This window comes from Hemitrygon akajei, chromosome 2 (assembly GCF_048418815.1).
Source record: "Hemitrygon akajei chromosome 2, sHemAka1.3, whole genome shotgun sequence".
In the NCBI taxonomy this organism is placed as follows: domain Eukaryota; kingdom Metazoa; phylum Chordata; class Chondrichthyes; order Myliobatiformes; family Dasyatidae; genus Hemitrygon; species Hemitrygon akajei.
The window spans coordinates 22,449,213-22,510,160 of NC_133125.1; the positions used below are offsets into that span (position 1 = coordinate 22,449,213).

Below are 60,948 nucleotides of genomic sequence, written 5' to 3' on the forward strand. Positions count from 1 at the left end.
TGAAAAAAAAAATCTAGTTGCCCTTCTGGATCTTTTGCTAATAACATTAAATATGTGTCCTACATTAATTGCAACCTTTTTTGCATTAGAAACAATTTCTTCCTTGACATTAAAGATTATAAACTCCAGTCGCTTTTGCATTCCAATAACCCTTCAGATCCTTCACCCTCTTCACTTTCCCCAGACAACATCTTTCCCCACACCCCCTGTCTCACTCCTGGGCAGGTTTCACCATCCCTCTCCCTGATCCTAATCAATATGTTCTAAACAGATGCCTCAGCTTTATCTCCATACCACCCCACTTTAATGAATTCTGAGCTCAATGTGGCATTGAACCCTGCTTCCACTGGGATTGATGAGTCAACAATTTCAATCCATATCCGTTGTCCAGTAGCACGTATATCCAAATGATGAAGTGTTTTGAAAGTTTGGTGATGAAACATATCAACTTCAGCCTGAGAAACGACTTGGATCTGCTCAATTTGCCTACAGAGCAACAGGTCCATAGCAGATGCCATCTCATTGGCTCTTCACTCAACCCTGGAACTTCTGGACAGCAGAAATGCATAAAACAGGATGTTCTTTATCAACTATAACTCAGCATTCAATACCATCATCCCCTCTAAACTAATCAATAAGCTTCAAGCCCTTAGCATCAATACCTCCTTGTGCAATTGGATCTGTGATTTCTTCACTTGCAGACCCCAGCCGGTTTGGATTGGCAACGACATCTCCTCCACAATCTCCATCAGCATAGATGCACCACAAGGCTGTGTGCTTAGCCCCCTGATCTACTCATTTTAAACTTATGACCACGTGGCTAAGTACAGCTCCAGTGCCATATTCAAGTTTGCTGATGACACCACTGTTGTTATCTAAATCAAAGGTGGTGATGTATCAGCATATAGAAGGAAGATTGAAAATCTGGCTGAGTGATGCCATTACTGCAACCTCTTACTCAATGTCAGCAAGACCAAGGAGCCAATTATTGAGTTCAGGAGAAGGAATCCAGGGGTTTTCTGGCTGCATCATACTCATTTCTTGCCTTTTACACTCATTTCCTTTGCTCTAACCTACTCCCTTTTAAGCATGCAGCACTCTGTTTATAAGAACATCATTGGAGCAGGAGCAGGCCATCCGGCTTCTCTGAACCTGCTTTGCTGTTCAATAGACACATGGTTGATCATTTATTAAGAACCATTCCCAATAACGTCATCAGACCTGCTGATAAGGGTCGTACTGTTGTGGTCTGGTGAACTGTCTTCTATTCTTGTGTAGCTCTCCATTTCTCCCTTTGAGTCATAACCCCACATCAGGTAATGTTTGCCCAGACTATCATGGACTTCATTTCTACAGGAGATCTTCCTTCCACAACTTCCAGTCTTCTAGAGTCCTGCTTTTATCTTCTTCATAAACACCACAAACTGAACTGCCCCAGCAGACACATTATTTCAGCTTATTCTTGCCCCATCAAACTTTTTCTTCCACCTGAATTCCACCTATTCTCCTCTCCCTTGACCTTTATGCCGATTACTACTTCTTGCACTCATGCTGAACTCAATCTTTGCTGCTAATTTCCACCTATCCTGACTTGCACACAATAAATCTCTGATTCTTTTCTTCCTTTTATGGATCTTTTTGTCCCCATTTCAGAAGACAGGCTAGCTACTAACATCCACTACAAGCCTATCTCAACCACTCTCTGTCTCTGCCTTCTGTAAATTGCAAACTTCCTCCTTCTCAGTCATACATTCTCAGGTGCTTCTGAAACGTCTTCTTTCTTTCTAATCATTGCTTTTTCTCCACCATTGTTAACAAAGCACTTGAATGCATGTCATCCTATTCCTGCACCTCTACTGTAAACACTCTCTTCTCAGAATCAGAATGAGATTTATTATCACTGACGTCTGTTATGAGATTTGATGTTTTGTGACAACAGTACAGTGCGAAACATAAAAATTACTCTTGCGTTACAAAATAAATGAATGGTGCAAAAGGGGGATAATGAAATAGTGTTTATGGGATGTTCAGAAACCTAACGGTGGAAGGGAAGAAGCTGCTTGTAAAAGCTGAGTGTGGATTGTCAGGCTTTTGTACGGTAGTAACGAAAAGAGGGCAGTTCCCAGTCAGTGAGGGTCCTTCATGATGGATTTTGCCATCTTCAATCACCGCCTCTTGAAGATGTCCTCAATACTGGGGAGGGGAGTGCCCATGATAGAACCTCCAGAATAAAACTAAAGCAGAGTCCCCCTGATCACCATGGTTGTATAGCGGTTAGCATTACACTTTACAGCATCAGTGATCAGGGTTCACTTCGCACTACTATCTGTGAGGAGTTTATACGTCCTCCCTGTGACCATGTGGGTTTCCTCCAGGTGCTCTGCTTTCCTCCTACGTTACAAAAATGTATGGATTAGATAGATAGATAGATACTTTATTCATCCCCATGGGGAAATTCAACTTTTTTCCAATGTCCCATACACTTGTTGTAGCAAAACTAATTACATACAATACTTAACTCAGTAAAAAATATGATATGCATCTAAATCACCATCTCAAAAAGCATTAATAATAGCTTTTAAAAAGTTCTTAAGTCCTGGCGGTAGAATTGTAAAGCCTAATGGCATTGGGGAGTATTGACCTCTTCATCCTGTCTGAGGAGCATTGCATCGATAGTAACCTGTCGCTGAAACTGCTTCTCTGTCTCTGGATGGTGCTATGTAGAGGATGTTCAGAGTTATCCATAATTGACCGTAGCCTACTCAGCGCCCTTCGCTCAGCTACCGATGTTAAACTCTCCAGTACTTTGCCCACGACAGAGCCCGCCTTCCTTACCAGCTTATTAAGACGTGAGGCGTCCCTCTTCTTAATGCTTCCTCCCCAACACGCCACCACAAAGAAGAGGGCGCTCTCCACAACTGACCTATTAGTAAGGGTTATCAGATTATGGGCATGCTACTTTGGCGCCAGAAACATGGTGACACTTGTAGGCTACCCCAGTGCATATTCGGTCTATGTAGGTTGTTGACGCAAACAATGTATTTCACTGAAGGTTTCGATATATATGTGACAAATAGAGCTGATCTTTATCCTCCACTAGCCTCTGCACTCAACAATTCTCCACAACTTTCACCACCCTCAAGGAGATTCCATCTTCCCCTCTCATTCCCTTTATTTTGCAATGAATAGTCCCTTCATGACGCCCTTGCCCACTCTTCTGTCCCCACCAACCAACCACCCACTTCTTACAGCACTTTCCTTTGCAACTACAAGCGATGCAACAACTGTCTTTTCTCTTCTTCCCCTCCTGCCATCCAGGCACCCACACATTTTTATTCAGCTCAAGCTGCTGTTTATTTGTATTTTTACCAGTCTAGTGTTCTGTATTCAACGTTTGTAATGAGATCTTCTTGACACTGGAGAAATCAAATGCAGATTGAATGACTGTTTTGTGGAATACCCATGTGAGTTCACAAGGGTGACCCTGAGCTTTCTGTTGTCTGCCACTTGAAAACCACATCCCACTCCCACTCTGACGCATTGCTTTCTGGCCTCCTGTATTGTCGCGGTGAAGTTCATTGCAAGCGTGAGGAACTGTACCTGATCAGGCACATCACAGCCTCTGAACTCAATACTGATTTTTACAATGGCAGGCAAGTTGATCTCTCAGTGTGTATTAGTCATTCATGTGCAATATTTTACAGACACAAATTCTCACAATGCCAGGTGTTATTCATTTTGAGATATTCTCACCCTGAGCACAGACTAGCTGGGTCAAAGGACCGTTTCTGCGCAGTAGTTTTGTATGACTCAATGACTCTGAGTTGGAAAATGGTATACGAGTTCAACTAATTGAGCTCAAAAATCTGGGCTGATAATCCAGCTTGATATCGAGGGATAGAGAAACACAGAAACTTAGAGAACAGGGACAGACCATCCATCCTCTGAGCTTGATCCACTGCACGATTCAACCATGGCTGATTGTCCAGCTAGCATTTAGAAATGGAAGAGAAAAGAGACAAATCATGGATGAAAGATGCAGCTATATCTGTGGAAAGATGGGAAAAGAAAGCAGTTGGTCGCCTGAAATTAACTTTAACATCGAATCCTATGTAGATAGAATCTCCTATCTCAATCTCCTATTGAGATAGACATTTTCCTGGATTGAGATAGACATTTTCCTGGATAAAAATGGCATTAGGGGATACGGTGAGCAAGCAGGTAAGTGGACATGAGGCTAGGTTTAGATCAGCCATGTGATCTCCTGGACCAGTTTTCGATAGCCTGGATGGGTCGGAGAGGAATTTTCCAGATTTTTTCTCCTCAATTGGCAACTCGGTTTTTTTTCCCCGGGTGATCACATGGGTTTGGGCGGGATGAATAATAAAATAAAATGGGCGGCATGGTGCCCTGTTGGTTGGCACTGTTGCCTTGTGGGATTCGGTGAAAACTAGAGTTAAGATTGGATCAGCCATGATCTTGTTGAATGGCAGAGCAGGCTTGAGGGGCCGATTGGCCTACTCCTGCTCCTATCTCTTATGTTATCTTATGTAACTGCACTCATGTATATATTTAGAGTGTGTTGAGTCTGAGTGGAGACTCAGTGAATTTCTCAGCAAAATTGAACACAAATGGGTTATAATCAATTCCATTGCTGTCTGTAAAGAGTTTGTACATTATCCCTGTGACTGTGTATGTTTCCTCTGGGTGCTCAGGCTTCTTCCTGCATTCCAAAGACATACGGGTGAGTAGATTAATTGGTCACATGGGTGTAATTGTAATTGGCTTTAGGCTAGAAGGGCCTGTTAACATGCTGTATATCTTTAAAAAAAACAAAATAAACAAACTGTGGGTTATTAAGAAGGTTTATGCAGTGATTTTACATCTCGAAGTTCCAAAAATGCCATAAATGCTTGCACATATTCATAGCTTACTGACAATAATGCTTGTTGATTAACTTGATTGATTTATCTTAATGGTTGCATATTGGATGATGAAACTTGACCAAACTTCTTTTGAATAATTTGCCTTAAGATAACAAAATACATTTTCTAGCTGAAACCACTGAATGGAATGTCAATGCAGATAAGAAAATTTGTGATTTAATATATGAATATTATAGCTGTTGGCAATAAACTCACAGTTACTAAACTTTTATTGCTTCAAAGGATTTATCTCATATTAACTTATACATATAATTCATCCTTATAATTTTCAAATCAATAGTGTCAATCTTCTGTCTTGTAACCTCAGACAGATTGGCTTGATTTAAGATTTGTATCATTAATATAATCAGGTTAACATGCATGGATTATACAATGGAGTTGACAAGCATTTAAATTGTTATAGTAAAACTGCATAGTTATTCACAAGCTAAGACTCCTTTGTAGCTGAGCATGGTATACAAAGGTACAAGTGTATGTTCTGTTGCTGTGGTATGAACATGAGTAGATGATTTCTGTGTGGCAAAGGCTATTCCCTATTCCCTAAAATGATGACCCCAGTAAAAGCAGCAAAGAAATATTTCAAGACTGATAACTTAAGAGCTGGCAGTTGATATTTTCTAGTGCAAAGTATAGGATTTGAATACATTTGGAGGATCTTTGCTGTATGCTCCACACGCGAGACAAAGTCACTGCAGCTTGTGCCACCACGCAGCAAAGACTGAAATTATTGGCAACAATATATTTGCTTATTTTCCTGTAAATGCCAGGAAGAAAATGAGTATATGGTGACATAAATGTACTTAGATAATAAATTTACTTTGACTTTGGCTTCATTGAGGTTGGAAGTAAATGACAGGTTTGTCTTTAGTAATCTATAGACAATGAGTCTTCAGTGATTGCTGCTCAGCGCCTAGTCTTATCAAATGATAAACCTTCTCACGATGTTGGATAGTCAATCCTGTTTCTGAATTCTCAAGGCAGATTAACAAATTATTTTTATCTTACCTCATATTTGCAACATTGAGTTTTTTCTTCTTTTGAGTTTCTGTTTGTTCCTATTTCACAATCCACGTAACAAAAAGAGGGAATAAAATTTGTTTCAACAAGAATTAGCCTGGAGTCAATCGGACTTTCTGCAAGGATTTCTCATGTTATCCAGAACAATTGAACAATAATCCATTTTGTTAATCGTTTCCCTGTTAGAATCTGTCACATTCAATATTAATTTCCTCGCACTTATTAAATAATGGCTTTCATTGGATAATGATAGATTGTTATTGCAAGTATGAGACTCGCTGTCATCTATTGCTTTTGTTTTAGTTCACTTCAAAGAGGTTTGGCATTTATAGACTTGGGTAACTCATCTGAATATTATCATTAGTGTTAGTTATGTAACTGGCAAAAAGGTATGTAGATCAGAATGAAGCTGCAGCTGGGAAAGGGGAGAATATGGCATATTCCATAACTCTATTTGATTCTAAGAATTAAAGAATGATGTCGGTTTCAACCTACATGATAGTACCTTGATAGGTTTTGAGATCAGCATGATGCCTTTCATATCTATTTCTTTAGCCCTGAGTCGGTCCCCAGCTTGGTGATTCTTTCCATCCTTAGAATTCTAGTTCCACTTGCACATATCCTTCTGATCTTTATAACCTATTAAGATATTTGAACAGAACTGATTGGCAAGTTGCCATTCACCCCGATAGCCTTCCGTCCACCAGACCCATGGTCACCATTGCAGATGCAAAATCAGTCTTCCAGAGAGCGAACCCATAGAAAGCATCTGTCCTGGAGAGTGTCCCTGGCAGTGTCCTTAGATCCTGTGTACATCAGCTAGCAGGGGTATTTGCAAACATTTTTAACTACTACCTACATAAACCTGAATGTTTCCACCTGCTTTAAGAAGACAGCTATCACACCAATACCTAAGAAAAGCAAGCTAACGTGCTTTAATGGCTCTGACATTCGACATCATGACATCCTTTGAGAGTCTGGTCATATCACACATTACCCCCAGCTTCTCAGACTACACTGCAGATCACCTACTGCTGAAACAGATCTATAGTGGATGCATTTCCACGTCTACCCTATCTCTGGAGCAGCTGGAGAATAAAGACACCTATGTTCAATTATTGTTTGCTGGCTACAGCTCCACCTGGAAAACTACAATTCCAAGCAATCTCATCACCAGACTCCTGTGACCCGGAAATCAACACCATCCTCTCCAACTGCATCTTTGACTTCCTAACTGACAGACGACAATCACTAAGGATAGGCAGCAATTATTCTCAAAACTGCCGCTCCACAATGTTGCCCCCTCAGCAGCCTACTCTACTCCCTGTATACTCATGACTGCATGACCAGATTCTGCTTTAACTCCATTTGCAAGTTTGCAGATAATATCACCGTAGTGGACCTACGGGTTGGAGCACTGGAAGGAGATAAGAGCTTAGCCATGTGGTACTGGTCAGCACAGTAACGTAGTGATTAGCATGTTGCTTTACAGTGCCATCTGAAAGATCCGACCTCAGGTCCCGCCGTGTGGGTAAACTCTTCTAAGGAATTTGCAGGTTTTGCCTGGGACTGTATGTAGAACCTGAGATCAGCTCTCTGACATCAGTTTCTTAAACTAAGATGCCACCACTGAACATTAAACTTATTTTACCAGACCATGACTGACCTCATCTCTGAATCTTTCCTCCATAGTCTCAACTTTGTAGACATCATTCAGTTTCTTTGTCATTCTCAAGATTTACAAACAGAACTGACCAGGGATATTCACCACCAGCCTATTCTGGCCCAATGGATCAAATTCTTAACGTTTTCATCTTCCAGTACTTGTATTCTAAACATTTTTATTCATAACTCTTCAAATACTTTAACCACTCTTAACATTTTCTGGTTTAAAATCAAGAGCTGTGAAGTAATCTTGCCACTCTATAAAAGCCTGGCTAGACCACGCTTGGAATATTGTGTTCAGTTCCAGTCATCTCATTGTAGGAATGATGTAGAAGCTTTAGAGAGGGTGCGGAGAAGATTTACCAGGATTCCGCCTGGATTAGAAAATATGTCATGAGGATAGCTTAAGTGAGCTAGATCTTTTCTCTTTGGAGCGGAGGAGGATGAGAAATGACTTGATAGAGGTGTACAAAATGATAAGAGACGTAAATCAAGTGAGTAGCCAGAGACTTTTCCCCAGGGTAGAAATGGCTAATGCCAGGGGCATAATTTTAAAATGGGTGGAGGAAAGTATAGGAGGGATGTCACAGGTAAGTTCCTTGCACAGAGAGTGGGTGGTGAGTGGAATGTCCTGCCAGGAGTGGTGGTAGGATCAGATATATTAGGGGCATTTAAGAAACTCTTATATAGACACATGGTTGATAGAAAATGGAGCGCTATGCAGGAGGGGTTAGCTTAATCTCAGAGTAGGTTAAACAACATTGTGGGGCTTAATGCCCTGTACTGCACTGTAATCTCTGTTCTAAAATGTCAGTTCTACCATAGATATACAAATCCTCCTTCACCTGTTGTTTCCAAATGAAAGCTGCTGGGAAGCGGCCTAGCTACACCTACCCTTGTGCGTGTGTGTAGAACTCTATCTTTCCCAGCAGTTTATTAACTGCATCTGTGCCTCAAAGTTTGCTTTCAATCTTCACAATGTACTATTTTCTTCCAGCGATCCATTGCAATCATTGGTCAGCCATTGCCTAGTGGATAGTGTTGTCAGAGCTAAAAAGTTTAAAGATTCTAGTTTTATTCCACTGCACCAAAATAATCAAACCTGCTTTAATGGAATTCTGCATTGTTGCAGATACAGACGTTTAAATGAGATATTAAGACCCCCTTTGATCTGCCAAATTGACATGAAAAGGCTCTAGACTCTGAAAATGAGAGCATTAGATTCAGCCTGGTGCCCTGTGCGATATTTGACCTTCAACTGACAAGCACTGAAACTAGGAGGCCTCATCATTATCACCATCAGTATGAAACTGCAGAAGTTGTAAATCTGAAATCTCACCTCTGCTTCTCCCCCGACAGACGTTGTGTGACCTGCTAGTTGCATTCAGGATTTTCTGTTTTCCTTATATTTGTGTTTGCGATGTGTAAACTGGTTATTTTGTTTCCTACAACTTCTTTATCACTGAGGCATCTTGCTTCATTTCCTTCTGCCCACCTTCCCATTCAGATTTTGTCCCAAACTCTTCATTTTACCTGCTACTCATACAGAGCAAGTGGTGGTGATGCAAGGCAAGGAACTCATCATCTTGGTTTAGCCAGTAGAGCAAATGTGTTTCCACTCTCATAGCCTTCCAGAACCACAATAGGTCCCATTTGTTGGGACCTTCCATTTCAAGACATCATCTTTCATCGATTTCTATCTACCTCTCTCAACTTTGACCAGGGACAATGAGAAGGTTGAGGTGGGGGGGGGGGGGGGGGAGGAGGGAGGGAAATTTAAAGGGTATCAGAGAGGCATGTTTGTTTCTCCCCCCACCCCACACACACACAGGCAGTGAGTAGTTGTGATGCTGCCAGAGGAAATGATGGAGATGCTATTATAAACAAGTTTAAATGGCATTTAGCCAGTCCATGGAACGGAAAGGTTTAGAATGATATGGGCTCAGTGCAGATAAATGTCAGGTAGACACCTTGATTGGGCTAAATAGCTTATTTCTATGCTAATTCTGTCTCTAAATATCAAAGATAGCACCCATATTGGACATAGTGGTTAGTTGGCAGTACTAAGCAGAAATAGTCTTAGGTGTTTAGCCTTGTATCTGGTTGTACAGTCCCTCCCCACTCCTTCTTTAGCACATCAGGTGGCAACCTTGCCATTTCTTTAGCGCTTGCCTGTTTAACGAGGTCAAGTTGCTAGATCGACGCTCCACCCAGCACGAATGGAAAGTGTGCAAGGAACCGGCCAGATTTGAACCCAGGACCTCTTGTTCTGAAGTCCAGATGTGGATACCACTGCAACACCAGCACAGACATCTGGCTGCATAGCACATATAATCCTCAAGGATTTTGGAAACCTCATTAGTGCAAGTCAGTTGATCTTACTTGGTCCACAAGGCACATTATTTGTAAATATAAGGAAATAATTATACTTTTACTAAAATAAACACAATTGTGATGAATATTTATTGAATTCTACTAAAGTAAGCACAAAATAGTGATACACTGGGTATATGTGATATTACAGTAAAACACTTGGAGCACATTTTCAGCAAAACATGTACTTTTATCATAAAGCCTAACCTTTATACATATGCAAAATGCTACTAAAGACCTACTTTGCTAGTTACACAATTTCTAATCAAATAATGTTTAAACACAGTTAATAATGATTACATGCATCAGCATTTAACAGTCAGAAACTGGAATAGTCTAGAACAAGCAGGAAGGCTTGAATGGAAGGAACAGCTAAAGAGACATTAAAATATTTCTTAAGGTGGGCTTTCAGACCATATCTAACACAGCAGCATCTCATATTTGGTGGTACTATATGGTTTAGTTTAAAAGGGAGCAAACACAAAACAGCAAACATCCTTTTCATTCTACTTTTTCCCCTGTTCACAATAAATATTTTGCTTTATTTTTGTTTTCAATCAAAAATGAAGTCGGGCTTCTTTAACGGTAAATAAAGTCAGAAGGACACTGTATCATTTGTTCCACGGTAAGATACGCAATCAATTAGATTCATGTTAAACTGACTGCATATTCCTTTTGAGTTTACAAATATTACAAGATCAAAAGATTTCCATAAATTAATTTTTACATGTCCTTTGCAACTATAATTGTTTACCCACAAAAGTGTAAGAGTATCAGAGATTAATGCAGTCTTGTTTACTTTTAGACAAGGTTGACTTGGTGCTTAGTGATAACTGTGAAAAATATTGTCTCCAATTTATTAAATTGTTCCAACAGGGAAACTACCTTCCAAAAATAAAGTGATTAGGGTTCTCTGTCTCCCACTTTGGCGATCTTTTCCACCACCCATTTGATGTCAAAAGGTCTTCCAACAGCAAGTAGTCAGAGAAAATATTATATTCCATGGATGTGCCCTAGTTTTTGTCTCAATCACTGTACTATTTTCAATTACCTAATTTTGATGTTACTGTGATACTACAACTTATTTTATCATGTTTAGTAGACTTTGTCTATCAATGGCATTGTTCAAAACATCAAAATGCCTATCTCAACCACAGTTGAGTATTTAAAAAAAAGATTTGAGATTTCTTAGAGCTATTAAAGAAGTGCTTAAAGGGAGAAAGCAATTTAAAAAAGGTAAGATTGCAATGCTGTAATTGTCCCCTTTGTCTCTCAGGCACTGTCATGCGTCAAGTATGCTGCAATTCAACTCTCCATTTGACAGGTACTGCTCCTATCCTAATTAATCCAACATGAAAGCCACCAAACATTCAGAAGCAAGTCACTCGAGTCCAAAAAATGAAAGCAATCAGAAAAGCATCAATATGCTCTCAGAACAGAAAATAAAAATTAAAAAAAATAAAATCCATCAGAGCTACCTTGCCAAGGAGCATGTTTAAAATCCAAAATAGCACCATTCATCAGTGTCTCATATCCCGTGGCAGCACCTCTATCAGTTACCACAAGGAAACAATGCATTACATACTATTACAGTATTTCTATACATAAAATTTACAGAGCTAAAATATGAGGTTACATAGGCAATTGAAGATTTCAGACATGTTATGAACTAACAAGCTTAATACATAGAAATAAAATGTAAGGGACTCTCAGCCTTTGTATGCTATTTGATAATGATGAGAAAGTGACGTGTAAAAGTTGAAATTCTTTGGTTATGCACTTCCAATGTAATAATGGAAGACAGTATGTTGCATGGTACGACAAGGCCTGAAGGCCCACCTGTATTGGTTGCATTGTTGTTCACAGTTTGTACACATTAGTGTTCCAGTTTGGTAAAACTGCTGTTTGTTGTAATATTATCCATGATATATCAGTTAGGTTCAGAGTCCCCTCAATTTGTTTAATCTAAAAGTTAAAAAAATAAACAAAACCAAACTTATAAGCTGTGCCACCTCATCAAAACCCATACACCAAGTCAAAGCACATGGAAGAAAAATGATTGAAAGAAAAGAGGGACTCCATCTTCTTTCAGCAAAATATAAATCTGCATCCATTGGAGGAGTCATGAGCAAGACTTCAGTTTTATTGTTCCCCATCTTGAAACCATTTCTTTTCCTGGTGGATGGTAGGAAGCATCCCCTGTAATGAAAATATAACATTGCATAATGAAGAGCATTACTTCTAAAAGATTTTAATACAAATATTAAATATTTGTATTAATAATATCAATTATAGTAATATAATTATATTAATATATAATATAATAATATTAATTATATTAATATTACAAACAGGACTCAAAAACATGGTATTTCTTAAAGATTAATTATCACTTTCATAGTCATTACAACATAGAAAACGCACAAATTATCCAACAGTGAAAGTTAGAATAGGTTACGACTTTCATTCCCCTGGTGCATAAGAGAATGAGAGATTTGATAGCAGAATTACAAATCATGAGGGGAATCAGATAGGGTAGATGCAATGCAGGCCCTAATGAGGTATCTCAGACTGATAGAATCTTTTATCCCTTTCCATAGATGCTGTCTGACCCGAGTTCCTCCAGTATTTTGTGTGGGTTACTCTGGATTTCCAGCATCCATAGTCTTTTTCTACTGAGGTTGGGTGAGGCAAGAATTAGAGGTCACAAGTTAAAGGTGAAATATTTCAGGGGAACTTCGGGGGACCTTTCTCCATGCATAGGGTGACGTGAATATGGAATGAGCTGACAATGGAAGTGATAGGTGTGGGTTCAATTGCAATATTTAAAATAAGTTTGGATAAGTACATGGATGGGAGGGGGAATGGATGGCTAAGGTCCAGGTGCAGGTCAATGGGACTAGGCAGAGTAACAGTTTGGCACAGACTAAATATGCCGAAGGGCCTGTTTTTGTGCTACACCCTAATTCGTCAGTGCCAGTGACTTTATTATTTCTTAAGATCTTTAAGTTAGAACTAATAAAAAAATCTGCTTTCATAAGCCAAATTAACTAAGAAATAAGAGATAAAACGAGCCGTTGAAATCCTTGTACTGCTCCATTATTCATTGAAATCATTCCTGACTTTTGTTTTAACCTTGGTGCCAATTTTCCACATCAACCTGGTGCCTGTTGACTTCCTTCATATCTAACATTCTATCGATCTCTCAGCCTTCATCTCAATCTCTGTGGTGTAAATCAGTGATTTATATTTCGTTTTGTTTCCTCAAAATATACAGAACGTCAGACCCCTTTAAGTTCTACTCATCATCCAGTAACGTGCAATGCCTGTCAATGGTATCAAATAAATCCTTGTTATTTTTGAGCACCAAGTGTTCCTCCATTTAGGAATTAATTACAGCTATTATTTTTATCCTAAAATGTCTCACATCACATAACAACTTTATGAATCGCATCTGTCCCTTTTTTTAAAAAAAACTTTTGAGTTTGCCTTTCATTGGTTGAGCTAATTTATCTGTCATAATTTTGTTTATTCCCTCTGAACTATTTTAGGAATCATCTACATAAACACAAGAGATTCTGCAGAGGCTGGAAATCCAGAGTAACACACACAAAATGCTGGAGGAATTCAGCAGATCAGGCAGCGTCTATCATCAGAACCGACAAAGGATCTTGGCTCAAAACAATGATCATTTATTCCTCTCCATAGATGCTGCCTGACCTACTGAGTTCCTCCAGCATTTTGTGTGTGCTAGGAATCCTCTGTTCTCTTTTGTTTGTATCTCAGAATTTAATGGCAGGAAGAGATTTGTTAATGGCAAGCTGTGCATTTACTGTCCATTTCTAATTGTATTTAAGAAGCCAATCAGAAGGCTGTTCAATCCTGGTAGTGAGTTGAAGGTCCTGCCACTGCCCTGTTGGATACTGGTTTCCATGCCAACCCAGCCAGTCATCAGAAAGGAATAGTGTTCTATCTTCCCATCAGGAAGGTGTGTGACTTGTCAAGAAACTGGAGTTCCAATATGTATGCTGCCCTTGTCCCTAGCTGACAAGCCGGAGGGTAACGTGGTGTTGAACAACACAAGTAGTGATTTTTATTTTGTTTTATTTAGAGATACAGCACAGCCAAAGGCCCTTTTGGCCCAACAAGCCCACCTTGCCTAATTTTATCCATGCAATTAATTAACCTACTGACCCGTACGTCTCTGAAACGTGGGAGGAAACTGGAGCACGTGAAGGAAACCCACATGATCATGGAGAGAACGTACAAACTCCTTACAGACAGGGGCAGAATTAAACCTGGGCTGCTGCTGTTTTAACACGAGGAAGTCTGAAGATGCTGGAAACCCAAAACAACACATAAACTGCTAAAGGAACTCCGCAGGTCAGGCAGCATCTATGGAAGTGAATAGATAGTCAGCATTTTGAACCAAGATACGTTTTCAGGACTGAGAAGGAAGGGGAAGATGCCAGAATAAAAAAAAATGATGGGGGGGAGGAGAGAGAAAGGAAGGAGGCAACCTAGAACGTGATAGGTGAAGCTAGGTGAATGGGAAAGGTCAAGGGTTAGAGAAGGAATATTATTACACTAACTGCTATGTGTGCTAGACAGCTGGCTGGCTCGTCCTGGCTGTGTTATACTAGTTCTGCACTATCTGTTTCCATGTTGGTTCAGTCAAAATCTTCCAGAATGCTGATTACGGGGAAACTTCCCCAATGATTATACAAATGTCTTGTGTGAGAGCATGTTAGATTTCTTTTGGTGAAACAGCATCCCTCAGGAAGACTCAGTGACTCATACTAAAACACTAATGCTGAGGCTATATTTGACAACACTTCGCAAACTTCTTGTCAATGTTTTCCTAGTGCCTGCTATTCCAGAATATTGACTATCTTTCAATAACAAGTTGAAGAGAAATCTTCAAGTTTAGAAAAGTAATCCATACTAAAGTTAACACAGTATGCTATGCTCTCTGTGATTTAGCTCAGTGATCTTTGGTGATGAAATAACTTGGCCTGTTGCAAATCTTTACCTACAATAGGTTAAAAAACTGTTCAAAAAAAAAAAATTATAACTGCAGCCTAATCAATCTCCCAGCTTGTATCCTGGCACAGCACCATAATTTTTTGCAATAGTTCCCATTAGCAAAATCCTGTGGAGCCGAGCCAGCTTCCTTCTGAAACTTTACAATCCTTTTTGTTAAAACAACAGCAGGAGCTGCACTTTGAATCACTGAGCTCTCTTGGATTGAAAGACTTCTGGATGTGTAGAACGATAGATGTCACGTTACATCATTTCAACGATTTAAGTATAGACCACACCAATTATAGTTGCTGTGTACTGGGTAGTCTGAATGTCAGAAAATAGAGAATGAAAGTTCAATTGTCATTCAACTGTACCTGAATACAGCCAAATAAAACAGCATAACTCTGGGGCCAAGGTACAAAACAGTCACACAAGGCACATATCAGTAAAACACACAAGCACAAAAATATATTTTAAGCGGATCGCTTGTTAATTGTTCATTAATCTGAGAAATTTATAAAGCTTCCAAGCTGTAAATGGAGGCAGGATTCTCAAAATTTCCTGACAATTTTGCTTCCATTTTCCAACAAAGGGAAGCGTCATTCCTAATCTATGTACATATATATGGCGATTAAAGTTGATCTTTGATATAAATTGGTAGACAGCGAGTCAAAGTGAGAGGCTTCAGACCTTTACCTTCCAACCTCCACCATACTCTTTAATCGAGCCACAATCAAGTTCTCAACCGTCCTGAAATTGGAGCCTGGCTTCATTTCCAGTGTGGATGGTTTTTGTATACCGGCTCCTCAGCATTCAATACTAGGAACAAATATCCATTTCGTACTGGAGTTGTTAAGTAAGGGAGGGAGTGAGTGAAATAATGGTTCAAGAGTAATGGAGGTACTTGCATGCGTCTCACATACACTGCAGCTCTCCTGCCGTGGCCTTCTGTCACAGCAAGAAGTACTTGTTTTATTTTAATCACCAAAATCAGAACAAATTCTTCCCTTTCAAATGTGTAGGACAATGTGCTGGATGCTAACTGTTCCTGCTTGCTCTGCTGAATTCACTGCCTGGCCTTCAGAAAACAGTAAGTGTACATCCCATGGTAGCAGACTGTATCCACCTCCCTCAGCCAATGAAAAATAACTTCAGGTAGGGTGCTGTGTTGGGGGAGGTGACTAGAGAAGGGAAAACACAAAATAGTAATTTACTGAGTTTAATGGGAAATTCAAAATCTGCTCGAACTTTATTTAGTTTCAAGTTATTTTAATGGATTTATTGGTCTTTTTCCCCTCCCAAAAAAGGATTAGGGAAATGTATAAAAACACCATAGTTTGGTTATTTCTTTACTGAAGAGCTTTCAGAAGCAACATTAAACCAGCCAAAATGGGTTTCACTATTTACACTGTTGAGTGATACTGAGATACATCCTAGGATGTGTTGGGGCATGTCATCAGTGAGGCAAGCTGGAGTCATTAGGTGCTTCGGGTCTTTCAACATCAGACACTCCCGCCCAGGCGACCCAGCTGGCATCGATCAGGCCCTGGCTTGTGTCCCAGCAGCACTGATCCACGGCTCACACCTCTTGATCGACAGCCATTTTGAGGCTTGCTCAGCAGCCTCTGTGAAGGTCCTGATGCCTCTTTTCTTCACCGCCCCTGCAATGCCCAGGGGAGAGAAGGTTCTGCAAAGCAAGCAGCCAGCCAAGTCTCTACACCCCACCTCTACAGGTGCCACGTGAGGGTTAGCTTACCTGTCGGTCGAAAGCCGCTTCTATCATGCTGGTCATCGACCGGCCTGTTTGGAGCAAGCTGCAGCTCCTTCCCCACTGGTTGCCTTGTGTGCCACGGCACCAGTGTCCACTTTCAGACACCTGGCGGTATAAGAATAGTATGCGGAGTTCTCCTTTTTGGGGATCCAGATTCCCTCTGCACACTCCGCTGGCCCATTACCTTTCCCCTATGCCAGACAACCGCAACCAAAGTAGCTGGTGGAGCTTAGGGCAGTGCTTGTACACCGTGTAGGGTTCTCCACTGGGACCAGGGGCAGAACTAGCTCTGGCTGCTCTGACTACGTCCAGGATCTCCTTGCCATTGAACTCACCTGCAGGAGGGGGAGAACTTACTGTGGTCTCCTAGGTCCCACTCCCTCCGAGTCGCTGAGGGAGTTCTGAAGGTATAGATCCATCTCTTGTTTGGAGCATGCGTGGTGCCCACTCTGCTTCCGGCCCAGCAGCTACTTGGTGAATCCATGGGGGCTCGCAATAAAGGCAGCTTATTTTTTGTCTCTCCCCCCACCCCAAGCCTTCAATGCCTTTCTGCCTTACTCAGTATCAAAAACATACTTCCAAGGATGTTTCTGAGCTCAGTAAGTGGCAGTTTCTCATCTTCACTTGTGACCCCCCGCTCCCGTACTGTTTAGCCAGGGATTGGAGCTCTTGACACAGCTTATGTATTTAGGCTGCCCTACAGTTCATCAATGTGGGGGAGTTTGATGGCTTTCTTCTCCACCAAGTTAAATCTCTCAGTAGTGCAATGATAGTTGTCGTGGTCTAGAGTCATCTATCATTGCCCTTGGCTATTGTCTCAATGATATGGATTATGTCTTCCTCAAACTGCAGTCACCCTCTCCGATGGCTCGCTGGAGGCCATTTAACCTGCTGGTGTTCTGCTACTCTGGAGGTTCTGGGCACTATGGGATGACTCTGGGCTGGTATCCTCCTGCGTCTCACCAGGAATAAATCCTGCTCCAAGTATTTCATTTTGGTCTGATCCATTTTTAGGCCACACATGTTCTTTTGCCACAAATGCATCTCACACTCTTAATCGATTATCCGTTCACACAGGTTGACATTCTTGGGTCCGTCCCGGTGGGGTGCTCTTTTCCTCGCCCTTCTCGGGCTCCCGAGGGTATGCATCTGTAAGCCTGTCTTCTCGGAAAATGCAGGCTGGGTTGCCGTCTTTCCCAGCTGTCAATTGGGTCCAGTGATCACCAACTTGTTCTTGGTTGTCACCCAGACTATTCCTGAATGTCACTAGCTGTGCCAGAGCTCATGATACTGAGATACATCCTAGGATGTTGTGGGACACACCATCATCGATATAACCTGAGGTCATCTTAAAGGGGACGAGTGTAAATTGGGAAACAATTTCATTGAATGATTTCCAAATGTTTGACTTTTTATTGAATTTAACTGAATTATTCTCTTATAACAACTGACCATCTAATGATAATTTCTGCATGAAAAGTACAAATTGTGAAAATGTGCCTAATTCATTAAGCATGGGCGTCACAGTGGAGTGGTTAGTGGAATGCTGTTATTGCGTTTAGTCGCTAAATAAATAATAAAACAAGTTTTGGGGTTGTAGCTAATATACAACAATTGAATCTAGGTTAACATCTAAAAGGAATTGTGCAGTCACTTCCAGCTGCAAAAACATGTTCAGTTTAAAAGGATTTTAAATCCCATATGCTTCCATTGCATATTTTATTCCTCAAATGGAAAGTATAGCTTTTTACACTGGTATAGTACTAGGTTTTAATTCCAGAAAGATAAACATGAGCTTGTTTAGGGAATTGCTGCTGAGGAAACCTTGTCCTCAATAACACCCCATTGTAATAGTCAGATTTCAATGGATAACACAGAATAAAAATCTGCACACGCATACAGATTTCAATGATTTGTGGAAACAAAATGTTTTTAGGAAGTTAACACTAATTAAAGATGCACATAATAAAATTCTCTTCCCCTAAACAAGTTGTGGTAATAGAACCATAAAGCGCTACAGCACAGAATATAAAGTTAAAATAAATTATACTGATTTTTTTAAAAAAATGGTTGTTTGTGATCACCCATCCCAAGACATTCTGGTCTGGTTCAGCAGTAACATTTTCCTTCGTGCTGCTGCAAGTAGTGGGCAAGACCCTAGTAATGAACTTCCAGGGTATATCACCCACTCAGATGTCAGTCAGTGCACAGGAGAGAATGGAATAGGTTTATTTTTTTGGGACAATGAAATTGTGTCAATTACTGATCCACTTAGACTTATGTCCAAGAAGTGTGAAAATACCTTCATGAATGATGTTATCAGAAAGCTCTCAAAATGACTTGTTAGTCTTTGAGAGATGCATGGTATATTGAATTTCTCTTTTGATTAATGAAAACTTTAATAAATGAGAAAAGATACCATTGGCGACTGATGTTTTAACACAATCACCCAAAATTAAAGTCCTGTAAATGAACAGAACTGTTGAATTTCTGACCCACCACAAGAAATACGTGGAAGTATACATCTTACTACAATGGTCATTTGTGCAAATTTAAGCACAACTAACTTAATTCAGTTAACTGATGTGTCAACTAAACTTGTAATTTTTGCCAAATGAAATGGTTTAATATAATTGATAACTATAACTTTAGTAAAAAAAAAAATCTATGAAAGGAAACGGACCCAAAACGTCACTGTCCGCTTCCCTCCACAAATGCTGCCTGCCCTGTAGAATTCCTCCAGTAATTTGTCTTTTTGCTTCAGATTCCAGCATCAATTGTCTCCTGTCTCAGATGTTTTAAAATTGCATTTATTTGCAGCCCATTATTACTCAGGTCTCTAGGTCACAGCTCTTTTACACTGGGGACTGCCTTGTTTGGCAATATCTGAACAAAACACAGCTAATTAAATGGCACATCCAAAAAAAACGACAACTACAATTGTTCACACGTTGGTTTCTTACCAAGAGAACACTTCCATCCTTGTGGCTGCTCTTCAGCAGTCCGCAGACGAGATGGGTGACACCAGGTCAAAACACTGCCAGTCCTGAGAAAAGGGCACGTGTGTTATTGAAGAATCAAAATAATAGCAAAAAAGCAAAAAAAAACAAAAAACTGACATGTTCCACAGCTGGAAAGAACAGCTAACACACATAAATGATAAAATTTAATAATATACACACTTTAGCACCGTATACAGATTTTGGAATACTGAGAAGTAATAAACGTTTCGTGTTCAGATTTTATCAGATTTAAACATTCATTTTTAGAGATAGGATAACATGAAGCAACAATATTTTTTTTTTAAAAGATAATCCAGGAATACTAAAAATGTCAATACAGGCAAATTAAAACAATTCATGTTTGGAAGAGATAAGAATCCTTTCTTTCAAGTAAATAATTCCATTAAACATTCCACACTTCATTTCATAAAAGGCGTCTGAGACACCATTATCGCAGTATTTCCAACCTCATCTTGTGCATCTACCAGTAGTTCTGATTTTCTATTTAGGTCTTTTCGATAGAACTGGGAAAAAAAAAAACAAATCCACAAGTGGAGAAGATACTAATCTAAACAAAATTAATTTTCACCAAGTGGCACCCAGTATCTTAAAACATTGTTATGTTTGAGGAAATAATAAAAGTCATTAAGCACATCTCCTCGCATTAATTTGGAAATATGGCACTTTGTATGCATTGTCCTTTCATGTGTAGTCAAAATTAACACATCCAAAATATAGAAATGCCAAGAAAAATTCCATTAGGAAATGCCCCATTATCTCATTTAGCTGGAAAGACATACAGCAAGTGTTTTGATACAAGTGCAAACAGTGATAAAGAATTGTTTAGCTCACTGGAGTGGCACAAACTTAGCATATGGAAAATATGCCGCACCTGAAAAGAGTATGATGGACTTGTACAAAGATGCAAATTTGAATCTCACCACAGCAGTTAGAGATTTCAAATTCACGTCTGAATAGAGTGCATGGTGACCATTAAACTCTTAGATTGGTGTAAAAATCCATCTGTTCACTAGTGTTTATCAGGGAAGGAACTCTGCTGTCTTCTCCCATCGGACCTAAATGCATATCCATGGGCTTACTTGTAACTGGCTTTTGAAATGCTTACGTATCAAGTTTCTTAGTTCAGAGTCAACTAAGGATTGACAGAAAACTTCGGACGAACCAGGAACATTCACATCCTGAGAATAAATTTAAACACAATATGGATAACTTCCTGTTTAAATTACATATCAGGCTGCTTTATCAGCATTTGCATAGAAAATTTAAACAAGCAAAGCTTCTATCAATACAGGTCATTCTTGAGAAAAATAAACTGTTATTGTTACATTGAAGTTCATTCCAGAAAATTGCTGTAGCCATCCCACCACCTATCTCCAAGCCTGAAGAAGTCAAAATACAAAGAGCAGTATTTTGCTTGACGAAGCACAGGACAGTGTAGTAAAGGTGAAGACTGCAGCTGCTAGCAGATGCTACAAACTTTGCTTGAAATAACATCACTAATGTAGTGTGTTGTTGCTTAATCTGAAATTGAGATACAAATGCTCAGAAGAGTTGAAGTCAGAGAGGATCTGTCATAGAAAAAGTTCTCTACACAGTTACGTTGGCATATAAACAGGTAGCTTGAGGTCATGTATCCAGGGATTTTTCCCTGGAGGGGCCACTGCTTCAAGTCACTTCCCTTGGAGGGGCTGCTGGGCCTTGATTCTCTCAGAGATGCTATTGAAATTCTGAGGTTTATGGATCAGTTTGTAGTTCCTATTGACCCCTTTCAGTTCTGTATTTCTTTTTCATGCTCTCGCCCACTCTTTCTCGTTACTGACTGGTGGGCTGGGGCTTTGGGGTTTGATGTTCTTGTTTCTCCATGTGGGTTGATCAGTTCGTTTTGTGTGAGGGAAGGGTTGGGGTGTTTAAGGTTTGTGAGCTTTTGTTTCTTTTCCTTTTCACGCAGAGGGAGAGTGATGTCTTTCTTTCAACTAATTCATGTTTTTTTTTTGTACTTTTAGCTATCCTGGAGAAGGCATCTCAGTTTTATTCTGCATACATACTTTGAAAATAAAATGAACCACTGAACTTTTGATTCTTTGAACTATCTTCTCCAAATCTCTTGTTTATTACGAGGACCAGTGTCAACATTTAAGGCTGCAGAGTCAGACTCCTAACCTGGGGTTTATACTGCGTCAGGTTTGTACATAATGCAATTCAGCCTGGGATGGTTGACAGATCCGTGAGAAAATGGAGCAACTAGAAATGTGCAGACAAGGATGAAACTTCAGCTTCAATTTTATCAGCGTTTACTGGGGAGAAATTAAATTTCAGCCTGGAACAGTGAGGGGTTCCCACCCTGGGATCCACAGACCCCTTGGTTAATGGTTGAGGTCCATTGCACAAAAGAAGGTTGGGAACCCTGCCCTAGGATGACCATCAGACAAGGAGCCCAGCAGTGGGGAGTTTTAGGAAGAGGCTAAAGAGGATCAGGTGGGTCTAAGCAGTTTTCATGCACAAGCTTGTTTTGTGTGGTTAGGTCAGGAAGGTGGGGTAAGAGTGTAGGTGGCACTATTACACAGTACGTAAATGTCACCATACACTATCTTGAGATTCACAGTTTAACAGAGAAATGCAATAGAATCAATGAAAAACTTGTGGTGAACTAGATATACCTGTCTGACTGCTCCTGTGGCTCCTCCCACAGACCCCTGCTGACTGCTCCTGTGGCTCCTCCCACAGACCCCTGTATAAAGGCGACTGTGGGCTGCTGCTCTCCCTCATTTTCCCCAGGATGTAGTGTTGTTTATTCTTCCAGTCAATAAAAGCCGATATCTCGCTTCCTAAGTCTCAGCGTGAGTTATTGATGGTGCATCAATTTTATTGACTGGAAGTTAAAACATGGAAACCGTTTTACGCCCAGAACGCTTAGATTTGGACCCCCAAGACCCTGAAGCAGCTCTTGCCTTTGAACACTGGCTTGTATGCTTCCAATCATACTTGGAGGAGGTTCGTGCCACCGACTCAGCTGTTAGGCTCAGACTTCTCCTCTCGAGGGTCGCCCCAAAAGTTTATTCATTCATCAGGGACCTCTCGACCTACGAGGGGGCGCTTGACGCCCTCAAAAGACAGTACCTGCAGCCGGTGAACGCAGTTTATGCCCAGCATCGCTTGGCAACACGAAAACAGCGGCCTACGGAGTCGACTGCTGAATTTCTCCGAGCTCTACAGGCACTCGTGCGGACTTGTGACTGCCAAACACTCACAGCGGAACAGCATGCGGAACTCTTGGTCTGAGACGCTTTTGTGACTGGAGTCAGGTCAGTGTATTTGCGCCAGCGGCTGCTGGAAAAAGCTGATCTTACCTTATGCTCAGCGATAGAGACGGCTGATACGTTGGAGGCTGCACAGCTGTACGCCGAGGCGGTCCAGCCGCGCGATTCCCCGGTTCCGAGCGAATTCGCCAACGCCACTGCCAGTTGTGGTATCACGAACTCCTCGAATTCGCCAGGCATAAAACTCTGTTACTTTTGTGGGCTTCAGAAACATTCCAGAAACAGCTGCCCGACTCGCGAAGCGACTTGTTCCAGCTGCGGGAAGAAGGGCCATTTCGCCAAGGTCTGTAAATCTAAACCGCGCCCAGGGTCGAGCAGCGCTGCGTCTGAGACCTGGGGGCCGCCATTTTGCATGCCCGGGTGTGGACAACCATCTTTGCCGGCGTCACCATGCCCCGCCCCTAGCTACCCGTGTGCGACCTGGGAGCCGCCATCTTGCATGCCCGGATGTGAGCGGCCATCTTTGCCGGCGTCACCAGGCCCCGCCCCCGACTCGCCCCGTTCAACGCTGGCTACCGTGACCCTCGATCAAAGCGCTCCGCACCAGCTCGCAAGGTCGATGATGGACATCCTGGTGGAGGGGCACAGGACTAGCTGCCTGTTTGACACGGGCAGCACTGAGAGTTTTATTGACCTGGCCACAGTGCAACGCTGTGGACTCGTGACACGGCCGGCACGTCAGAAGATCACCTTGGTTTCTGGGTCGCATTCCACAGACATCCGGGTGGGTTGTGTAGCGACATTGGTGGTGCAGGGCACAGAGTATCGGAACTTTGCGTTCCTGGTCATGCCTCGACTGTGCGCACCTGTGCTGTTGGGGCTCGACTTCCAGAGCCATCTCAAAAGTGTGACTATGGCATATGATGGGCCCCTCCCACCACTCACTGTCAGGAATCCTCAGTTTGGTGGGACTTCGCCATATACTCCGTTACCACACGCACATACACACCGAACCACACATCCCGCCCAGCACCATGCCGATAGCTGTGCTACTGACACTACTTGCAGCCTCTCCACCCTCAAGATCCCTCCCCCATCGCTGTTCACCAACCTGACCCCCGACTGTAAACCGGTGGCGACTAAAAGCAGGAGGTACAGCGCAGGGGACAGGGCCTTTATTCATTCAGAGGTGCAGTGGCTGCTCGGGGAGGGGATCATTGAGCCGAGCACAAGCCCATGGCGGTCCCAGGTGGTTGTTGTTCGGACTGGGCAGAAAAATAGGATGGTTGTGGACTATAGCCAGACCATCAATAGATTCACGCAGCTTGACGCGTACCCCCTACCCCGCATCGCGGATATGGTCAACCAGATAGCTCAGTACAAGGTGTACTCGACAATAGATCTGAAATCCGCTTATCACCAGCTCCCCATCCGCCCAGAGGACCGCCCCTACACCGCCTTCGAGGTGGGTGGCAGGCTCTATCACTTCCTGCGCGTCCCATTTGGTGTCACAAATGGGGTCTCAGTCTTCCAGAGGAAGATGGACCGGATGGTGGACCAGTACAAACTGAAGGCCACATTTCCCTATCTAGATAACATCACCATCTGTGGTCATGACTGGTCGGATCACGACGCCAACCTCCAACGATTTTTCCAAGTGGCCGAAGCTTTGAACCTTACTTATAACAGGGACAAGTGTGTGTTCAGAACCACACGACTCGCTATCCTTGGGTATGTCGTGGAGAACGGGGTCATTGGCCCTGACCCCGACCGTATGCGCCCCCTGTTAGAACTCCCTCTTCCCACCACTCTCAAGGCCCTCCAGCGGTGCCTCGGTTTTTTTTCCTATTACGCCCAATGGGTCCCCCATTACGCAGACAAGGCCCGCCCCCTGGTCAAGTCTACCACTTTTCCCCTCTCAGTCGAGGCCCACGCGGCCTTCAGCCACATTAAAGGGGACATTGCCAAAGCAACGATGCATTCGGTAGACGAGACCATTCCCTTCCAAGTAAAGAGTGACGCCTCTGACGTCGCGCTGGCTGCTACCCTCAATCAGGAAGGCAGGCCAGTGGCATTTTTTTCTCGTACCCTTCAAGGCTCTGAACTTCGGCACTCTGCGGTGGAGAAAGAAGCCCAGGCCATAGTGGAAGCTATTAGGCACTGGAGGCACTATCTCGCCGGCAAAAGGTTCACCTTGCTGACCGACCAGCGCTCGGTTGCGTTCATGTTCAGCAACCAACAGCGGGGCAAAATCAAAAATGATAAAATTTTGCGGTGGAGAATGGAACTCTCCACCTACAACTATGATATCCTGTACCGGCCTGGAAGGCTCAATGAGCCCTCTGATGCCCTATCCCGGGGAACGTGTGCTAGCGCACAGCTCGACCAGCTGTATGCCCTTCATGCCCATCTTTGCCATCCGGGGGTCACCCGATTTTACCATTTTATTAAAGCCCGGAACCTGCCGTACTCCCTGGAGGACATCAGGACGATGACCAGGGACTGCCAGATCTGCGCTGAGTGCAAACCGCACTTCTACCGTCCTGACACTGCGCAGCTTGTCAAGGCCACCCGCCCTTTTGAGCGACTGAGTGTTGACTTTAAGGGCCCCCTTCCCTCCACCGACCGCAATGTCTATTTTCTCAGTATTATTGACGAGTACTCGCGATTCCCCTTTGCCGTTCCCTGCCCCGACACTACTACCACGTCGGTCATAAAAGCCCTGCGCCAGCTCTTCACTCTGTTCGGATATCCCTGCTATGTCCACAGTGATAGAGGGTCCTCCTTTATGAGTGACGAGTTGCGCCGGTTCCTGCTAGCTAGGGGCATTGCTACTAGTCGAACCACGAGTTATAATCCCCGGGGGAATGGCCAGGTGGAGAGGGAGAATGCCACAGTGTGGAAGGCCACACTTTTAGCCCTTAAGTCAAAAGGGTTGCCGGTCTCCCGATGGCAGGAGGTCCTCCCTGAGGCACTCCACTCTATCCGCTCCCTGTTGTGTACGTCCACTAATGCCACCCCTCACGAACGCCTATTCTCTTTTCCCAGGAAGTCTGTCACTGGGACCACCCTACCAGTTTGGCTGACGTCCCCGGGGCCAGTGCTGCTACGTAAACATGCGAGGAGTAATAAGTACTCCCTGCTGGTCGAGAGGGTTCACCTCCTGCATGCTAATCCCCAGTATGCCTACGTGGTCTTGCCTGATGGGCGGGAGGACACGGTCTCTGTCCGCGACCTGGCGCCCGCCGGAGCAGCAGACCACTACCCCGAGCATTCCACGGTAACTATGCACCCTGTACCCGAGGTGACACCGCACACACCGTGCCACACCCAGACTCTTCACGACGCTCATGTACCGGGCATCTCGTACGCGTCTATTCCGGGGACCTCGCACACACGCGAGGGATCCCCGACACCTCCAGTTGGGACAGAACCAACCCACTCTCCGCCTCCGGTGCAAACACCACCTCCGGCACCTGTGCAATTGCAGCCGGAGCTACGTAGATCGCAGCGAACGATTCGACCACCTGATAGACTTAACCTGTAAATATACTTGGGGACTTTTTTTAAAACAAAGGGGGGGTGAATGTGGTGAACTAGATATACCTGTCTGACTGCTCCTGTGGCTCCTCCCACAGACCCCTGTATAAAGGCGACTGTGGGCTGCTGCTCTCCCTCATTTTCCCCAGGATGTAGTGTTGTTTATTCTTCCAGTCAATAAAAGCCGATATCTCGCTTCCTAAGTCTCAGCGTGAGTTATTTATGGTGCATCAAAACTACACACAAAGACTGAAGTGGACAATGCACAGATTTTTTAAAAATGTAAAATAATACAGGCTGTCCCCAGGTTACGTACGAGTTCCGTTCCCGAGTCTGTCTTTAAGTCGGATTTGTACACAAGTCAGAACAAGTACATCCGGTACTATTTAGTGTCAAATGTTTGTCTTAGTATATATTATATATTTTACCTTTCTATGCATATAAAACACAGAAACGTATGTATTCCAATAATTAAACCACTGCGTTGCTCAGTAATAATTGTAGCTTTCATCGGGGCAGGGCATTTCACATGCTCCATTATTCTCACTTTATCCGTTATCCTTTAAAATTTTTCCGATTGTTGACCGACTGTAGCCTAACGCTTTTCCAATGACCGATGGCGTTTCACCTCTTTCCAAATGCTTTATTTCCACTTTATTTTCAATCGCAATCGCTTCCCATCAGTGGAACAGAAACACGGCGGGCGGTGGGTCCCAAGCTCCGCTGGGTCCTAAGGACCACCGCACTGAGACAGGCTAAATGGGACAAATGGGGGCTGTGCTGGGTTTGGGTATTTGATCCTCCACAATATTACGTGTGGGAATTTAAACTGGAGGTGGCAGTGTTTTTTTAAAAAACGAGGTTGAGTTGCGAGCTTGATATCAACCCGGCACAGATGGTACAGGAGTCACTGGATCAACATCAACCCGGCACGGGAGCGGTCTGTCACTGGATCGAACCTCCGTTCTCGATCCCGGAGCTGATCTCACTGCGCCACTAGCCAACCGGAATAGGGGGGGGTAGGGTCAGGGTGAATCTTACCAAGAAAAGTTTAAGCCAAATACAAAGTTAAACACTCAACACAGTGTCAATGGCAACAACTTAAAATGGCGGACAGCGTTCTCCTTCCTCGGTTCGTAAGTACAAGTTGTCTGTAAGTCGGACGTTCGTAACTCGGGGACTACCTGTACTGAGAACTTGAATTGTGGAGTCTTTGAAAGTGAGTCCGTAGGTTATGGAATCAGTTCAGTGTTGATGTGAGTGAAGTTATCCACGCTGGTTCAGGAGCCTAATGGTTGAAGGGCAATAGCTGTTCCTGAACCTGGTGACGTGGGTTCCAAGCCTCCTGTACTAACTTGCCGATGGCAGCCTGGATGGTGGGAGTCCTAGACAGCGGATGCTGCTTTCTTGTGGCAGCACTTCTTGTAGATGTGCTCTATGACAGAGAAGGTTTTGCCAGCGATGGACTGGGCTGTTTGCACCACCTACTGTAGGCTTTTTGGTTCATGGGCATTGGTGCTTCCATAATAGGCCATGATGCAACCAGTCAGGATATTCTCCACTGGGCAACTGTACAAGTTTGTCAGAGTTTTATATGACATATGCATCAACTCAAACTTCTAAGACAATAGAGGTGTTGTTGTGCTTTCTTTGTGATGGCACTGACGTCCAGCACATAATCAAAGGCGAACTATCACAAGTTGTATTCTGGGCCCACTTTCATAAGGTGGAAAGTAATTCAAAAGGAGGTGGTTATGCTTCAGATACAAAGAGCAGTTGTGAGACCACATACAGACTTAATATAGAGTTTTGACAGCTGTAAGCCTTGAGGAGGTTACAGAGCCAGGTGCAAGACAGAATCTTAAAATTGTATTATCGGATGTTTCACAGGCACACTTTGCCTTGTGGGTTACTGAATTGTGAGCACCCCTCAAATTAAACTTCATGGGCATTGTGCACAGCAGGCCAACAAAGTGCTGCTTTTCAGATGAAGCTAAGCTTCTGCACCATTTTAGTTTATTCAAAATATATTTGGCAGCTTGGCATTTAGGCAGATTTACAGAATTAAATATTTCAACGAGTGTCAACTGTGCATTGCTTTTTTAAAAAAAACTGCAGAAACCTTGATAGGCAGTAAAACGGGCTTCTCAAATATCAAAAAAATTTACCTGCACATTTTTCCTCAGATAATCTAAACCTATAAAAATATTATTTTCAGTTCATAAAATATTGTGCAAGATATATTACACTTGGCCTATCCTCATTTCTTTTAAAGGCAAAATATTTTTTCTTGCAAAACACTCCTTTCAAATGATGGTGTCAGTTTCAGAGGTCGAACAAGGACAAGTGCAAGAACAGACGCGATTCCTTCCAATATAACTAAGCACCCTGGGAAATGGTTTCAGGCTGCAGGTGGAAGGGAACATTTATATACAGGTCTTCAATCTGGTTTAGAGCCAAAAATGTAGTTTGTCTAAATCTTGATTTAGATTAGAAATGAGCTTCCCACATTCAGAAAAGAATTAATGGAATATTCTTGCATTTATTGTACTCCAAGTCTACACAATGATATTATTTTAAGTACCATTTGTTCAGGTGCCTTCCCTATTTCCATGAGAAACCAAGGTTTTAATATTTACATTGATTATAGTTTAGTGTGTGAAGTATTATTGAAGTTAGTCACATTTCCAGTGCAGATCAGATCATAAAAAGGCATGTGTCCTTCAAGAGAGCACATTCTCAGTATAAAATTTGGCCAAGTATTCAGTTTTGTTGCCTTTATATTAGGCATTTGTCTGAGGAAAACAGGTCAGATTATAAATTTGGGTGCTCAGCGTTCATTTTTCAGAAGTTAACTGGCCTTCTGAATCCCAGCTTTGGCTGACAGTTAATTCACATCTCTGCTGAAACAGATGTTCTTGCAATGCCCAGTTTCCCTGAACAGATATTAGGCCACTTGCATGATATTTTAAATATGGAAGGTTCCTACTGCTAAGCCAATTTGCTTTTGAACAGCAACCTAACCCAAGGAAAACTATACAGTTAATCTGCAGGTTACCAACAACTTATTGAAATATCACCCAAATACAAGTCACATTTCAAAAACGACATCTCTTCCCTAACTACTAGCATTCACTCGCAACCCTGCTAACACTGTCTTTTCAGTGCTCTGAAAGTTCCCATCTTTCATCCATACTCATAGTAGCCAGGTGGACCTTTTGCTGGCTGTCTTACCGCTATGGCCCCACCAAAGTAATCTCAAGACCCAGTCTTGGGGATTGTTCACCTGTTCACCCAAGTTTCCAGAACAAAAGGAGAATGTCCGTGCTTCTCCACAATAGATACCCAAATTTAGGATCACAAAAACAGCTTTCCCTTTTAGTTTTGTCCTAAGATATGATCAGCAATGCCAATGGCAGAGCTGCAAACCAGATTAGGCAACAGCTTCAGCTTTATTTTGCCCGTAGAATTAACAAACGCTAGTTGACATCAAAGCTAGAGGACTGTACAACTACTGGACAACACAGGCAGCACGGATGAGATGGGCCAAAGGGCCTGTCGCCATGTATAATACAAATAGGTGAAAGGAAGCAATTTGACCTTTACAGTTATGGCGAGTGCCCCAAGTTGTGCTTGCCAATATAATAGAAAGCTTGAATAAAATAGCTCACCACATTTAATAAACTGAAATAGTGAATTAAACTGTACAGCAAGCACACAGAAGAACAAATGATCACAACCTGGATTTTTCCACTGGAACATTTAGTACAAGCCTTTTATCATACAAAGACCTAACAATTGATCAAAGCCTGGATCTTTCAAGGTGAACTTAAGAAATACATATATTTCTAGCAAAGGATTGTAAAAATCTGGAACAGTTTCTGTCAAAAAGCAATAAATCCTCACTCAGTTAATCATTTTAAGTTGAGAGAGAAATTTTAGCTAGCCAAGAATACTGGGCAAAATAGAACCAAAGCCGATGGACGTAGTCAATGGGGATCATTCATGATTTTGCTAAATAGTGGAATACACTTGACGGTCTGAACTGATTGGTCCTACACTTTCTGGTAATAAATGCTATTGGGATAGAGAATGTTGTTACGCACCTTGATGATGAACTAATTAATGTAGATATACTAAATATGAATTTAAATGAGATCTTGTTGGATTGCTTTTGAGGACTGGAAACATAATATCTAAACTACAGGCTTAAAATTAACAAGTTCCTTTCACCTTGAGTAATTTTCCAAAATGTCACGTCTTTGAGCCCAAAATGTTTCAGCATGTTAAAAAGTACTCAATGAATCAACCAACTCCATTTCCTCCAGCATGCTGACACTGGCTTCTGTAGATGCAACTAAGATGAAGACGTTGAGCATTGCTGAATATTCAAGGTGAGGTCTCAAAAACAAGCATCTGTGCATTCAATTGTTCCAGATGTCACAGAGCCTTTTCTGTTTCAATTTCCCTCAAGGTCAATGGCAGATTTTCTATTAGAAATTCCTTAGAATCCCTAATAGAATGCAAGGGGGTGAAAAAAGGTTTGATTAAAAAGGATTCTGTAGTCTCATGAGGAGAAGGAAGTTAGCCCAGTGTCTTAGTAACAGTCACAGCTCCACTTACATCATTAAATAAAAACTTCATAATCTACTAGACAGGCCACTCGTTTCTACATTACTACACATCAAAAATAGTTCAAAGATAGAAAGCTATACAGCACCAAGAGGTCTTTGCTACCATTTTCATTTTTGCATGAGGGATGTTGCAACCTTTATACTTAAGTTTTCAACCTGAAAGTTTAAGAATAATTATGAAAAATCATTAATCCTGAACAGAATACAAATTAATTTTATAAAACCATTTTTTAATTGCAACTTCATTGCGCACTTGATGTATAACGACAATGGTAAAATACAGTTTGGCAAACCTCGGTCTTGTTTGCCAATAACATTCATCTATGCCACCAGAAGAAAATCCTCTTCTCTCATGGAGGCAGGAAGGAGGTACACCAGCCTAATTTATTCTATCCTCCAGATTTTCCAAAAGAACTTGCATGACTCATGAATGCAAAGAGAAGTCAACTAATTGTTGTATTATAGCAGTTATATTACTGGTCTTTTAAAGTATAATCATGGACTAAAGCAATTGTAATTTTTATTTGCCGTAAACATCCAATTGGTTTAATGATCTTGTTCAGAGAAGAAAACTACATGTCCTTCTAGGCTAGCATGAAATGTATTTGGAGACATGTAGGTGTGTTTTTTACATAATGTAGAAGCATGGAAAAAATATTTGATTGTTGATGGCTGGTTAACATTTTAACTCCGTACAAGTGAGAAGAGTGGTAAAGGACAGTCTACCATGCGGAATTTAAATAAATTCAAATCATAATAGAGGGATAACATTTCAAACTCTTAAACTTGCATTTTACCAATTGTTGCTATACAATGCAACAAATACAGTGGATTCTGGTTAATTAGGCTATTGGTTAACTGGGACACCTGTTTATTTGGGATACTATGCCACTCAGTTAGGACAGGAAACTGTTGCTGAGCAGTTTCTAACCTGCATCTGTCACGTGGACTTGCGTGGCTCTTAGACAATACACTGTTTAGAGAGATCAATTTTTTTTTTTTAAAAAAGCGTCTGTTGTGTACGGTTCTGTTCAAAAAGCAGTAACTTTTGTTACTGACAGTTGGTGAGAAATAGGCAGCAAGACAAGTTGGAACTGTTTTGCTCACTGCAGTTTCAAGCTCTCAGGCTTGGTGATGGCAGAAGTGAAAATGAAACAATCTTCACTACTCAACGAGTTAGGGATTATTAAGGTATTGACAATCATCCTGAATGTTACAATGAAAATGAAGATTTGGAGGATGCAATCGTCTAAAACATTGGATGAAGGCAGTCATCATCAACAATAGATGTCTGTGCTTATTTTGTTCACTTACAATCTAAAGAAACAGCAGTGAATTCCTCTGCTCAATTATTAGGAACTAACACACAGTTTTATAGTATTGCAGAGGGATTGCTGGCATTCTAATTTGTTCTGTATTTCATTTAAATACATAAATTGTTACTCAGTTAAATGGTAGTTTATCTTTTTTATACCTTTTAACTATTTCCATGAAACTCCAGCTAATTGGGGCAGTTGCATCATTAGACCAAAATGTGCTGGTCCTGATATGTCCCAATTAACTGGAAAACACTGCATAATTTTAAGCACAACAGTTTAAAAAAAAAAACACCTAAAAAGAGATTTTAATTTATCATCATTGTTTACTTTGCAAGAACAGCACAGTACAGGTTCTTTGGCCCATGATGTTGTGCTGACATTTTAACCTACTCTAAAATTAATCTAAATTTTCCTAAGTAATTTACACAATGTGCCCTTTTTCCAAAGATGTTACACATTGAAGGAAAAAAAAGGGTTCTATATACCATCTAAAATTACCCATGATAAAGCTCAGGCCATAAATATATCAGTTGCATAGCTGCTTTATGATCTATAATTAGACAGAATTAATTTAAATATGATCAGGCCTCAGTTCTCCCAAAATTACTCATCACTCTAGAACCAACCTGGAGATGAAAGCCAAGTGCCAGTTTCCTTGTTCCACAGCCAAATGCATTTTTATATCAATTCCCCCATTCCATCTTATTCCCATTCACGAGTTTGACGTGCGCCTGAACAGGACTTTTTTTACTTAACATCTGTTCAGCAGCCAGTTGGTTTATCTTTACCATGTGCCAAATTTCATTCCAGAGTTACCACATTCCAAAACTTTGCTTTTCCCTCTCCCAATTCCCCGCCTATGAGACTTTAGTTTAGCGACGAGTCCTATCTGCTGCTCCCTCTACTGGCACGAATGTTGATACTGTCCTCTCTCATCCTGGTCCACCAGGTCCCCAACACCCTGTCTCTTTCCCCTTCTCCACCCTTTCCACCTGCCCATCCTCCCACCGGTTCCCATCAGACCTTCCCACCTTCCTCCCCGATTCTAAGCTCCACCTTACTCCCCCATCAGATTCCATTATCTTCAACCTTGTCTCGCTTCCTTCTATCACCTCCCAGCTTTTGACACCCTTTCCACTCTCCACTCCCCAACAACTATCTGACCTGGATCAAACCATAGCTCTTGCTCCGGCTCTTCCCCACCACTTTTTTTTCCCCATTCTGGATTATCCCCCCTCATTCTCTCCGTTCAGATGAATGGTATTGACCTGAAACCTCAGCTGTGCATTCCTTCCATAGATGCAGCTTGACTCAAGATTCTCCTGACTGTGTGTTGCTCTAGACATCAGCATCTGCAGTCTCCACAAAAGTACAACCTCTCTGCTTTAGAAAAAAAATTGCAAGCACATCTCCAACACCACCTCCCTCTTTAAATTACCTGGATGCAGTGCCACCTACCAAATCCGGGTTACCTTTACAATTGCAACATGTCTGATAAATGTTCTTGACCAATTAAGTCTATAATAACCATTTTAAGTTTCAACTGCTAAAATCTTGCTGTCCCACCAGTTACCCATGGTGGTGGATACAAAAAACACCAGATTGAACTTAACTTTTTGCAACCTTGGTGTTCAATACGCCTCTGTAACAGATAACATATATCCTCTGTAACATTGCCCATCGGCAACCTATGTTGCAAAGTTATTCCGGGATTCAGTGTCACCGTGAACCTCATTTCGGTCTACATAAACGCTGTTGATATTAAGAGGGTTGAAAGCTTCAAGTTCCTAGGTGTGAACATCACTAATATCCTGTCTTGGCCTAATCATGTTGATGTCATGGCTAAGAAAGCTGAGAAAGCTTACCAATACTTCTACTTCCTCAGGAGGCTAAAGAAATTTGGCATGTCCCCAATGTATCTTACCCATTTTTAAATCAATGATTTTTCATTCAGTCTGGATGCACAACAGCTTGGTATGGCAACAGCTCTGTACGTGAACACAAGAAACCACAGAAAATTATGGATACAGCTCAAGACATTACAGGAACCAGCCTTCCCTTTATGGATTCTACCTACACTTTCATTGCCTCATTAAGGCAGCTGCATAAACAAAGACCCCTCCCACCCTGGATGTTCTCTCTTCTCCCCTTTCCCATCAGGCAGAAAATACAAAAACCCAAACGCACATACACCAGGCTCAAGGACAATTCTATCCCACTGTTGTCAAGACTCTCAAGCGGACCTCCTGTACAATCAAATAGATTCTTGGCCTCACAAGCTACCTTGTTATGATCTTGCACTATGTCATTTACCTACACTACACATTTTTGGCAGCTTTTACACTTTATTTACACATTGTTATTATTTTACCTTATTTGAGCTCAATGCACTGTGCAATGATTTAATCTGCAAGAACAGTATACATGATAAGTGTTTCACTGCATCTTGGTACATGTGGCAATAATAGACTAACACCAATCAGAAGAGATTTAGTTATGTTCTGAGAATGTATCTTTGCAAATCCCACTCCCCAAAACATCTTAATTTTCCCACATTACTCCATGTTCCAACTTCCACTTCCTTTGCAGGAACAGATCTGCACCTCTAGGGGATTCCTCACATTGTCAACAGCAATCACCCACATCATTCCCATCTTTATAAAATAGCAGCTCTTCTTCATGTTTGCAGTCCATGAATGTTTCCTATTCATTCAACACAACATTCTACATTGGAATGGATTTAAAAAAAAACACTGGCTAGCTGCAAGGATCTAAAGATGGTCATTCAGACAGTTAACTAACATAGGGAGAAGGCGGTTCGAAACAGACATTGGCTACTCACAGAACTGTACTCCTCAGCAACTATTAAAGAACATTTGTCTTCACAAGGATCCAGTACCTCTTGCAACCTCAAATAATGCTTGGGCAGGTTCACATTACTGTCACTCAGCCTCATTCCTAGCCGCCACTACTAATCTCTACCCCAACACATGATCTCCTGCTCACTGCTATATTAAGAAGGTTGCCAAAGTTCCATATTTGAGCAGAGAAAACTTCATCTATTTTCCTTCAGCCCAAAGGAACAGGCTTCCCCCAGAGTGCAGATTTTAATGAGTTGTACTTCATGCTTTAGAGAAACATCCCACATAAACTTGTCATGAACTGTTGGAGATTCTTCAAAGTTCACTTACACACAATAAAATTTCTCTGGAGCCTGTTCTTCACTGGGCCAAGTAGTAATATTCCCAGCATTGGGAACAACATTGTCCTATCACAGAACATGCATTAGTCCTATAAAAAGTTAGCTTCTGAGGTTGCAGCTACTAAGCTAAATACTCCTGACTTTAAGAATTATAATGGACAAGAGTGTAGCACTATTTACACTATGATGTTACATGGAGAAAGCCTCAATGCAATTCTACAAGTCTCATAACTAAAGATGTAACCTCAACAGTAGATGTTTCCAACTTTTTTCCAAGTAACATTCGGATGAGACATTCTGCTGTTAATGCAATTAAAATCTGGTGATTGTGGTTTCAAGGCCAGGAGTTCCTCAACAATCAGAGAAAGAATCTACTACAAGCTATCTATCAATTCCCGCAGTATCATTAGCGGCAAAGCTACTAGTGTTTGCATTCCTGAATGGAGTACAGTAAAAATCTGTAATCGTACTGTAGTATTTGCAGAGATTGTTTATGCAAGAAGTTAGTTTTATTCCTTTGGACTTACATGCAAAATACATGCAAGCATTTTGATTTGGCAATGATTGTCGAGTTTTTTATTGAATGAAGAGGCAGTGAAAGGTATGCAAATCATGCAGTTTCTGTGGAAACGCGAGTAGGTGATAGTGGTTGCAATCTGGATGTCCCAGCATCAACAAGTTCTACGGTCTGGTTCAAAGGTTAAATTTAATGTCTGTGAAACATATACAATATACATCCTGAAATGCTTTTTCTTCGCAAACATCCATGGAAACAGAGAAGTGCCCCAAAGAATGAATGACAGTTAAACGCAAGGACCCCAAAGACCCCCCTCCGGTGTCTAAGCGGCGGCAAGCAACAATGCCCCTCCCCCCACCGGCAAAACAAAAAGCGCACCCGCTACCGAGCGCAAGCGTGAGCCAAGCGATAGCAAAGACACAGACCAAAGGCTTTGCATTTCATCCGACATTCGACAAACCAAAGGTTCTCGCTCTCCCTGGCAAGGGAGAAGGAGGTGTCCCCCATTTTCACAGCGAGCGGGAGACATAACAACAACCCGCTGGTTTATGATGTTAAAAGTTCATTTCCTCGCTCGTTTCAAGCTCTGTGTCTGAAGATCGCAGAGACCTCGGGTCTTCAGGCCCACTGTGCAAGATTTTCTGGCCTCCACGACGACACCGACCCTCGATCCGCCCGTCTCCAGAGCCTCAAGATCTTAGGCTTCAGAACGCGATTGAAACTCTCAGGCCAAACTCTTGGCGTGTTGAATAACGGCCAGTCATGGAACCCCGAGATCGGGTCCCATTCCATTTGACCCTGGGCCAGGCTAAGATGACCACTTTTCTGGGGACCATTTCAGTGCACACTGAAAGGTGGCTCCAGAGTTGCTGAGTCACTTAAAGTACACCTGGTGTTTACTGAATCACTTCCGAACTCAATCATCTGGGCTCCTCACAGGTAAAATCAACTTTATCTTAAAATTCAGAAGCAAAGGAGATACCTCTGCCCTCTGAACTGCTGGATAGCAAATCTATTCAGAGGTATGGAAGGATGGATGCTAGGGAACGAAGGTTGCTTGGAAATCATATTGCAGACTGGGGCACATTGATAGAATGAGACGCCCTGATTTCCAGCAGCATTTGCGAATGATTTAGGGGCACCATGTCCGACACATCCAGGCAACCAATGACAGCTACATCTAAGAGGCAGTGAGAGCCACAAAAATGAGTTCAGGTTCACTCAGGTAGAAAACTTTGCCACGTTAGCTCCTGCAAACAGCAGATACGGTTTCAAATATCTACAGCCACCTGATCTCACGGTGTCCGACTGAGCTCCTGTTGTTTAGATATAGGGCCTTTGTGGCCAGCTTGACCTTCTCCAGTCTGGCAGCTTCGTCCATGAGGAGCACACTACCGAGGTTTCATCATGGTTCTGTGTACTCATCATAGCACAGGCAGCGCTACAGTGGTGTGGTCAGAGAGAGCTGTAACGTGCAGTGCACGTGGGCACCACTACACTCCGCAAGCTGTACAAAATTCAAATCCTGTCATCTTCTTTGAAGCTTCCCCCCCCCACCCCCCAACACACACAAATTAGATAGATAGATACTTTATTCATCCCCATGGGGAAATTCAACTTTTTTTCCAATGTCCCATACACTTGTTGTAGCAAAACTAATTACATACAATACTTAACTCAGTAAAAAATATGATATGCATCTAAATCACTATCTCAAAAAGCATTACTAATAGCTTTTAAAAAGTTCTTAAGTCCTGGCGGTAGAATTGTAAAGCCTAATGGCATTGGGGAGTATTGACCTCTTCATCCTGTCTGAGGAGCATTGCATCGATAGTAACCTGTCGCTGAAACTGCTTCTCTTCTGGATGGTGCTATGTAGAGGATGTTCAGAGTTATCCATAATTGACCGTAGCCTACTCAACGCCCTTCGCTCAGCTACCGATGTTAAACTCTCGAGTACTTTGGTTAGCACCCATTAAAAGTTTTCAATGCAACTCAGAAAGACAGCTGTAAGGTTGGAATATTTATAATTCTTCATCCCTTTTTTGTAGTCTCATATTAATTGCCCTGCCAGGTTTCAAAAATACACGTGTATCAAGTTAGAAGTCCCACACACTTGGCAAAGTGGCTCTTAATGACCAGTCAGCCCGCCTATCCCAAAGAGTTTCCCCAATAGGAATGCCGACCCAATGCCTTAAATGTTGTAGTCAGAAAATTGTCATTAAATTTCCAGCACACCAATGCTTTTCGCACAATCTTTATATCCAAAACGCTGCTTACAAAATTCATTCACATCTTTCTCCCTGCGTCCTCAAGCAAAATAATTAGCCAACATCTTCAACTACCAAGGCTCTTATTTCCAGCATTTCTTCCTCAAATCTCACTCCTGTACTTGCCATCCCCCTTTAAAACCTGTTACCTGTCCTAATGTTTTCTTAGATTGTCCCTTTTCAAGTGTTGCACCCTTAATCATCTCACTGATAGATGAATACAAGATGCTGTTATGGTAGTCATTATTCATTCTCAACAGTGACCCTACTTGCAACTGGATTTGCAAGTTGTAAACTTGAATGACTTGATTTTGTCGAGACACATCTTAAGTTTTTGACAACAGTAGTGAAGTACATAAGAACAAAAATATGCATGATGAATTCAGAGTTTGTGCAGGGACACTGAAAAAAAATAAATGATCTACAGTAAACATTTTAATTTCATATTTAGTCAGTCATAAGACCTCATTCACCCTTAAGTTAATGAGCCAAAAGTTTAAAAATAATTTAATACTGATTAATCACATATGGTTAAAGTATATTGCAATGATAACACTTACTGGATAAAGTAATAAGAAACAAAATTAATCATGGTAGCATAATTAAAATTTAAAAAGCTAATATAGTAAGTCAAGAAAATTTCAGAAAAGATACAGCATGCCTCACAGCTAAGATAAAATAGACACAGTGGAAGGGATCCGTGTGAAATATAAACACCAACACAGATTAGTGGGGCCAAATAGCTCTTTTCTTGACATACATGCTGAGCAATTTAGCTCTCAAGATTCGATTGTGGCTCTTTCCATGTTGCCAATTTTAACTCTTCCACCATTAAGCTCCAGAATTTTCTTGTTAAGTGTCCCTCTCATACATGTTACACTTCTTCCAATTTACTTCTGACCAAGCTTTTGGCAATAAGCCCTAATCTCCCGTTCTGACTCAGTGTCAATTTTTTTTTAAACATCACCTCGGCGTAGTACAATAGGATGTTTCACCATTTTAAAAAGAAGAGGAATATATAACACAAGTGATTAGCACCACTGAAGCCAAATACTGCATAAGGAATTCATATTCAAGTCAAAGATCTATGCTGTTTCTCTAATCATATGGAGACGCTGGATAAATTATTGCAAAACGACCCAATGGGAAAGCATTTTACCCATTAGGTCATTTTGGAGTATCGTTTGGAAAACTGCAATATATTTGCTATAATGAAAAAATGCATATTTTCTAAAGGAATAGAAAGACATCTGGAAAGAGACATTGATAGTAGGTTTTGCTTCATCTCTTCATATGAATTTACTTTCTTAGTTGCCGAAGGAGCCCGGACAATTAATATCAAAAATCTGCATGAATGATGCATTAAATTGTAGTTAGTGAACGCGACTAACCGCATGTATTTTCCACATAGGTGAACATGCAGAAAGCACTGGTTTGCAGCACTGTGCAAATAAGCATTTTACTCCTTTTGGTGATTTATTAACCACGTATCTACCAAACGATTGCTGCACATTTTTTGTCAGAAACGGTCAAACCTTACCCTTATCTGCATGCTTTTCTGGCAGAGGCGGGACCTCGGGCAGGTCACCTCAGTTCCTAAGGTGGAACAAACTATAAAAAGGGAAAGAACATTCAATTTTTTAAAAAATATATAGAATTGTTTGCAATGTACGGAACACTGTTTTCAAGCACATCGTTAACCTTACGACTTTAAACACCTATATACTAAGAAAATTAGCTCTCATTTTCAGACAAGATCTGTGTATAATTTACCCGTCATAAAACACGTCTGCAAAGGCTAAATGGGGGGAAAAAATTGTAATATTAGATTCAAAGACTGTTTGCAAGACCAAAAGAACAAAAGAATGCTCGTATGCATTGCACAGCGCTTATCACACTAGTCATTTATGCTGGTCAAACAGAAACTAAAACGATTTTCTTAAATATAATTTTTTAAGACCAGACTGCAGAACAGATTGCTTCGCGGTACAATACTTACAGACAAAGCCCTCTGCCCCACTCCACCTTCGGTCTACATACAGATCTGCATGTAGCTCCCAAATAGGGAGCATTTTTTTTTCAAATGTGCAGTAATTACTCAAGTCCAAAAATGAAGTACAGTCAGCTTTTGAAAAGCTCCCAAAAATTCTGGCTTACTGTCTACCCCAGTGCCCGTAGTTGGACTGTATTGAACAATGAGCTAATTCTGAGTCTTGCTGGCTTTAATCCAAAGCTTCAGTGGTGGTAATGGTCCTGCTGCAAAGCCAGACTGCTTACTCTGCATTAATAATCAACTCAAACTCCTCCAGTCTGGGGAAAACACCCAATCAGGACGCAGGAAGCGAAAATGCCGCCGTTCAACCTAACTTGACTCCCCAGCCCAGCCTATCTCCACCTTCAATTGGTCCGCTGACGTCACTTGGATTCTATTTTGGAATGTTGCTAGCCTTGAAGGGCGAGGTACGCGGCGGCGTTTGCTGTCAATCAGGCGGCGCGGGGCTCCAGCAGGGTAGGTTGCGAGGGTGCTGTCTGAATTCTGCTGTGTTGACTCATTGGCAGGGACTGACTGCGTTTCGTGCAGCCTATGTTATATAAAGTGGCGGAGCAACGTTTCAGACGCGAACTCAAAAAGCAGTTTAAAAAAAAAACATATGTTATTAATGTTCCTTTATGCAGGGCGATCCCAACAATTGCTTCTGCGGTTGGACAGATTACTCGGGAGTTTATGCAGATTAAGATATGTTATCAACTCCCAACACCGAAACAAAAGTCCCAATGCAGTACCTCATTAAAGCGTCTTTATTTGCCCCCAAGACCACTTAGAACTGAAAAGAACATTGACACACTCTTTTCTTAAAAAAAAAGTCTGGAAGACGGCATATTTTTGATCCAATGTATGTGTTAGCAAAGAGGTGACAGCGAACTTTAAAATTTAATCTGATCATTGTTTTATAGGCACAGCCAAAAACGACTAATTCCACGTAGGCTCTTTGGGGGGAAAATCATAGAAATTCCTTTAATCCAACGAAATAATTATTACTTACGTAACCAGTTAAAGACTAGGGTTGTAATGATTTAATCTCCGCGCACCACACTTCCCTAATTTTGCTCTTTTTATACAGACATAGAGCCATAAAGCAGACTACTCCAAGCCAATCAAGGTGTCTTCCTGGTGCAATTTGCCTGCATTTTGCCCATAACCCCCTAAATGCTTCCCATCTATGAGCCTGTCCAAATGTCTTTTAATCTATCCAATTGTACCCACTTCTACCACTTTCTCTGGCAGTTTGTGCCGCCTTCAGTAAGACTTGCCTCTCAGGTCCATTTGCTCCAGGGGAAAACCTTTAAGCCTATCCAACCTCTCCTCTAAACTCAAACTTCCAGTTTCTGCCACAGCCTTGTGAATCTTTTCTGCACCCACTCTAGTTTAATCACACTCTTCCTGTAGTCTGCCAACCACAAGTGCACTCAATATTCCAGGTACAGTCTCACCAATGTCCTACACAGCTGTAACATGATGTTCCAGTTCTTCTACTCAATGTCCCAACGATGACTTACATCGTATTAACCAATTTGTCTGTTTGTGCTGCCATTTTCAGGGAGCTATATACTATATCCTTGGGTCTCTTGTTCAACAACACTCCTGGCCTGGCTTAGCTTGCCAAAATGCTCCACTTAGCACTTTCTCAGTTAAATTCCACCTGCCTTTCCTTTCCCTGGTTGATCTAGACTTTGTTGTAACCTTAGACAATCTTCTTCGCCGTCCACTACACCACCAAATTTGGTGTCATCTGCAAACTAACTATTCACCCACATTCTCAGCCCAATCACTTATATACATAAGATATAGGAGCAGGATTAGGCAATTTGGCCCACTGAGTCTCCTCCGCCATTTTACCATGGCTGATCAATTTTCCCTCACAGGCCACACCCCTCCCCCCAACTCCCGGCATTTCAATTCAAATCACTTTATTTTCTGTGAGGAACTTTGTGCAGTGGTAAGGAGAACCTCACACAACTAAGATACACAACACCACACTACATAGAGTCAAACACAATATAAAATACAATAGAGAATGACTATAAAAATTAATGCGTGTAATTTAAAATACAAGTCCACATAATAAAACTGACTGTTCTTACAGTGAAAGTTGCTAAGCATACTATATATTCAAAGCTGAGTGTTGAGGGGGCAAATGGAGGAAAGCACAAAACTGGACAAGGCTCTTCTGGTGCTGATGGGCAGGGACCTGTAGCAGTGTCCAGACAGCATGAGAGTGCAGTGTGTGTGAAGAGTATATGTGATGTCCTCTATTATTTATTGAGCCTTCTTTATTGTCCATCTCTTATGGATGCTACAGAGTGATTCTTGTTCCTGGCCAGTGACCTTACTGCTTATTCTGACAATTCTGTTGAATGGGCTCTATCTGTTGATAGAGCTCATGTCTCCAAACCATGCCGCGATGTCGTAGGTTACTACTGATTCTATGAAGCATTTATAAGATGGAGAATTGATGACTTGTCCTGAAGTTTCCACATCTTCCTCAGAAAAAAACAGCCATTGTTGGCACTTGGAGAGTATCATTGGTCTCAAAGGTGAGTTTGTTATCTATAGTTGTGTCAAAGTATTTGTATTCTCCAATACGCTCTATCAACTGCCCACTTATTTCCAAGTTTGGGACAGTGTACTGTTCTAAAGTCCACTACCACTTCCTTGGTTTTACTGGGTTTCAGGTCCAGATAGTTGTTTGTGCACGATCTGACAACTCTATTGATTTCCTCACTGATACAGTCATCAGAGTTGGTAGTGTCAATGATGGCTGTGTCATCTGAGTACTTGGTGTACTGCATGCCTGGGTGTGAACTTCTGCAGTCGTCTGTGTACAGTGTGAACAAGTCTGGTGAGATAACCGAGCCCTGTGGTGCTCCAGTTGATGTTTGCCTGTTGGTGTGCCAATAACCATTATATCTCACTGTTTGATGTCTGTCTGTGAGGATGAGGAGTATGAGGTGGGAGTTTACTTTCATTCTCTGGAGCTTGTGTCCCATGGGATGGGGTTGCACAGTGTTAAATGCACTGGAGAAGTCCACAAACAACATCCTAACAAATGATCCGGGCCTCTCCAGGTGTGTGTAGGTATGGTACAGGAATGTTAGTACTGCATCATCCACACCTCTTTTTGTATCCCTTCATGTCCTGACCAATCAAGAATTTATCAACCTCTGCCTTAAATATACCCAATGACTTGGCCTCCACAGACACATGTAGCAACAAATTCTACTGATTCACCACTCTCTGACTAAAGAAATACCTCCTCATCTTTGTTCTAAAAGGACGCTCCTCTATTCTCAGGCAGAATCCTCTGGTTGTAGATTCTCTCACCATTGGAAGCATCCTCCCCACATCCACTCTGAGGCCTTTCAACATTCAATAGGTCTCAATGGGGTCACCCCTCATTCTTCTGAATTCCAGTGAGAAGGTATCTTTCAATCCCAGAGTCACTTTTGTGAACCTCCTTTGAACACGCTCCAATGTCAGCACATCCTTTCTCAGATAAGGGGCCTGAAATTGTTCACAATACTCCAAGTGAGGCCTCCCCAGTGCTTTACATCCTTGCTTTTATATTCTAGTCATCTCGGAATGCATGCTAACTTTGCATTTGCCTTCCTCCCCACTGACTCAACCTGCAAATTAACCTTTAGGGAGGACCTGCACGAGGACTCCCAAGTCTCTTTGCACCCTAAACTTTTGAATTTTCTCTCCATTTAGAAAGTAGCCTGCGCTTATATTTCTTCTACCAAAGTGCATGATCATACACTTCCCAACACTGTATTCCATCTGCCATTTCTTTGACCATTCCCCTAATGTCCTTCTGTAGCCTCTCTGCTCCCTTAGAACTACCTGCCCTTCCACCTACCCTTGTACCATTCATAAACCAGGCCACAAAGCCATCAATTCCGTCATCCATGTCATTGACATATAATGTAAAAAAAAAGTGGTCCCAACAATTTTATTGTACGTTTTGATGTACATGTGACAAATAAAGCTAATCTTTGAATCTTTTCCCTACCTTTTAATTATCCCACCACTGCACCCTGTAGCTTGTCCTTGCAGTCCTTCTTAAATAAAGGCACAATAGTTTGTCAAAACTGCATACTTGGTAATGTCATGGAAAAGTAAAACCGTGCAGATGGTCAATATCTGTGCCCGGTGTTCTGTGCTGGGTGTCAGATGTGAGACGTTGGGAGACTCCCAGCCTCCCGGATGGCCACATCTGCACCAGGTGCACTGAGCTGCAGCTCCTTAGGGAACTGGAGATGCAGCTCGATGACCTTCGTCTGGTCAGGGACAGTGAGGAGGTGATAGAGAGGAGCTATAGGCAGGTAGTCACACTGGGGCATTGGGAGACAGATAAGTGGGTAACAGTCAGGAGAGGGAAGGGAAGGAGTCAGAAGCTAGAGAGTTACCCAGTGGCTGTACCCCTGAACAATAAGTACTCCTGTTTGAGTACTGTTGGGGGAACGGCCTACCTGGGGAAGCAATGGTGTCCACGCCTCTGGCACAGAGTCTGGCCCTGTGGCTTAGAAGGGTAGGGAAATGAATAGGATGGCAGTAGTGATAGGGGACTCTGTAGATAGGGGGTCAGACAGGCGATTCTGTGGACGCAGGAAAGAAATACAGATGGTGGTTTGCCTCCCAGGGGCCAGGGTCTGGGATGTTTCTGATTGTGTCCATGATATCCTGAAGTGGGAAGGAGAACAGCCAGAGGCCGTGGTACATATTGGTACCAACAACATAGGTAGGAAAAGAGCTTCACCATGGATCGTCACCTTGTCCTGTTGGAGAAGCTTGTGTGGTCCTGAGATCCCGAGGGCGATACCGTCTGGAGCTATGCTCCTGGTAGGCTCACCCATGGTGGTAAGGTCGAGGGTGAGGTCCCTGACAAAGAACAATCCAAACAAGACCTCAATGGTGGAACAGGTGGACGAAGTCACTTTGAACTCAACGGCTGTGAAGGCGGATGAAGGCTGCAACAAATTCATCAGCTCCAATTGTCGTGGTTTCCATGCCATTGGAATCAGTTGGTTGATTTGTGAAGTATCGTGTGCTTCTTGGAGTGCAACATCAAGTACACGTTAAACAAATACCCGCACAGGCATCTTCGCTCTGTGGAAACGGAACAAAGACCATCATCCTCGACCTCGAGGGATAGCCACGACGAAGTAGGAAAAGGGAGGAGGTTCTGAAAACAGACTTCAAGGAGTTAGGAAGGAAGTTGAGAAGCAGGACCACAAAGGTATTAATCTCAGGATTACTGCCTGTGCCACGTGACAGTGAGTATAGGAATAGAATGAGGTGAAGGATAAATGCGTGGCAGGGATTGGAGCAGGAGGCAGGGATTCAGATTTCTGGATCATTGGGACCTCTTTTGGGGCAAGTGTGACCTGTACAAAAAGGACGGGTTTCACTTGAATACCAGAGGACCAATATCCTGGCGGGGAGGTTTGCAAAGGCTATTGGGGAGAGTTTAAACTACAAACGTAGAATTGCTGGGGGGTGGGAACTGAACTGAAGAGACAGAGGAAGAGGCAGTTGGCCCATTAATAGAGAAAGCTTGGAGACAGTGCGAGAGGGAGGATAGGCAGGTGACAGAGAAGGGACGCGCTCAGACCGATGGTTTGAGATGTGTCTATTTTAATGCATGGAGTATTATGAACAAAGCAGATGAGCTGAGAGCGTAGATCAGTACTTGGAGCTATAATGTTGTGGCCATTACAGAGACTTGGATGGCTCAGGGGCAGGAATGGTGACTTCAAGTGCCAGGCTTTAGATGTTTCAGAAAAGACAGGGAGGGAGGCAAGAGAGGTGGGGGCGTGGCACTGCTGATCAGAGATAGAAAAGGAGGACATCATGGAGGGATTGTCTACTGAGTCTCTGTGGGTGGAAGTTAGGAACAGAATAGGGTCAATAACTCTACTGGGTGTTTTTTATAGACCACCCAAAAGTAACAGGGACATCGATGAGCAGACAGGGAGACAGGTTCTGGAAAGGTGTAATAATAACAGGGTTGTTGTGGTGGGAGATTTTAATTTCCCAAATATCGATTGGCATGTCCCTAGAGTGAGGGGTTTAGATGGGGTGGAGTTTGTTAGGTGTGTTCAGGAAGGTTTCTTGACACAATATGTAGATAAGCCTACAAGAGGAGAGGCTGTACTTGATCTGGTATTGGGAAATGAACCTGCTTAGGTAACATAGAAACATAGAAAACCTACGGCACATAGCGGCCCTTCGGCCCACAAAGCTGTGTTGAACATTTCCTTAGCTTAGAAATTACTGGGGTTACCCATAGCCTTCTATTTTTCTAAGCTCCATGTACCTATCCAGGGGTCTCCTAAAAGACCCTATCATTTCCGCCGCCTGTAGCCCATTCCACGCACTCATCACTCTTTGCATAAAAAACTTACCCCTGACATCTCCTCTGTACCTACTTCTAAGCACCTTAAAACTATGCCCTCTCATGCTAACCATTTCAGCCCTGGGAAAAAGCCTCTGACTATCCACACGATCAATGCCTCACATTATCTTGTACACCTCTATCGGGTCACCTCTCATCTTCTTTCGCTCCAAGGAGAAAAGGCCGAGTTCACTCAACCTATTCTCATGAGGCATGCACCCCAATTCAGGCAGCATCCTTGTAAATCTCCTCTGCACCCTTTCTATGGTTTCCCCATCCTTCCTGTAATGAGGCGACCAAAACAGAGCACAGTACTCTAAGTGGGGTCTGACCGGGGTCATATATAGCTGCAACATTACCTCTCGGCTTTTAAACTCAATCCCACATTTGATGAAGGCCAATGCACCATATGCCTTCTTAACCACAGGGACAACCTGCATAGCAGCTTTGGGTGTCCTATAGACTCGGACCCCAAGATCCCTCTGATCCTCCACACTCCCAAAATCTTACCATTAATACTATATTCTGCCATCACATTTGACCTACCAAAATGAACCACCTCACACTTACCTGGGTTGAACTCCGTCTGCCACTTCTCAGCCCAGTTTTGCATCCTATCAATGCATGGGGTACCTTATCAAATGCCTTGCTGAAATCCATATACACTACATCTACGGCTCTACCTTCATCACTGTGTTTAGTCACATCCTCAAAAAATTCAATCAAGCTCATAAGACACCATCTGTCTTTTACAAAGCAATGCTGACAATTCCTAATCATATTACGCTTCTCCAAATGTTCGTAAATCCTGCCTCTCAGGAACTTCTCCATCAACTTACCAATAGTGTACTGAAGAAAGAATCACTGGTCTATAATTTCTTGGGCTACCAGGTCTGCAACCCTCCAATCCTCCGGAACCTCTCCCGTCCCCATTGATGATGCAAAGATCATGGCCAGAGGCTCAGCAATCTCCTCCCTTGCATCCCATAGTAGCCTGGGGTACAACTTGTCCAGTCCTGGTGACTTATCCATCTTGATGCTTTCCAAATACTCCAGCACAACTACTTCCTTAATATCTACATGCTCAAGCTTTTCTGTCCACTGTAAGTCATCCCTACAATTTCCAAGATCCTTTTCCGTAGTGAATACTGAAGCAAAGTATTCATTAAGTACCTCTGCTATCTCCTCCGGTTCCATACACACTTTTCCGCTGTCACACTTGGTTGGTTCTATTCTCTCACATCTTATCCTTTTGCTCTTCACATACTCATAGAATGCCTGCCTGAGACCTGACACCCAACCAAGTTCATTTCATTAATTTCATTTCAAGTTCATTGATGAAGATAGAGCAGTAGATGTAGTGTATATGGATTTCAGCAAGGCATTTGATAAGGTACACCATGCAAGGATTATTGAGAAAGTAGGGAGGCATGGGATCCAAGGAGACATTGCTTTGTGGATCCAGAACTGACTTGCACACAGAGGCAAAGAGTGGTTGTAGACGGGTCATATTCTGCATGGAGGTCGGTCACCAGTGGAGCGCCTCAGGTCACCTTCTGGGACCCCTACTCTTTGTGGTTTTTATAAATGACCTGGATGAGGAAGTGGAGAGATGGGTTAGTAAATTTGCTGATGACACAAAGGTTGGGGGTGTTGTGGATCGTGTGGAGGGCTGTCAGAGGTTACAGTGGGACATCGATAGAATACAAAACTAGGTTGAGAAGTGGCAGATGGAGTTCAACCCAGACAAGTGTGAGGTGGTTCATTTTGGTAGGTCAAAAATGATGGCAGAATATAGTATTAATGGTAAGACTCGGCAGTGTGGAGGATCAGAGGGATCTTGGGGTCTGAGTCCATAGGACACTCAAAGCTGCTGCTCAGGTTGACTCTGTGGTTAAGAAGGCATATGGTGCATTGGCCTTCATCAATCGTGGAAATGAGTTTAGGAGCCGAGAGGTAATGTTGCAGCTATATAGGATCCTGGTCAGACCCCATTTGGAGTACTGTGCTCAGTTCTAGTCACCTCACTATGGGAAGGATGTAGAAACCATAAAAAGGGTACAGAGGAGATTTACAAGGATGTTGCCTGGATTGGGGAGTATGCCTCATGAGAATAGGTTGAATGAACTCTGCCTTTTCATCTTGGAGTGACGGAGGATGAGAGGTGACCTGATAGATGTGTATAAGATAATGAGAGGCACTGATCATGTGGATAGTCAGAGGCTTTTTTCCTAGGGCTGAAATGGCTAACTCGAGAGATCACAGATTTAAAGTGTCTGGAAATAGGAGGAGATGTCAGGGATAAATTTTTTACACAGAGATTGGTGAGTGCATGGAATGGGCTGCCAGCAACGGTGGTGGAGGTGGATACGATAGGGTCTTTTAAGAGACTCCTGGATAGGTACATGGAGCTTAGAAAAATAGAGGGCTGTGGGTAACCCTAGGTAATCTCTAAGGTAAGGACATGTTCAGCACAGCTTTATGGGCCAAAGGGCCAGTATTGTGCTGTAGGTTTTCTATGTTTCTACGTTTCTGTCTGAAAGAGGGAACAGGAATGGTTTGAAACGCCCAGGAGATCAGGCAACACCTGTGGGGTAGGGTGGGTGGCGGAGGGGGGTGTGGTTGTGCAGAAGAAGGGAAACAAACTAAGTTAACATTTAGATCAACAATTTTTAACTAGAACAAAATCTCTTGATAGTCTTTTGAGCAAATAATATACAATATTAACTGAGCTATACACAACCTAATTAATTAGAGATGAACGGAAGTGAATATTATTTGTTATATCGACGCAGATACAATTGCTGCCACTGGACAAAGATTACACCTTTAAAAACTGAAATGAAATTACTTTTCGATAAAGACATAATCAGAGAGAGTGTCACAAGGGGGCCTTCTCTTAGTCTCATTCGCTGAAGGTTTTGTCCTCGTCCCATTTCCTTTCACCTGGATATTTTTTCCAAAAATGCAAATGAACTGGTTTTGAAAATTTGTGTGAGGAAGAGACCATTGAATTGTATGTGTCATCAGTAAAAGAGTGGAATATTTGAGTCTTTGAAAGAAGATACATTCTCAAGTTTATGCAGGTACCAATTGATGTCACTGTTAGGTGAAGATATTCTTTAGCATGTATATCTGTCATCAGATTACCTATGTTTTAAAGTCAAGGAGCATGCCAGGGCATGTCCTGTACTCTCCAGTGAAAGAGGCGATATAATTTTTCTCAAACATATGAAAGAAACGTATAAGAGACAAGCCTGTAGTGTAGCCTGCAGAAGGGGAGGAATGAGAATTGGCACCTGCAGAAATATACCCAGGCAGACTTGAGCAGCAAGAACTGTGTTTTTTTAAGTTGAGAGACTAGTAAATGTTGATAATTAGGAGGTTTGAGGAGACATATAGACACACCCTTATAGACACACCCTAGAAAGTTATCATGCAAGGCCAGTAGCAATTAAATTAATTAGTGTCATGGAGTATATGTTTGATATAGTCTACATGAATTTTCACAAGGCATTTGCCTCAACGGAGTCTCGTTGCACATTACCCCAAGGATCTGGGCTCAGTCCTCATTTCCTGACTTTGTGAATCACAATCAAGTTTATTACCACTGAGATGCGTCGCAAAATTTGTTATTTTGCAGCAACGGTACTGTGCAATACATAAAATTTACTGTAAATTACAGTAGAACTATGTAAGAATAGTGCAATAAGAGAACAAAATAGTGAGTTTGTTTCCTGGGTTTGCGGACCATTCAGAAGTTTGATGATGGAGCAGAAGGAGCTGATCCTAAAACGTCGAGTGTGCATCTTGAAGCTTGATTACATGTCGATTACATGTTTTCCCCACATGACTGTGGATTTCTGCTAGATGCTCTGGTTTCTTCCTACAACACCACACGTCACATAGTGATTGATATGTTCAATGACACCTGTAAATTTCCCTTAAGTGGAAAACTTTTTCTATGCCATGGACTTCTACTACTAACAGAGCGATCCGCGGACCGCAGGTTGGGAACCCCTGCCTTAGAGCCAAAACCACTCAGAGGAGTTGAAGGGTGTGTGAGAGAGAATAAGCTGCAGAGCTACAGAAGAGACGGGGAATGCTATGAACCAACTGACCTGCTGCAGCTCTTCTGTGTTGTATTAAGTCTTGTATAGGAGGCTGGTCAGAAAAACAGGGATTCAGGCAAAAGTGAATCCAAAATTAGTTCAGTGGGAGAAAGCTGGATAATATTTAAAAATTAAGGTAAGAAAGAGTTTCCCTTCTTGGGGGAATGTGAGTACTTGGAATTCTCTACATTCAGAGTTCATTCTTCACAACCCCAGGTGTAGGATTCCAGTCTTGTTGAGTAGTTTGCACTATTACGCTTGTGGAATAAGGTGTTATAGAGACAGCACGGTGGTTGCAGAGCCACTCAGAAACCAAACCCGGAAATGTGAAGAGCCTTTGCTCATTTTATCTCACCACATGCACAGGTGCAGGACAGACCAGGCAGAAGCATCTCTGCGAGGATCAAACTGCATTGTATTTTACACCTTCTAGAAGGATGGTGCGTGATGGGTGATTGACAGGCCAGCTACGTCACCATATACTACCTTAGTGTATTTACCATATACTAAATGAATCTACCTTGAGATTCATTTTCTTGTGAGCATTCACAGAAGAATGAAGAAATACGATAGAAACAATGAAAAACTACACACAAAGACTGATAAACAACCAATGCATAAAAGAAGACAAGTTGTGCAAATCCAAAAAAATCAAATAATAACAGTAATAATTGTAAATAAATAATACTGAGAACACGAGTTGTAGGCCAACTCATTATACACATTCTTAACTACACTGTCAACTTAATTGTGGTGTCAGTTATGTGCTGGTCCCAGGACAGATTTTCTGATATGATAACATCAATGTTTTTAAAGTTACTGATCCTCTCCACCTCCAATCCTCTAATGATGACTGGCTTATGGACCTCTGAACAGCTTCCTCCTGTAGACTATAATCAGAGCTTAGGTGTTACCGATAATCAGTGAGAGGTTGTTGTAGCACCATTTAATAAAATTTTTAACCTCCCACCTTAAACTCAAACTAATACTGGACTCAGTTTAGTTTTAACTTGTTCATCCATAAAAATCTATTTTTTTAAATTGTTCTACTTGGTGTTTGTAACTTTTGAAAATTCCCAGCTCTTGATTCATCAAACCGTTTGCTAACCTGTTCAGTTAAATCAGGCCAAATCTCACAATAGCATGTTGAATGTATGACAATAATGTCAGAGTTAGGATTACCGTATAAACTAAGGGAAAACTCATGTCTGATTGGTGTAAATATGGTTAATGGAATAATTTTTGCTTCTAAATTATTTGCATGACAACTTGCAGAATTTATTTCAGTATCTCAATTCAAGGGATTTAAATGGACTAAACAAATTTATAATGTTTCACCTTTATCAATTATAAAACAAAATAAATTTCAAACATATGCTTATAGAAAAATATACTTTTGAAAATGAAGGACATCTTTGTAAGTATGTTTATTTAATATTTGGAAGTGTTTACTTCAGCACTGAAATTAGAACCAGAAAAACATAGGCTGGCCTGTATTTGTGCCAAAGGTACTGGAGAAATCTTATTTGGAGTCAGCAGGTCCGATTGGTCAAAGAAATTTCACACTTTTGTCTGAGCAGTTTTGAACACACAAACACGAGAAATTGTGCAGATGCTGGAAATCCAAAGCAACACACACAAGAACTCAGCAGGGTTAGACGGCATCTGAGGAAATGAATAAACAGTCGATGTTTCAGGCCAAGACCCTTCTTTGGGACTGGAAAGAAAGGGGGTCACAAGCCTGGGATTTACTAAGTGAGCTGCAGTAAGTTCTGACTCTAAAGGTCCACATGTTCTTACAACAGAGCCTCAGCATTATGCTGAGGAACTTTTACTCATATCTTATGGCTAATGATACTTGGCATAGGATCTGATTGTCCAGTAGGGACTCCAAGCCCTGTGGATTCAGAAGCAAAGGGAAAAAGCAGATGTTTTTTATTAGGATTTCATACCAGCTGAGTGTCAAACACGAGGAAATCTGCAGATTCTGGAAATTCAAGCAACACACACAAAATGCCGGTGGAATGCAGCATTTTGTGTGTGCCAGCTGAGTGTTATTGTTTACTTTAAGTGTTTTATGTGCTTCTATCATTTGTTTGTTGAAAATTCTGATCTTTATAAATGTCCCTGAACTTCAGAAACTCATTCGGGATGTTTATGTTTTGTGTGGGGAGCGAGCCTCCTCTCTTCCAGCTGAGGTTTAATGCCTCCGTATCTTGCCCAACTGACTGTGGGCAAGTGGGGTTTACAGCCGCAACTTTCAGCAGAGGCTGGTTGCACTATCATCCAACCCATTTTTCTGGTGCTCACTGTCCTGCAAACATGAATTTACAATTATATGTAAGCTTTTCCCCATTTTTTTTACGGTTGGATTCTGTGGCAGCTGTACATTGAAATATGTAATATTTTTTTAAAAACTAAAGTACAATAAGAAATATATTTTTAAAAAAGGAGTGAAAAAGGAGAGCAAAAAAATCTGGAAGAGAACAATATTGAGGTAGTGGGAAGAAGCTGCTTCTGAAACATTGAACGTGTGTCTTTAGGCTTCTGTACCTCTTCCTTGATGGTACCAATGAGAAGAGAGCATGTCCTGGTGATATGGGTCCTCAGTGATGGATGTCATTTGAAGGTGTCTTCGATGCTGGGAGGCTAGTGCCTCTGATGGAGCTGGCTGAGTTCAAAACTTTCTGCAGCTTTTTTTCCCGATCCTGTGCAGTGGCCCCCTCCATACTAGATGGTGAGTGAGAGGTTAAATGCTTTCCATGGTACATCTGTTGCAATTTGAAGAAGTCTTTGGTGTCATACAAAGTCTCCTCAAACTCCTAATGAATTACAGCTGCTGTCAGAGCTTCTTAGTAGTTGCATCAATATGTTGGGTCCAGGATAGATTTCCAGACATGTTGACACCCAAGAACTTAAAACTGCTCACCCTTTCCACTGCTGATCCCTCCATGAGGTTTGGTGTGTGTTCCCTCAACTTCCCTTTCCTGAAGTCCTGTAGTTCACCACTATATCCTGGAGACTGAGGCCGGGGCTGTGTCTCCAATCGCCTTTATACCGGGGTCCGTGGGAGGAGCCACGGTCAGTGGGAGGAGCCACAGGAGCAGTCAGCGGGGGGGGGGGGGGGTCCAGACAGGTATATGTAGTTCACCATAAGTCCACAATCAGTTCTTTGGTCTTACTGACATTGAGTGTGAGGTGTTGTTGCAACACCTCCCAACCAGCTGATCTATCTCACTCCTGTACGCCTCCTTGTCACCATCTGAGATTCTGCCAGTAACAGTTGTGTCATCGGCACATTTATAGATGGTGTTTGAGCTCTGTCGAGGCACACAATTGTGTGTGTAGAGAGAGAGAGAACATCTCTGAGGTGTGCCAGTGTTGATAATTGGTGAGGAGCAGATGTTATTTCTGATCCGCACCAACTGTGGTTTCCCCGATGAGGAAGTCAAAGATCCAGGTGCAGAGAGAGGTACAGAGGCCCAGGTTTTGGAGCTTGTTGATTAGTACTGAGTGTATGATGGTGTTGAAAGCTAAGCTGCAATCAACAAACAGCAGGCTGACATGGGCATTGCTCTCATCCAGGTGATTCAAGGCCAAGTAGAGGGCCAGTGAGATTGTATCCATAGTAGACTTATTGTGGTGATAGACAAATTGCAGTGGGTGAAGGTCCTTGCTTAGGCAGGATTTGATTCCGTTCACGTCCTCTCAAAACACTTCATCACAGTAGATGTGAGTGCCACTGGGTGATAGTCTTTGAGGCAGCTCACCCTGCTCTTCTTGGGCACTGGTATGATTGTCGGCCTTTTGAAGCAGATGGACACCTCCAGCCACAGCAATGAGAGGTTGAAGACGTCCTTGAACAGATCCAGTTGGTTAGTATAGAGTTTCAGTGCCCTACCAGGTGCACCATCGGGGCCTGGCGCTTTGCGAGGGTTGACCTCTGAGACAAGCCAGACCTCATCTAAAAAAGGCATCTAGAATCTCATAATTAATATATGAGGCAGCCTTATTCTCTTATCAGAACACATTTATTTTACGCTCAATCCATCCTATCTTTGAAATTCTCAGCGTTATTTCCATTAAGTAGTGTGTTGAGTTAGTTTGGGGGAAGGTCTCACCAGAATGCATTGAATGGTGGTGGAAGATGATGAAAGCAGGTTGAGGTAAAGATACAGATTAGGCTTATTTGTCACATGTACATTGAAACATACAGTGAGAAGTGTCATTTATGTCAATGATCAACACAGTCCGAGTATGTGCTGGGACAGCCCATAAGTGTCTCCATGTTTCCCTTGCCAGCACAGCATGTTCACAACTTACTAATTCATAGGTCTTTGGAAGTGGAGGAAATGCAGAGTACCTGGAGGAAACCCGCGCGATCACGGCAAGAACGTGCAAACTCTTAGGGAGTCCGGTGGGAATTGAATCCCAATTGCTGGCACCATAAAACTTTATGCCAGCTGTTACACCACCACGCTGTCCACAGTCAGAGAGGTGATTTGATGGAAACTTACACAATTGTGTCTGGTTTCGTTAATCTAGGGAGAAGCTGTTTGCAATAAGATGTGGTTTGAAGGACTGGCAAGCACAAGGCCAAATTGTTGGGCTAAAAGCACATGGTGGATCTGAGGGAAACTTTTTGTAAAAACTGGACCATAGTTGTCTGAAATTCGTGTGTAAATATTTAGTCATAGCAGAATGAACAAGGTACTTGAGGGACATTACATTGCTACGTATGCAGAAAGAGTGGTGTTGTACAGGGAGACATCATGGCCCACAACCCAAATGACCTGCTTCAGTGCAATAGCAAGTCTAGACTTCCAGGTTTCTTTGATTAGATGTGACTAGACAGCAAATTCTTTGGTAATAAAAAAATAAATCTTGGTCAGACATCTTAGTCAATGTCAAAGAATTTCTTTTATGTAAAAGTACTCATGCTAGAAAGGAATTCAACTTACTGCTTACAAAGATTTTTTCAATGACTCATGTCTGACAACCTTATACATCATTGCAAAGCAGCAGTTAACATCAAAAAATCAATTATTCTTACATATGGAAATTGCTCAATCAATCTAAAGTCAAATTCTGTTGTTACTTTTTTTGCTGATTACAGCATATAATCGTGATTCTTCCAGTTTTGGAACTCATCCAGCTGAGTTCATTCTGTGTACTTTACCCGATTTGACCTGATGCTTACTTGTGCGTTTATCTCATTATAATGATCAGCACAATTTCCTGTTGCATCAACAGTCCAAAACTTCTCAGGCTTTGGGGGAATGGCGATAGCTGCTGGCTTCAAGCCTCCGGACTGCAGCCCAGAAGAGGAACTTGACTCCAGCAAAGAGCTGTCAGTGGCTTTTAAGAATTTCTTCTCCTAGGCCACTTTCTCTCAGCCACACAAACACAAAATGCTGCAGGTCCAGGAAATCTGAAATCCCAGAGTATTGAAAGGATTGGCAGCGGAGATGGTGGATGTATTGGTTGTCACTTTTCATAATTCTTTACACTCTAGAATGGATTACTTTAGATTAGAGGGTAGTAAATGTGATCCTGCTAATTAAGAAAGAAAGGAGAGAGAAAACATGGAACTACTGACCTTTTAGACTAACCAATGCAGAATGCAGTAATTTGTATTGAACAATGTAGTGCGTAATGTATGGACATCTAGAAAAGATAAGACTGAGCATAATTACCATGGACTGACAAAAGGGAAATCATGTCTGTCTCATCTACTGAAGTTGTTAAGAATGCCTTATGAGGTTAGGTTGAGCAAGCTAGGGCTTTTCCCTTTGGAGTGAAGGAGAATGAGAGTCAACTTGATAGAGGTGTACAAGATGATAAAAGGCATAGATCAAGTGGATAGCCAGACACTTGTGGAAACTCTTAATATGAGGAGGCATATTTTTTAAGGTTAGATTGACCTCAGAGTAGGTTAAAAGATTGGCACAACATTGTGGGCTGAGGGGCCCGTACAGTGCTGTAATGTTACATGTTCTTTGAAGATGTGATCAATAGAGTAGATAAGGAAATGTTGTGGGAAATCATGTTCGTGTGTTCACTGAGTGGGTACATAAGACGCTAACAATAAATAGGTTAGCTATTTATTTACAAGACAAAACAGACAACTAAACATGCAGTAAACCCTTCAACCTAACAGTTTACAGATACTTATCTAAACTGAGCGCCCAAAATAGCAGGACAAAACTAACACTAAGCGTACACACCAGTAGCAAGTACTTATTTATGTGTATCTGGGCCCCCGGCACTGCAGAAACCTCCCCCTCCCCCCATTGTCTGCTGTTTCTGGTCCACGGCGACTTGAGAGGAAAAGATACTGCAAGGTTAACACGTGCCAGAATTAAACCCTACCGGCACCGTGACATCATCAGCTAAACAGAAGCTAGTGAAGGGGCCACAATGCTCCTTACACTGGTCAGTCCCCACCCTTTGAAAGCCACAACACTACGATGCTCGGCCCGCAGGGTAATATAATCCCCACGGACATCGCACTATACTATACACAAAGCATAACACAATTATCAACCCACTAGTTAATCTCCACCAACCTCCCAATGCCCCAAGAGGCCACCAGCTTCCCCCCAGAGTGTAATAGCTATGGAACTGGTCCCACGCTCTTAATCTTACCACCCCCACCGGTCAGATGTGATCAAACAGGTGAGTGATGTTCCCCGACTCATCAAAGGTTCACCAGATTGATTCCTGGGATGGCAGGACTTTCATATGAAGAAAGACTGGATCGACTAGGCTTATACTCACTGGAATTTAGAAGATTGAGGGGGGATCTTATTGAAACGTATAAAATTCTAAAGGGATTGGACAGGCTAGATGCAGGAAGATTGTTTCCGATGTTGGGGAAGTCCAGAACGAGGGGTCACAGTTTAAGGATAAAGGGGAAGCCTTTTAGGACCGAGATGAGGAAAAACTTCTTCACACAGAGAATGGTGAATCTGTGGAATTCTCCGCCACAGGAAACAGTTGAGGCCGGTTCATTGGCTATACTTAAGAGGAAGTTAGATATGGCCCTTGTGGCTAAAGGGATCAGGGGGTATGGAGAGAAAGCAGGTACAGGGTTCTGAGTTGGATGATCAGCCATGACCATACTGAATGGCGGTGCAGGCTCGAAGGGCCAAATGGCCTACTCCTGCACCTATTTTCTATGTTTCTATGAATATAAGTGCATCATTCTTGGCCAATAATGGCACAAGTGCCACCTTTTTCTGTGACAGATTGTTTAAGGCAACCATTCAAGTAGCCATCATTTCAGCAGGCACTCCTGTCGTTGCATCCTCTGCGTGGCGCTAAATGGCAACTCCTTTGCTTGCATCTTCGGAAACAGCTCTACTTCCATCTTTGATACCTCTTCTTTTTCACGTTCAAGGTTCTCTTGAAGACCCTGACCTGGAGTTACACACTAACTTTGGTTCTTTGCGGGAATGGGATCTGCTCTCAGGGCCTCATGACCAGCCGCATTTGATATCCCAAGGACACGGTCTGGAAAACTAGCGCATCTTCAGGGTGCCGGATTTTCATGGCTTTGGAGACGGGCTGATTCTAGGCCGGTGACCCTGACTGAGGCGTTGCAGGAGAACTCGGATCATCGGGAGCAGCGGGTTAGCTTCCGTAGGCTGTGTGTCCAGACAGCTGAGCGTTTCTGGGGCCGACTCTGGGTGCAGAGCTCAGGAAAAGCAACGGAACAGACTTGTAACATCATAAATCAGCGAATTGTTTGTTATGTCTCCCCTGTCGTTGTGAAACAGGGACACCTCTTTTTCCCTTATTAGGGTGGGGTGGGGCCTGTGGTATGCCGAATTACCGGGGTGAACGAGTAGCCTTTGGGGTCTGTATCTTGATTGATGCTTTGCCGCAGCGTGAGTGCTCGGTGGCGGGGGAGGAGTGTTGTCGCCTTGCTGCTGCTTGTGCATGGGAGGGGGGAGCTGGGGGGGTATTTTGGGGTTCTAATGTTTAACTGTCATTCATTCTTTGGCATACTTCTCTGTTTTTGTGGATGCTTGCGAAGAAAAAGAATTTCAGGATGTATATTGTATACATTTCGCTGACATTAAATGTACCTATTATTGCTTGAGTGCTGTGGCCGTCTCACTGGCCAGTGCCTCCATCACAGAGGCCAGATGAATCAGTTCCCGGGACAGCCTGGCGGTACCATAATGGGGAATGGCCATTGTCCAAAATCTTCCTGCCTCTGTGGTAGTCCTTTTACTACACTGGCCATCACGGGCAGGTGCTCGTCCTGGACACTGAGTGGACTTAGTGGATATACGGGTCACACCGTGGTCAGTAATCTAATTAGCACACCCAACTACAGGGACCTCCCCTCACGTACTCTAATCCCTCCAGCAGTTTGAGGCAGCGTCTATGGTGCCTCCCATCGCTGGTCACAATAAGGGCAGCACCACTCCTTTTAGGCCGTGGGCTGCTTCTTTAAGTTTATACCCCACCATGATCGAGGTTAACCTGTGATCCTCCGGTGGTGGGGGGGTGTCACTGTTGTGACAGATCTCTGTTACCGGAGCCCACCAACGAAGGGCTCTGGTCATTTCCTCCGCTGTGCTCCACTCTTCTCAGGGCTGAAAATCCCCCTCAAAGAGTGAGGGATGCCTGACCTTCACTGCCACTATTGCCCTGCCCCAAAGCGATTCATCACCCCCATGGGAGACAGGTTGCACTCTCAGGGCATTGTTGATCGTGTGGTGGGATGACAGCACCCCCCGCCCCCCCCCCCCCCGCCACCTGTGTTGGGTAAATTTACTCCAGCTCTCTGCATCCCAGATCCTCAGCAACCTGGTTTCTGCCTATACACGTTTCCCAGCTCGGAGAACTCCCTGATGGTAGTTGTCTCAGTGAGACTCACTGTGTTATTGTACCCAGGTTCTCCCCCCCCAGCCTGCTGCTCTTCCTCACCCTGTCCCGTGGAGGCTGGAGGAGCTGTGGGCATGCAGCCCCCTGCCGGATCAGGGACCATGTGGCCACCAGTCTGGCCTGTTCTGGTGAGGCTGCGTAGGTGGAAAGGCACTCACTTCGAGGCGGATTCCCGAGGCTCTCTACTAACCTCCCTTCTCCCCCCTCTCCATCTAACCACATAACCCCATCCCACATCCTCGTGTCAAGGTCGCCTCCCCGCAACATTAGGGCTTGGACTTCAATGGGATTGGGTTGCCTTTTAGTCCTACGGGCAGCCCCTGACTAACTGCTGCACCTTCAATAGCTGACAGGCCGTCTCTGTGCTCTTATCCTCTAACTCCCTGGCCCAGGTCTGTGCTGACCAGTTAGCCTCTCCCCTCGTAACACATCACTGGCTTCGCAATTCCATCTCACTCCTCTGCCTATTGACCTCTTTCTCCTTTAGTGAGATTACGTCACGCTGCTGCCTTACTATAGATGCTGGCTCCCCTTTCTCTTGGGGAACCCTGCCTTATTAAGTACGGTCACAATGTGATGTTCCACTTCCACCCCGCTGGAGTACAAGTTGTCTGATCAGTCTGCGGGCATCCCGTAGTCCACCAGTAAGTTGCCGAGACTCTGAAATCCCGCACTGCTGTTCCGCGACTCGGCGCTGCTCACACAAGGGGTTCTCTCTCTTATTATTCCTTCTAAAGATACTCACCTTCTGTTCAACCACCTTACCCTGCTCACAGTGGGAGTTGTTGTGGGAAATCAGGTTCTCCGGGTCGGTGAGTGAAGGCACTCACTAACAGTAGGTTGATTAGCTATTTACTTTGAAGATAAAATGGACAGTAAACATTCGGTAAACCCTTCAAGCTACACTCAGTTACAGATAC

The 60,948-nt window shown here is 42.6% G+C and overlaps 1 long non-coding RNA gene across 1 annotated transcript; it reads right to left on the reverse strand.

Annotated features, from left to right (window-relative positions):
• Positions 1-10,072: 10,072 nt before the first annotated feature.
• On the reverse strand, positions 10,073-40,871 carry LOC140739786 (uncharacterized). The gene is made up of 4 exons (XR_012101751.1): positions 40,559-40,871; positions 40,100-40,170; positions 19,761-19,843; positions 10,073-12,200 (listed from the first exon to the last, which is right to left on the reverse strand). It is a non-coding gene; the product is annotated as an uncharacterized lncRNA (long non-coding RNA).
• Positions 40,872-60,948: the final 20,077 nt, after the last annotated feature.